We start from the raw sequence: 72,089 nt of genomic DNA, 5'->3' as shown, positions 1-72,089 counted from the left end.
AACATATATTTTTATTGATATTTAATTTATTTAATTTAAAAAAAATAAATTTATTTAACTATGCACAAAATAAAATAAAATAAATTTTTATTTAATCTAGCTAAGAATAATTACAATATTAAAGCTATGTTTAATATTGCTATTACTTAGTAAATAATAAAAAAGATAAAATAGTCATTTGAGCATTTATCCTTCTCCATAATATCCCAAACAAACATTGGATTTACTAAAAATAGTTCAATCCAGACATCTAATTCCACGACTAAACAAACATAGAATACAAATCTAGTCAAACTAAATCGTCCGAGGACAATGTATTCCAGGACTAATAGTCCGATGGATTACAATCCCTTCTTATCCGGTCTGTCTAAACAAACACACCCTTCCTCTCCGACTTTAACCTCTGAAATGGATCAAATTAGTTGGGGGAAATAAATTCTTTTTTAACCCCAATACACCTTATAAATATTAATAATTAAAATATTAATAAAAATGAAATATTATGTATATTCTTATAAATATAAATAATTATAATTATAATTTTTTTTTTTTATAAATTTGTATTTTTCTTCTCCTGCCATCACTTGGATGTAATTTTCCCAATTAGCTATAATAATAGTAGGGATGAGCATGGTTTGGATGGATCTGGATTGAGATAAAATCATGATCAATTCGTTATTTACGATTTTTAAAAAATTAGAATCAATTCAATCTGTTTAAATTGTAGAATCAATCCGTTTAAACCTGGATTGGATCGGTTTAAGACCACGGATTCACATAATTAAATAATAAAAAAAATATATCACATTTTAATTTCATAAAAACATAAACATAGTATCAAACAAAAGTAATAAACAAAAGCAACAAACAAAAGTAATAAAACTTGATACACATTACACAAAACAGAGTTCTTTTCTGAATTAAAATCAAACAAAAGCAAAAAGAAAAACTGGTTTAGCTTTTATATGAAATAAGAAATGATATTATGTGAGAGGGCCTATAACATAAATATAGATTATTTGTATACGGTCTGGATCGGTTTCAATCCGAAATCGTAAAATTCAATCCGGAGCCGATCCGTGACCTATGAATTTTTAAATTTTCAATCCAAAATCATACCACGGATTCAAAAAATTAATCTAAACTTATCGAATTAGACTAAACCGGATTAAATTACAGATTATACGAATTATTTACTTAGCCCTAAGTAATAGCAACCCTTCGATATTTGTATGAACTTTAATCAAATATCTATTCCTCAAATTCCAAACCAATCATGAAGAATTTAGTAGCCTGAAAACATTTTTTTTTTTTTTTTTTTGGGTAAATTACACTGACACTGTTGAAATTTCTATTTAATATACCTTCTCTCACATTTAAAAAATTATATTTTCTTTCCTGAGATTTGTAATTTCATTACAAATTATCTTCTGAATTGTTGATATCATGCCTTAAAATTTTATAAATAGCCATCTTGTCATTTTTTCTACCATTTATTCTTCGTATCATCATGTTTACATTTTATAATTTTCCATCATTAAATTCTACCTGAACATATTCTTATTGAATAATGATATACAAACATAAATTTTATATAGAATTTTCAAACACAATGATATATTTAATGGTGACCTTTCACTTTAAGACAAAGCATCCATAAACATGATTTATATTTATAATAATATAACTATCTCAACAGTTTTATAATATTTTTTTGTATAAATTTTTATGTAATTCGATTTCCACCATTATATTTAGATTCGATTAATTTAATATTGATATATTTAAAAAGTATAAAATTTGTACAAAAAAAACTTTAAAAAAATTCATTGAACACAACAAAATAAGATAATATATTGAATTTTTATATATATATTTTTTGAATTTGGTGAATTTAAAAATAAAATCACAAAATATTATACTTCTTAAGTATATATAAATTACGTGTATCTAAATTTTTTTAAAAAATTGCTTAAAATATTTAAAAATTTTAGTAAAAATTAAAAAACAAAAAATAAAAATAAAAATAAAATTGTGTGAGTTAAACCAAAGAAGATGGTTGTTATTTTTTTTGAAATGACATGAACAAAATATCTATGTTATTTTATTATTTTATATGTATAAAGGTTAAGGGACAAATATGTCATTTTAATCTGACAGGGGGTAAGTGTAATTTTTCAAATGTAAAGGACGAATCTTTATTAAATATAAATCTCAAGAGATGTCAATGTAATTTATCTTTTTTGTTTTTTTTAACAGAGAGCAACTCTAACCGCACTCTTTATTTTTCACTAGTTAAAGTACAAAAAAAGTACACTCTTTATTTTACCGAATTACTTTAGCTATTGGGTTCTCTAACCACGTTCTTTATTTTAGCTAATTATTTAAACTAACTTAATTAATTTTTAAAATAAAAAAAATACTAATTGTTGATATTTTACTAATATAAATTTGCAATAATAATAAATTTGCCTATATAAACATATAAAACCTGTAGAATGAGGAGAAAAAAAAAACAAAATACAAAATAAGTTATTCCGTAATTCATCAAATAGAATTGAAAGAACATATAAAATTGCTATATATATATATATATATATAATATAAAATCCCAAATTCAAGACATAAATATACAAAAATCTAAAATATATACATATATAATTGTTTGGAGAGCCTCTGGAGCTCTTCAATTGTAGCCACCAAAAAAATAGGATGGTAAAGTAGCTAACCCAATAGCTAGCCCATTGGAGCTCAAAATTAGACTTATATTGACTAAAATGTCTAACAAGCCTTGTTTAACTATTCCCTTGGAGATGCTCTAAGGGCATCCACAATGGGATGGCTAAAAAAGTGTATCAATGTGTGTGTTATACGACAAAAAGTAATAAAAGTGGGGCCTAAAAATGTTTGTTAAGATGTGTTAAGAGTTTGTTAATTTTAGAGAGTGCGTGGTGTTGCAATTGATGTGTTAAGAGGTATATTAAGGTGTGTGTTAAATATATATATATATATATATATGTGTGTGTGTGTGTGTGTATAATAAATAAAATAAATAAATAAATTAGTTTAATCAAAAATTTCAAGCCCAAAATTAAATTTCAAGTCCAAAAAAAAATCCCAACAAGTATAAAAAAAAAATTTCCGTTGACCGGTCAACCGGCGGGACGTCCGGTCGGTCAACCGGTAAGACCAAAAACACTTCATCTTCGCTAGCTAAAACCATCGCTGCAGATAACAAACAAGTCAACACACACCACTAACACACACGTTAACCGATCCACTGCAACACCAAACAATACCCTTAGCTAGCCAAAAGTTGGCACCTGACACTAACACACAACTTAGCGTGTCCATTGTGGATGCTCTAACATTTGAAAAAGTAAAAAAACTTAAGAATTATATTTAAAAACTCAAAACTAAACATAGTGAGTAATTTTATTATAAATTAAAAATTGATAATTATAAAGTAAAAATAAATAAAATATTCTTTTCTCAATTTCTAAATAATCAATTCTTAAAATTTATTTTTATCTAATAAATTGTAAATAAAAATTACATTAAACAATAATCGGGTATAGATTTTCAAAAAAAAAAAATTAATAAAATTATAAAGGGCTTATATAAATTGCACCAAACTCAATGGAGGCATTTGTTGTATTAATTAGCTTGCTTATAGTTATTTTAATTTAAAAGTCGGTGATATACTATTTGATATAGTTCTTATTTACAATTTATTAAACATAAATAATTTAAATAAGTTAAGAAAAATTATCTTAAGTTATGTTTGGAAAGTTGGTTTGCAACTAAATAAGTATAAAACGACACAATAGAGTAAGTAAATTAATAAAATAAAATATAACATTAAAATCATAATTATTTCATTTTTTCTCTTATAACCATCATATCTAAACAAAAAAAAAAAAAAAAATTAAAATTCTTCTCAAATGAAGTTAATTTAGCCAAAAAATTTAAAAATTATGCTAAATTAGCTCTTCTTAAATGAAAGCTTAAAAATTAAAAAATAAATATTTTTAACTCCTATTTTCACATATAAACTTTTAGGAAAATGATTGGTAGCCCTAAAAAAGTTGCCCCTAATATCCCTAATTTCTAATTTTGGAAACTGTTTTCTTTTTTTCTTTCTTTTTTCCTTTTTTTTTTTTTTTTTTTACTTGAAATGGAATTTCGGGGCATTCGAACCCCCCATTTCGGGCTTTTATAAGAAAGCCACACGAAATAATTTTTCCACAGCATGAAGCCAAAATTCAAACCACATTTGACAAACAAACCTGATGAGTCCATCAGATAATTTTCCTGACTTTGAACTTATCTTTTGGTTTGATTTGGAGGATGCCTTGGATTTGGACACATCTCAGAAAGATCACCATCATGATTTGCATTTCACTTTTCAAAATCCCTCCAGATCTTCATTTTACAGTTTTAATTTTTTATTTTTACACCGAGAAGTGAGAAAGAGTCACCATCTTTGGTCTTATCATCTAGCATTTACACGCTACACAAAAGAGAGGGGAGAGAGAGACCACAGGAAGCTAGAGCCATATACTTTGGACTCATTTGGTGGAATGGTTAAAATAGAGTATAAATTATAATTTAATAGATTATAAATTATAATTTTAATAAAAAATTATTAATTTATTTAGTGTAATTATTAGATTATAGATTTAAGTTATTGAGTAATATTTATTAAATAAGTTGTAAAATAATTTTTTTAGAGAAATTATTAGAAACCCCCATTTTGGAGAGTTGTAGTCTACTAAGTCCCATTTTAAAATTAATAGACGTCCAAGTCCTATTTTTTTTGTAATATGATCCGAAGGATCCCATTATGTAAATATAGAATGGTTTTTCTGACTAATGTACCCTTTTATTTGTGGTTGAAACGTGTGAATCATAGATAACGTGGACACCCCTACATACACTACTAAATCCAAACGTTACATACACCCACATCATAAAAAAGCTATAGTAAGCTTTTCTCAAACATTACATACATCCACATCATAAATGTGCTAGCTTTTCCCAAACGTTACATACACCCACATCATAAAAAGGCTATAGTAAGGTTTTTCTAAACGTTACATACACCCACGTCATAAATGTGCTAGCTTTTCCCAAACGTTACATACACTCACATTATAAAAAAGCTATAGTAAGCTTTTCCCAAACGTTACATACACCCACATCATAAATGTGCTAGCTTTTCCCAAACGTTACATACACACACATCATAAAGAGTTCGGATTCTCGGCCGCCCTACCCGGCGGCCGTTTCCAGCAGCCCCCAAAACGACATCGTTTTGGGGGTAAATTTTCAAAAAAAAAAAAACGCAGAGGAAGAGAGGGAGGAAGGAGAGGAAGAGGGAGGGAGGAAGGAGGAGGGAGGAGGAGGAGGAGGAGGAGGAGGAAGGGAAGGGCCGGACTGGAGGGGGCCATAACCAGTGGGGGAGGAGGAGGAGGAGGCGGAGGCGGGGCCGGAGGCGGAGGCGACGGCGGTGTAGCTGCTGCGACGAGCTGCGATGGCGACGATCGGACGGCTGCGACGGCCGGCGGCGAGGCGACGAGCTGCGATGGCGAGCTCGCAGCCTCCTCCCTCCTCCTTCCTCCCTCTCCCCTTCCCTCTGGTTATCTGGTTATGGCAGCGAGGAAGAAGAAAAGAAAAAAACGAAGAAGAAGAAAAGAACGAAGAAGAAGAAAAGAAAAAAAAAAAAAAAAAAAAAAAAAACCCCAAAACGACGTCGTTTTGGGGGGCTGCCGGGTAGGGCGGCCGGGTAGGGCGGCCGAGGATCCGAATTCCATCATAAAAAGCTATAGTAAGCTTTTCCCAAACGTTACATATACCCACATCATAAATGTGAGTGTTTTTCTCAAACATTACATACACCCACATCATAAAAAAGCTATAGTAAGCTTTTCCCAAACGTTACATACACCCACATCATTCAAACGTAATATCACCAAACCCAAAATAGTAAGTTCATGGGCAAAACTGTCTACTCCCAAATAATGGGACCTTTGGGTGTACAAAATTAAATATGGGACTGATTAGATTACAATCCCACCTTTTAGGATTTATGGGTCAATTCCCCAATTTTTTTAATTAATTTTTATTTTTTATTATTCACTACTTGTCTACATTTCTCATAAAAAATAATAATAATAATGTATAGTCCATTTTGGTCTTTTTCTATTTTTAAAAAAATAAAAAAATCAAAGAGTATAACCTTAAATTAATATGTCTACGACAAAAGCTGATAATCAGAAGCAAGCGGTGAGTAACTTTTCAGAATCAATTTTTTTGAGTTAAAATATTTATTAGAATTAGAAACTGTTTGAAATAAGTTTAATCAAACAATCCAAAATAAATATTTCAAAATTAAAAATTAAAAATTAGCTCAAAAAAACACAAACAAAACACCCTCTTTGGGCCACATGGCTAGGGTTTTGGGGGTGCTGGGGACATGGACTATTGCTACTAAAACTTTTCATATTTTTTTTAATTTATAATAAAAAAAAATGCTAAAGCTTATGCATTATAATAAAAATTTAATCTTAATATTTTAATTTATTTTTAATTTAAATTATTCATTTATTTTTATTAAATAAAATCGTAGAAAAAAAATAATATTTTAAACATTTCACTTAAAGGTATCTATATTTGTACTCCAAAAAATTAGTTAGACACTCCAATTTAATAATAAAAAAAATTATTACTATTATGTCCTTATTTAAAATGAAAAAAAAAAAAAAAAAAACTTCACATTGAAAAGAATGCAAATAATAGTGTTTTGGACACCTATATCATAATGAATCTCAGTATTCTCTTCTTTGTTCTCGTCTCACTTTCTTCGCTTTGCATTTTCATACTTAACCCCGTTTCTCTTGAATCCATCATTCTTGCATTCTATTTGAGATTCAAATAACAATAGACAATAAAGAAAATATTTCCAATTTATTTTATTTTATTTTATTTTTTATAAAAGAGGTATGTTCTCTTCATCTTTTACATTTGCAGTAGTGGGGTTGACAAAATTTTCAACACTGAGTATCCGCATATATTTCATTTTTTTGCATTGAATATCTAAATAGAGATATTGAAACCAATTTATGACATTCGAAATAGAGTATCCGAATATATTTCATCTGTTTGGCACTGAGTATTCGGATAAGATGTTGGGATCAATTTATAACGTTTGGAACTGAGTAAAAGTGGTAGAGACAATAAGGATATGACAACTGAGTTGTGCATAACATTCATGCATCCATACACGTTAGGAAATTCTCTTTTATTTCATTTGCATTATGCATGTGATATGTTTACTATGAAAACATTTAGAATTTGTTGAGTATGAGGAGGAAATCTAAGATAGAAAACTTAGCAAATATTGAAAAGTTAGGAAAATTATTTGAAATGGAGAATTGAATGTCGAGATAATTTATAAAACTTAAAGTGTAGAATTTATATATTTTGTGCCTTTAGTTAGGAAATGACTTTAGACTTGATTTGTGATTGCTAGGGTGTGCCTATGCACTAATTGGGGATTTTAAAGATCTTAGATTAATGTGTTTGTTCATTTCATGTTAAATGTTATTTTACTAATCAGGATTAGTGGTAATTAAGTGTGATTAGCACAAACCTTGGTTAATTAGTTTAAGTAAGAGTAGATAAATCAAGCAAGCAAGCACCTCACCTTTGTCCTTGCCATCCTTTGTCTTCCATACAACTCAACAAAACCAAACAAAAGAGGGAAATTCTGTAGAGAAATAGAACAAACTAGAGAGGAAGAACAAGAAAAGAGAAAAAGGAAGGGAAAGGAGAAAGTTCAAGGGAATTAACCCAAAATCTCATTCTTTAAGTGTTCTAAGGTAAGAATTCTAACCTAGTTCTTGTAATAAAACTTCCTACTACCTAAAATCAAGGAGAAACTAGAATTAATTGAATCAAAAATGAAGACATGAAGAAAAGAATGGAGAAAGTTGTGATGGATTGAAGAACTAAGAAGAAAGCTTGGAATTTCACCCCCTTGATGTGATATTTGATGTTCTTGTTATGTAGAGAGTTGTATTTTCATGTGTTCTGTTAGTCTCAATGCTTTTATAAGTTCAAACTTAAGTTTTGGAAGACTAAAAGAAAAAGGTTTTGGTTAGGAAAAGAACTCATGAATTTGTTAAAAGTTCTTGGATTGAATCTTGTTTTTTGTTGGTTTAAATATTGAATTCATGCATTCAAATGAGTTTTCATGGATTTTGCATCATATTTTCAAGATTTGGTACATCCTATATAATGTTTTGAGGCTTTTAGGTGGAATGAAACCAAGAATATCAAGAACACCAAGAACATCTTCAACTCGTCTAACCTAGATTTTCCCGCACGTGCCCTTAGATTTCCCACATGTGCGGAACCCCTGTGTCAGTCCAACTTCAAATGGGTATATCTTTCTCATCCAAACTCATTTTATACGATTCTTGAGTCTAAATTCAAGACTCGGAAGTCTAATTTCTAATGGTGGTAGTCTCACATCGAAATTTTAAGTACACAAAAAGATATGTTCAAAATAGAGAAAGATGCTCACTTTCTTCTTAACCATTTCATGTTAATTCCTTTCCTAGCTTAGTTCTCTTTCATTTCTTTCTATTTCCTTAATACCTTAAACATCTAAATATGATATTTTCTAATGCAAAGCATATAAATTGTTGTGGAATACTTAAGGCCTTTCAACATACATCTTTGGCACATTTCAATATAGATCAAGCCTTGATCACCTAGGATGCTTCTAGGCATGCATTCGACACTTGTTTGACACTTGATTTAGACTTGAGTTGAGCTTAGAAAAGCCTTGCATAATCTAAGAAAAGATTGGGAAACACTAAGTTAGGTTAGAACACTTGAAATGAATTTAGAAGCATGTTAATCTATATGTTTTCAATGTATTATTTATGCCTTGTGTAGATTATTCTTTGAAGAAAGGAAAAACCTCATTGTTTGCGAGCCATTTGTGAGTAATATTATTGTAAAATCAAATTCATTAGTTTTGAAAACTTGATGATATGTCATGATTTGAGAAATCTTTATTTGATTTTGAATGAATAAACATCCTGTATTTTGTTTAAAGTTATCAATGGCATCCTTACATAGTCCCAGCCATTGGGGGACAGTCTAAAAGTACCATGGCTATATTTGAGCTCCATCGCCACCTAAGTGTGGATTATCTAATCATACTCGGGTCGATTATTCCATTAAGAGACTCTAATGGATGTAACATGTATCATGCTTTGATTATGAGTTATTCTTATGAAATATTTGAATGATTGTAAATGCTATATGAAGTGACTCTTTACTAATGAGCTTGGGATTCATTCATTTACCACTTTACTTTGATATTATTCACTAGGCTTGGTTCATTGTCTTATATATATATATATAGGTGATTAGGATGAGGAGCATCGATAGAGGCCGTGGACTTGAGAAACCTATTTCGATGAGTCCTTTTTTTTTATTTTCTCTTTCAATTTTGTTCTTTGGAAGGCAAGTCTTGACAAGTTTTGTTATAGTTAACAAGTTTTTGTACTTGTGGATGTAAATATCTGTGCTTTTCTTTTTGTCTACATACATGATGTAAATTATTCAAAAGTCAAATAATAAAGATTGTGTTTCATTTCATATTTACTTATACATTGCTCTATGAATTTGATGGATTAAAAATGAAAAATTCCACTATTAAGCCCCATTTTATCTATAACGCCTCAAAAATATAACAATAAAACCAACTCACAATATTAATTAAATAATAACATGAGACAAAGTAATCAACTTTCATTCATATGATTCCATTTTACAAAAAGGATAACACATACAGTAATACATTTATAAGTCCTATCTTGAATTTATAGCATGTGTTATGAGCAAAAGATATGAAATAAAAGCTAATCAAATAAAGTAATGCCTTATTGGCTACAACTTTTCAAGACGATACTTGGTTTACAACAAAAGTGAGTTTGAAAGTCAATACAGATAAAGCCCTAGGCTTATACAAAATAAATACAACAAAAACAAAACAAGAAGCTCTCGGCTCCAAGTCCTCCTAAGCTATGGCCTTGGTGGAAGCATATCATCAGCACCTGCAAAAGATTTTTCACATAGGGTGAGCCAAAACTCAGTAAAGATACTCTAACACAATGTATGAATCTTAACAAAGTTATGCTCATGCCAAAACATTTTGTCTCTCTTTCAAAAAATCATGTAATGCCAACTTATATCACAAATCATGAAATCACTTTCTTTACAATAGAAAATAGGGCAATGGATATAACACTAAGAATCTTTAGGATGTGTCCGCAAGTAGGCTACAAGCACTACCAATTGCCATTTTTACCCGTATTAATCGGAAGATTCGGCACCTAGCCACGTGGATTTCTGAACTTTCACCAACGACACACAGACCACCTTAATGCCACAACTACACTCCTTACCCAAATTTACTAAGGTATTTACCTATTTTTCTCAAAACAATAAACATTTTTAATGTGTTAAATATGTTACAATGCTCAATACAAATGGATAAGAAATTAGTTTCAATTCACCTAATTCTGATGCAATTTCTACAACAACCATAGTTATCCACCACCGATAGCCCAAAACAGATAAATAATTTTCAATACAGATATACTTTCCAACATTTCTAAATAAGAGTGATAATCCATATCCAACTCTACCACCATCATTACCATCGTTCCAATTTCATAAAACCAACATCAATTCCACTTTTTCTTTACAAAATCCAACATTCACATTTTAGGGCAAAATCCTCTTTCTTTGAAAATCAATTTCAAGGATGAAAATCCATCATTTTATCACAACTCAACTACATTTACAAACCCACACACACACACACACACACATATATATATATTCAAGAACTCATTTGAAAACCCCTCTTTTGATTTCAAACCAAAACCCTGGATTTTTATCAAAAATCCCCAAATCACAATATCCTTTTTAAAAGACAAATAACTAAGTTAAAAATTATAAAAAGATTCAAAGTAATCCCTACCTTAATGAAGAAGACATAAAGAAAAGATGGATAAACTTGACGGTATCAAAAATGCGAACTTCTTCAATTAAAATGAAACCCTCGACGTGCTCTACCTTTTTATGAAAGGGACTAGGGTGAGGAAATGTACGGATCGAGAGTATTTGGGTCAAATGTTCAAGAACTAGAGAGAGAGAGAGTATAGATTTAAAGTTTTGAAATGTTTAGAGAGAGAGATATGAAAAAGTGACTCAAAAAGTGATTTTTCAAAACTGATATACGCTTAAACCGCTCAAGTGACTAGACACAAAAAGTGAGACCGCTCGAGCGAACAAAGTATCGCTCGAGCGCACAATAACATACTCGCAGAAGTTTTGCAGACAAAGGCCAACTGCTCGAGCGTAAGAAAGACCGCTTGAGCCAACACCGCTCGAGCGTAAGAAGGATCACTCACGCTAAAAACACCACCCTCTTAGTAGTTTTGCAGGCCTGCAAAAGTACTGAGAATTCCAAAAGACCGCTCGAGCGCAAGAAGGATTGCTTGAGCCAACACCGCTCGAGCATAAGAACGATCGCTCGAGCTAAAAACACGACCCTCCTAGTTGTTTTACAGGCCTACAAAAGTACTGAGAGTTCCAAAAGACTGCTCGAGCGTAAGAAGTACCGCTCGAGCAAAGACCGTTTGAGCGCAAGAAGCTCTGCTCGAGCGAAGAATACCACTCTTAGTAGTTTTGTAGACCTGCAAAAGTACTAGAAGTTCTCAAAATTCGCTCGAGCACAAGAAAGTTCGCTCGAGCGAACAAGCCAAAAATAAGGCAGCAACAGTTTTGAAAAACTAACTTGTAACATGTTTCAAACAGAATCAAGACATTCGAATGACCAATCTCAATAAGGAATAAGACGGAAGAAGACATGAACAACCATAAAGACAATAAAGCCAGGATCCAAAATAATGAACAGGTCGGGTTCAAACTAGAATCGTTATAATATCTTAGTCCTTTTTGTGATTTGTCAAGTTAGGCATTTGGTAATCAGGAATTACTAGCCAGTCACCTTACTATCCTATAGAGGCGGGATGTGGTTGTGACAAAGGATTTGCGAAATACCTCAAAATATCAACAAGCTCTGACCGATGGGTTCTGACAGGATGGCTCCAATGATGGTTACGTGGTTGCTCTGCATGAGAAGTATTTCTCTACGGGCCAATTTAGTTTTTGGGATGTATTAATAAGTATCTATCTAGAGTTCTTAAAGATACAATAAGTATTATTTAAGGTGTCCAAAATAATACAATAAATTTTAAATTTTATAATAAGGTGTACAAAGTATTAGGGTTAGGGGTGTGTACAGTGCAGTTTGGACGATTTGAAAGTAAAGTTATAAACCAAACCTTGAATGGCGGATTGACAAATAACCATACCATGGTTTGAGCGATTTGAGGTTATTTCAATTTGCTAGTTGATTGAAAAATATTCTTAAATAATTATCAAATATTTGCATAATATATAACAATAACTTGTATAATATTTTTCATACATATAATACAAACTAATTTTACATAATATTTTTAATATATATAACTATTAATTTGTAACAAATTTCGCATCTTAAATTTCTATCACACATATTTTTATTTTGATATTTCATTAGAGGTTAAAAATATATATTTATGAACTACGGCAGAGCAGAGCAATTTCGAAAATGGATTATAAATTTCAGACTTTAATTTACGGTTAGCGGATAGATCAGTGCGGATCAATACAATTTTAACGGATTGAACAATATTTTAAACAACCCTAATTGGGGTGTCTAATCAACCTTTTAGGGTCCAAATAGAGCCGCCCAAAACATATATATATATATATATATACATAAAATGTGTAAAAAAAATATTTTTTATGAGTTTAATGACTAAAATACTTTTATTTTTATTGATTTTACTTAGCGAAAATAGATAAATAATTCAGATTGAAAATAAATCAAAAAATTTAAATTTAAATTAATAAAATTAAAAATTCAAGATTTAATTTATTACAAAAGTAAAACTATTTTTTGGTATAACTATATTTGCCCTATAATGCACACTTCAATAATTAATACATTTACATATATAAAATTAATTATAAGAAAAATATCATAAATAATGAAGATATGAACCAGAAATGATACAAACCTTTTTTTTTTTTTACGCCGACAATCCCATCGGGCATGTGCCAGCCAGAGATAAGAGGGAAAAAAAAATAAAAAACCAAAAGTTGGCAAATTACAATACATTAAGAGTGGTGAGAGTTCTCCCAAAAGGGGTCCCAACCTTTTTTCTTAAAACTTATTTCAAATTGAAAATTTACACTTAAGAGGTTTGGGGTTATTTTAGTTACAAAAGACAAAACAGACTATTTTAGCCATAACAAACAAAACATCACATCCAGCTCATAATCATTACACTCTTCTCTCACAAAAAAAAGTCAAAAAAGTAAAAAGTCAAAAAGTCCTTCTCAAACCAAACTTTTTAACTTAGGTTAAAATAGTCAAAAAAACTAAAAAATAAAAAAGGCAACCCACTTCTCAAACGGAGGCTTAATTTGTAACTTTTTTTTTTCCAATTGATGACAAATAATTTTATGACTTTTTAACTTTTTGTTAAAAATAATAAAATATAAAATAAAATAAAATTGATACGCTGATATCTCTAATCCAAGTCAATTCAACAAAAGCTCAAGTGATAATCCTGAATCAACGTAAGTGGAGTCAATCAACTTACCTTGATTAGGGTTTGGAATTTTTTATTTTTATTCTTACTTTAATGTTATTAATTTTACTTTGTATTTGTAAACTATTGTCAAATTATTTACTTAATCCTTAAACTATTGATTGAGTTTATTAAATCTTTAAATTATATAAATTAAAATCTATTTAATTCTTGAACTATCTCGTTCAAAAAAAATAAAAATAAGTTGAATTATCAATTAAATATATTAAGTACCAAATGTATTTAATTCAAATATATTTAATTCATGAAATATTATTAAAATAAAATATAATCTCATAAATATTATAAATTAGTAAAAGACCCTACCTAGTTAATATTTTATTTTTAAAAATTAATTTGTTGTCTTTTAATTGGTATCATAGCTTGATTTCTTAGTTTTGCCAATAAACTTATTTGAGTGTTAGATATACTGAACAAATAAAATTAGATAATTTAAATAATAACACCACATTATAAATAATAATTGAATAAAATAAAACTTTTATCAGGCTATTAAAAGAACTTAATGAAAATTTTAAACATAATCAATTAAAAATTATTAACAAAATCTAGAATATAATGCTAAAGAATACAATAATTATAGAAGATAAGAAAGAAAATTTAGAGAACTATCCTTATTTTTATAAAGAAAATTTACCAGAAAAGCCTTTAAAGTTAATTCCACCTAAACGACGTGAACATAGTAGAAATTTAAGATTTTTGTACAATAAAATTTTAACTAGTTAGGATTTTTTTATTAATTTATGATACTTATAAAACTTATATTTTATTTTTATAATTTTTTTAAGAACTAAATATGTTTGAATCAAATACTTTAAGAACTTAATAGATATAATTGATAGTTTGGGAACTCAATAAATTTTGATTTATATATTTTAGGGACTTACTAGGCTTAATCAATAATTCAAGAACTAAATATACAATTTGATAATACTTTAATTGGAGTAAATTTAGATAAATTATTACTCAAGTGCAGCTTTTAATCCTTAAAATTTTTTTTATCAAATTTAAATTCAACAAAAATTTTTTTAAAAATCCTCTTCAGATACCAAATCAAATCAAGAAGAGGCATTTTTTTCAACAAATTAGAATTTGATACAAATTTAAAAAGATGAACTATTGAAGACCATTTTTTCTCATCAAATTTGATAAAAAAAGATAAACTTGGAATAAGAGAGAAATTCTAAAAAAAATTACAAAAAATTGATGAAAAAGTTAGAGTAGTCTATATTTCAGTTTTTACTCAAATTTAAAATCAAATAAAATGAAAAAAAAAATAATGAAAAGTTTGAGATACACTAAATAGGAAAATTTTATTCCTTTTACATAAATATGTTTAAAAAATATCAATTAATAATTAATAGTCCAATATGTTAGGCTTTTGTAATTAGCAATTTCGTTTAACAAAACTCTTTTCCGTTTTAATTGTATTCGCTCTTTTATTTCAATGAGACTATGAATATTTAGATGCGAATCTAACTTGAATTGTATCTTGCAGAGGAGTTTATGATATTAATCTTTTCATGTTTGCCATTTTGTTGACTATGTACAGAGATCAAGCTACCCGGTCAGCTCGCGGGGGTTTAGGGGGTAGCGCCCTTGAAGCAAAAAGAAAAAATACAGTCGAAATTGTTTGACCACTTGAGCGAAAAAAAGGATCATTCAATACTTTTGCAGGACGTTTGAACTTCTAGGAAGAAAGTTTTATCGCTTGAGCGGTTAAAGTTGTATTCAAGCGGTCAACCTATATGTTTCACATCGCTTTTAGGCACACTGCTTGAGCAGTGAAATGTGTGCTTGAGCGATTTTCGAGATCCAATTTATAATAAAGTGCCTTGTTTGCTTATTTTAGGATTCATGCCGTCCAGATTTTCAGAGAGGAAGAAAAAACAAAATATTTTATATTAAAGGATGCTTTTATGAGTGTTTTCTTGATGATTTAAGAGTAATCAATGAATCTATAAACTTAATATCAACATTATCAAGAGATTTGTTTGTTTTCTTTTATTCATGAAAGATGGGTTGTTCTTCGATGAATGCTGAAAAATTTGAGGTGAAGTTTTAATGGATTCTGGAGTGGCTTATCGTCATGGATTCAACATCAGTGTTGTGGATTCAACGTTGGACAAGACAATTCCGAGGTGAAGACGGTGGTGGAAAAGACACATTGAGATCGGTTTAATTTGGTGTGGATTTGTTAGGTAATTGAGAATATATTTATGTAATTTATTTTTGTCTTATAGTAGATTGTTTTGTGACTTTAGCCCGTGCTTTTTTTTTATCACAATTAGAGACATTCCAATTGTAATTTTTTCACGTTAAATCATTGTGTCGATTTGTCTTTAATTGTTTGGTTGAAATTAATAGTTATTGTATAAAAATTGAAACATAATCTCAAATCAATATCTCATAAATTTTTAGATTTTTCACAATAATTATTTTCCTTAAGGGTTTGAGTTCTCTAAAGTTATTATCTCAAACATGTTGTTAAGTGTATGTTGGAATATGTTTATTTAAAAAAATAAACAACAAATTTAATTGTAAGAATAATTATTTATTTTGTGTAATATAAATTTGATTTAAATATATGGTTACTGATATTCAATAATTTTGTTTTTTTATATAAATATTCTCTTTTAGAAGTACTAAAAGTGAATGATTTGAATAATTGAAATCGATTTTAAAATGAGCCTTTCAAATTCAATTATTTTCTTAATTTAAAATGACTAACTTGAGAAATCAAATCGTTTACCTAATGTTTCAGAAGTAAGTCTTAGGCTTCGTTTGGGAACAAGCTATTTTAGTAATTTTTTAATTTTTTTACGAAAAGATATGCAGAAAAGTAAAAAGAGTGATGTGACAACTTATAGTGATTTTTTTGACTTTTTGGCTAAAATTGAAGGTTGCCAAACGAGGCCTTAATGTGAATGCAACTTGAGATTTGGGAGTATTGTAACGCTCAAAAAAAAAAAAAATTACAACTAATCCAACTCATAAGAGAAGTGAGTATAATAGAATTGGTATTCTTTCATTCATTAGAGTTCGTATTACAAAAGATAACACATGCAATATACATTCATAAATGTTCATCTTGAATTTATAGCATGTAATACCAGTTAATAATCAACAAAATAAATGTCCTACGAATTTACATCTTTCCAAGACATTGCTTGTTTACAACAAAAGAAAGAGTCTAACTCAATACAACTTAGTCCTTGACTATACAAAATAAATAAAGTAAAAGGAAGCTCTTGCTCCAAGTCTCTCCAAACTACTGCCTCGACTGAGGCATATCTTCAACACCTAAAAATGGTTCCCAAGTAGGGTGAGCCAAAGTCCAGTAGAAATATACTAACACAATATATGAGAATTAACAAGATAAGAGTATGATGCACATGTTCATTGTCCTACGACAAAATCATTATAACTTTTTCCAAAACCATGTAATGCCAAACTAGCGTCTCAGTTCATTCATTTTGGTTTAATAGATACATCCACTGCATTTACCCCATCAATAGAGGCTACACCTCACAAGTTTCGAACAGATAAAATCATCGTACAAATACATTCACTTCTATTTGCTATTTTACGAAAATTTCATCCGTGGGAATTGGATCCCATGTATACAAATGGTTTTGGGACTTTCACCCTAGACGTACAGGCCAACTTAGATCAATGGAGTCCATCCATTTTCTCCTTCCAATTATCATACATATACAATGTATATAATTCATAATCATATTTAATGATAATGGTTAAGAGATTAGTTTCAATTCGCCTAATCCACATGCAATGTCTACAACAATCATGACTATCCTCTACCGATAGTCCAAAGCAAATATTTTTAAACAGATATACAATCTCTATAACAGATAAATCATCAAATTTCCATAGGTGAGTGATTAAACAAATCCAACAACACCATTCATGTATACATCCTCCCAATTTCAATTTTTTCATACCAATTTCATTATTTATATATAATGCTTATTCAAGACATTTTAGAGCAAAGTTCCCTATTTTCCAAATATTAACTCAAAGGTCAAAATTAACTATTTTAACACAAGATGACCTCATATCTGAACCCTATAATCATTCGTATAACATCCATATAGAAATCCCTCTTTGCAAACTTGAACCCAAATCCTAGATTTGCTCAAAACACCCTCAAATCTCGCCATTTTCACACAAGAACCTATAACCAAGTTAAAACTCATTTTAAGGTGTAGAGAGTTCCTACATCAAGTTTAGAAGGCCAATGGAGTAAGAACAAAGCTTCAACGACGCTGAAACCAAACTCCAATCGGATCAAAATGAAGCTCTCAAAATGCTCTACCCTTTTTCCAAAAATACTAGGGCGGAGAGATCAATGAATCTAGGAGAAAATGTAGAGAAAGAGAGAGTATTTTAGAGAGAGTGTGTCACTTTAGGGTTTTTGGAGGAAAAGATTTGAAAAAGTGATATAAAAAGTCATTTTCATGAACTGATATACGCACAATCCGCTCGAGCGCAAGAGTTAACGATTGAGTATCAGACACAATAAGTTGTTCCGTTCGAGCGCAAGAAGTGACCCGCTCGAGCATAGAATACAAACATGCAATACTTTTGCAGAAAACAGACAAACTGCTTGAACGCAAGAAAGGCTGCTCGAGCGCCCACCCGCTCAAGCGTAGGAAATGCCGTTCGAGCGTAGAAAACATTCTTCCAGTATTTTTGCAGACGTGCAAAGTACTAAGCGTTCGCAAATCCCGCTCGAGCGCAAGAAGGACCGCTCGAGCGGAGGACCAAAAATCTAGATAACATAAGGTTTGAAAACCAAGCAACCAACCTGTTCCGAATACGCTCAACACGTCTAAATAACCAAATTTGAGGATGAATAAAGGGAAAACGACAATGAACGACATTCAGAAACCATAAACCCGAGTTCGGACTACCACAAGGGTCGGGTTAAAACCGGGATCGCTATAAATATATTCTTTTTAGGTCTTAGGTTCAACTCTTATTAAGTTCTATCAATTTTTTGAGGTCATATTCGTAAGTTCTCTCTAAATTTTTTTCGATTAATGTGAATAAGACACTTTACATAAGTATCAGAATTAATCAAAATACGTATGAACTGTCTTGAATATTCGATCATAAAATAAATAAATGAATAACAATAAAGAATGAAAAAGAATAAGAATAAGCCCTAATGTGAGAGAGGGACTTATGCTCCGTTTGGTTACGATCTCAAATTATAGTTCCACCCATTGATTTGAGTGTATTGTTTGTTTTGATCTTTCAAATCATAATTCTACATTCATTTCTCAAAACTTAATTCAAAACATAATCATTATTTTTCAAAACTCATAACCAAACACATAATTCAAAACTCAATTCAAATCAATATTTTAATTTTTTAAATATTTTAAATATTTTAATATTTACATATGTTACGATTTTTTTAATTTTTTAATTTTTTGAATATTTTTAAATATTTTAATTTCAAAATATTATGATTTTAATTTTTTAAATTTTAAAATATTTTATAAAAATAAATTTAAACTCTATTTTATAAAATATTTTTAAATATTTTAAATTTTTTGTTATATATTTGGTTACGATTTGAGTGTAGAGTTGTAAAAGTAATATGAAGTTTCGAGTTATATGTTTGGTTATGAGTTTTAAAAATAATTTCTTAATTGAGTTTTATTTTATGTGATTGGTTATGATTTGAGTGTAGAGTTGTTTTTAAATTTAAAATATTAACATTTTAAATTATTTAAATTATTTAAAATTTTTGAATATTTAAATTTTAAAATTTTTGAATATTTAAATTATTTGAATATTTATTTAATTTTTTTACTTTTAAATTTTTTAGATTATTAAAATTATTTACATATTTATGATTTAAATTTTTTAAATATTTATTTTGAAAAAAAATTATTTCCTTTGTTGTATTTTCAATTAAAAAATTACTTAATGTTATTTTCTGTTAATAATAAAAAATTTTAATTAAATTTTAAAAAGAGTTTGGTTATAAGTGTTGATCAGAATTTTCAATAGTGTGGAAGTAGTGTGTTTTGTTATGAGTTATAACAATTTGAATTAAGTTTTGAAAACTCTTTCCAAAATTCATAACCAAACAAATATTTTTACTTCACATGTCAAATTAAACTTTTAAAACTCAATTCAACACTCTATTTAAAAATTATAATTAAATAAATTTTTTACATTTAAATTATAATTTCACAACTCATAAACTCAAAATATAATTTATATTCTCAAATTATATTTACAAAATTCTACCCAACGCAAGCTTAGACTTTGGCTCCATGACAATATATTTATGAATTTCTCTGAGAAATGGGCAATAGTACAAAACACACTACGCTACGCTGAAGAAACCATCAAACTCTTCCTTAAATGATGCCAACCTTTCCACTCCCTCTCTCTCTCTCTCTCTCTCTCCTTTCCTTGGTATTAGTATAGTATAGTATTCCACATTACTCTCCCACTCTCCAGTTGCAGGCGCCGTTCTCTCTTTTCGCTCTCTCTCTCTCTCTCTCTCTCTATAAACCACTCTCTCCTCCGTCTAGTCCCCGGAGATAGCAAACTCCACCACCATCTTCATAATACCACGTATCTCACTCTCTCCTTCTCGCTCCACCACCAAGTACACAATAAAAAGATGGTAACACACTCTCTTTCTCTCTCTATTTTTTTTTCCCTTGTGGGTGTGTGAAAAAGATTTGGAATTGAATTGAATTGAATCGAATTGAATCGAATCTGTTGTGTTTATCAGATAGATTCTTCAAATCTTCCTCGGTGGCTTGAATCCTTACTGAGAGAGAAGTTTTTCAACGCTTGTATAATTCACGAAGAGTCAAAGAAGAATGAAAAGAACATCTTTTGCTTAGACTGTTGCGATAGCATTTGCCCTCACTGCTTATCTCCCCACCGCTCTCACCGCCTCTTACAGGTCTTCTCCCTCCATTCTCTCTCATCTCTTTCTCTCTCTACATAAACACATCTATACATACATGTATATATACTTATAAATCTTGCTATTTATGGTTGATTTCAGATAAGAAGGTATGTTTATCACGATGTTATAAGGTTGGGTGATGCTGAGAAATTAATGGATTGTGCCTTAGTTCAAGTAAGTGAAAATTTCCAAACAAATTACCAACAAAATGTGAAGGAATTATTTTTGTTTTTTGATTTTGTTTTCAAATTCTGTTTTCTGAATTTGTTTTGAAAAAGAGAAAAATCATATGGAAATGATGAATATTTTGATTTTTCAGAATATGTATTTTTAAAAAACAAAACCAAAACCAAACAAATTCTTATATTTTTGAATTCTCCTTTTTCATACCTTTTTAAAATTTCTGAACTGGGTTCTCTCTCTCTCTCTCTCTCTCTCTTCAGTCTTACACCACAAACAGTGCAAAAGTGGTGTTTTTAAATCAAAGGCCACAGACTCGGCCGTGTAGAGGCGCCGGCAACATCTGCACCACCTGCGACAGAGGCTTACAAGACCCATACATCTTCTGTTCTCTCTCCTGCAAGGTCCACGCTCTAAAACCCTAAAAAAACCCTGCACTAACTTTCGATTCTCTCTCTTACCCATTTTCTATTTCCACTTTTTCTCATCTGGGTTTCTCTCTATTTTGATTTTTGCGCACAGCTCCGACATATACTGAGAACTGAGAGTAGTAGTCTTCTTTCCAAGTATATCTTCGAGTGCGAGTACCTTACGTTGTCTGAACCGGGCTTTGACGACGGTCAAATGACGCCTGATTCGGTCCTTGAACTGGCCGGCTCGTTGAGGACCTCCTCTGGTTCAAGTGGTGGCGCCGCCGGGGGAGTGGGTTGTACGGCGACGACGGAGATTGTGAGGAAGAAACGCAGCGGCGTTCCGATGTTTCGGGCGGCATGCCGGCCGGTATCGGGGATTTCGGTGGGGCTGATGAACCGCCGGAAGGGAACTCCTCACCGGTCTCCACTTTATTGATATGGGTACGGAAAGAGTGATGAGAGAGAGAGAGAGAGAGAGAGTGGAGGTATGGGACATAATTTTCATTGTTTTTTTGTTCTAAAAGGTATTTTAGGGCAAAAAAATATATTGAATTTCCCAATTTTTGTGGCAGCTTCTATTTGTGTTCTGATTAAAGTTTCTCATTGCATTCATGCATTGGTAGACTTGTACTTTATGAATTAAGCAATATTGTACATGTTTTAAATGGGAACAATTGCTGGAAAATGGTGGTCTGATACTATATTTTTGTAATGGTTTTTTTTTGGGATAGCTATTGCATGGACTCTGATTTATATATATATATATATATATTCAGATATATTTTGTTATATTTAGTTATGATTTATTGGAGTGTTTGTTACGATTTAATTATAACTTAGTTATACATGCTATAGTGTTAGTTATGTGTATTGATTATTATATTATTTGAATTATAATTTAAGAGTTCTTTGAATCATGACTCCGTCTATGATTGAGTTACTTTTACTACATATATTAATCTCACAAATATCATAATTTGTATATGATAGCGTTATCTTAGACTTTTATATTAAGCATGGTATATCAAATGCAAGTTATGACATTTATTAGTTTAATTTTTATAATGTCGTAATTTAATTTTATGGAAGTCATGTAACTTGAAAGAAAAAAAATTGAGTTATATTCAAACACTATATATGGTATAATCAACAAGTTCTGAGGTTATAATTAAAATAATATTATAAAAAATGTCATGAAGTGTTATAACTAGGATGTATAAATTATGGCTATAAAGGTCGTAACTAAAGGCATGTGTATATGGTAAAATTTTCTTATGATTATGTATTGAGATTATAAATATTTGATATAATAGATTTTGGTAAAAATTTAGATAGAGAAAAGTTAGTGAAATGTAATTAAAATTTAGTTACATTTTAAATTTCTATTTAAATTCAAGATTCCAACTCTCCATAGAGAGCTTCAAATTGTAAAATTTTGTTTATCAATTTAATTTTTTAATTTTGTCTTAGGTATGTGTTTTTAAAAATATTACTTTGCATTCCATGTGTTTATGTACAATTATTTATCCTCCCAAGTACAAGACTAACGTTATACTATCGGAAGATAACAAATAAGTGGGTGCCTCAATTTTTGAAGAGCACAACCCCCTCTTCTTATAGTCCTGTGATGTTTGCTTAAATTGCTTCTCCCACTTCTGTGAAGATATGGTTGTGTTTTTTGTGACTATTATAGTGAGAGGTGCTTTGGCAACTCAGTAAATTTTTTTTATTTATTTTAAGTCGCCTCATCTTTCATAATTTTTATTAAAAATAATAAAATAAATTAAAAAAAGTCAAAAAATTAGTTTTTTATCGACTTTCAAAACACCACTGAGTGAAAGGGGAAGAATATTTTGAATTAGGCTGGTGCTTGCTTGATTTGATGATAATTATTGAGGATGGTAATGCTAATAGTTGTTGAAAAATCAAAGTGGCTCTCTTATTTTGAGTAACCCGCACAAAATTGACATGATGGGATTCAATTTTGATGAGAATAATTAGGAATGATCCAATGACTACGTCTTAGGAGGATCTCATCTTGCTATTATCTACACTTTATTCTACGTAGACCTTTGTTTTTTTTTTTAACTTGTAAATGTGGAGCTAGAGGGGGATTTTAAATCTAATGATTAGAGGGGTGGTCTTTTGAGTAATATTATTTGTACAAAACGTAGACTAGAACTAGTAAATTCCTAAAATATTATATAATATTATTTACGCAAAAATAAGTTATTGAGATCTAATAGTCATCCTTTGTCTCCTAATGTTTTTACAAGGGTGTCAACATTTTTGTTTGTAAAAAAAATTATTGTGTCACATAAGTAATAGCACGACGTTAAAAAAGTACTCCAATAATCTTGTATCAATCCAAATATTCATTTGAACTTTGTTTGACCCCTGGCTATAAAAAATATAAAAAATAAAAAGTGCAAAGTGGAAGGGGAAGGGGAAAACGAAGGAGCATAATTTTATCAAGGAATAAGTTTTTATCAAGTTGATATAACAATTTGAAAGAAGTCAAATTTTTCTTGCATATACTCCTGTCAATAGCATCGTGTAATTGGACCCTATGGCTTACTATAAATTTTATTTTAGTGATTTAAAATATTCATTTTGTTGGCTTATAGATGTGAATCCAAAAAAAAAAAAAAAAAAAAAAATGACTCCATAATTATAATTATTAGATTTTATAATTTTTATGTTAAAAAATAATTGATTTATTTCCAAAAATGTATTTATCATTTATTTTTTAAAAATAAATATAATAAAAGTATATTACTAAGATTGTTTATTCAGTTTAATTTTTTTCATATATTTATTGTAGATTTCATTACTTTGGGGTCTTTTGGAAAGTTGCCAAACAAGCCAGCTTTTTAGCTTTTTTTAGTTAAAAATGTTAGCTTTTTTACCCAAAATAACTCAGTTTTTTGCTAAAAAAAATTACTAAAAAAGTTAAAAAGTCAATTTTTTTATCAACTTCCCAAAACACTACTTTATATGGTTTTGTTTTTACAAATGAACGGTAGAGAAGTCCAACCTTTTTATTAAGGGCAAATTACGTTAATCTCCCTTGAGATTTAAAAAAAAATAAGAAGAAGAAGTAAGTCATAGTTTTAATATAATTACACTGACTTCTCTTTTAATATAAAGTTAAAAATACCAAAATAAATAGAGATGATATGCAAGAACAAAGATATATAAGTTAAAATATATATTTTAATATAAAGAAATGATAATATTATTTTTTATTTATACGGCTAATAAATTTATGATGAAAAGAGATCAAGCATGGTATAAATTAAAATTTTAAGAGAATTTCCTATAATTATGTCAAACCTTAATGGTGAGTCTAATTTACCCTTTTATCAAGTATGGTTTTGAGCTTTGGAAAGGAACCCTAAAATCAAAGTTTTGGCAGACTGAGTTCTAAAAAAAAAAAAATAAATAAATTTGGCAGGTTGGGAGAAGGAGCTAGTGGCATGACAATATGACCCATCCAAAGTTCTAGAATTGCATACCCAAACAAGGGCCTCTCCTCTCCTCTTTTATTTCTTTTCTATTCTTTTCTTTCTCTTTCTCTTTCTTCTTCCCTAGAACAGAATAGTGACAAAATACAAACAGTTTCTTTTCCTTCACCAAGGTCTCTCTCTTCTTTGTTTTTGTTTTTTTTATAAGGAAAGTAGGCAAGCTCTTATTTTTTTATTGTTGGACTACTGTTTATGGGAAACTGTTATACCCCTTGTGTAAATTATTGTTAAACATTTAAAATTATTTGCAAATGATAATTTTGTTGGTTATGTTTGCATATGATATTGTGATGTGCCGATTTGTTTGTTTATTTTTTTTATATAATTAAGAGAAGTTATTTAGTAATTTTGGAGCAATATTTCACCTCATTCAATTTGTGATACTCGTTCAACTGTTATTCATTGTTTAAATTAATAAAAATCAAATTAAAGTAACACCGTGATCTTTTGAGAGAAACACTAAAATAAAGTTTTCAATACATACGAACAGTTGTGAATTGTACCTATCTTTAAGGTCCAATTTATAGTCAATCGACAAGGATAGGATTCTAAATCATTTTTGACATCCCATTTTATTTTTGTTTTTGTTTTCTTTATTTCAAAACTACGAAGATACCTTCTCTTTTTCTTTTTCCTTTTTCTTTCTTTCTTTCTAAAAAAAAAAAAAAAAAAAAGGAAAACGTACAAACTACAAGGTACCTTATGTGGTAGGGAGTAAATTTGGAAAAATGCATGTTACTTTAAAGTAATTAAATTTTTTTGAACTTTGGAATGAAAAGAAATACACACTTTTTGACTTAATGAAGTCTTTTCCCAGTGAAGGTAGGTTCTATAGAAAAATTTATCTATGCATGTCATGTTGTCTCTTAACCACGTTTTCTTTCTGGTAAAGCGTCCGCTTGAGCCTTCTCTTGATCCCGTGTTGATTCTTGAATTTCTTGGAATAGGATTTTCTGTAATGGTTTTGTCGTAGTAATTCAACTGATAGATATTTCAAATTAAAACAAAACTATGTTATTTTTAAGGGATGTAGTTTTAAAGTCATTTTATTTCAATTTTAAATTGAACTATTAGATTATGTACTTTATTGAAGCGTTTAATGTGATAAAAAAAAGTATTGCAAAATCATTATAGAAAAATAATAGACAATGAAACCGGATTCGAACTCCCCTCATCCAAGACACAAAACAAAGAAGTCTTTGGTCAATTTGTGAAAATCATGGATTTTATTATCCAAATTGTTTTCCATTTTCAAAGTCAATAACATGTTTCACACCTTTTTTTTTTCTTCTCTTTACAGTTTTTTTTCTGGTTTTGGTTTGTTGAAAAGTGATATATTTGGCAACACTATATAAATAAGTTGTTTATTGCCTTTGTTAAGTATACTTTTTTATTGGAGTGTGTGACCTAATAGATTTATTAAAAAAGTTTAATTTAATTTGGTATTAGTTATAATATATTTTTATATATTATATCTAATTTGTGGAGACCCAATCTAATTTAAATACAACTAGAATTTTGATTAAACAATCCCAAAATTTAACAATATATATATATATATATATATATTGTTTTGTGTGTTTTTCGGAGTGGAGCCGAAGCAGTGGCTTAATATTGATATTGAATCAATTCGGTGGAGTGCAAAAGTTTTGGGTCAAAGAGGCTATTTTTTGGCTGATGGGTTGCTTCCTTTTATTGGTTACTTTTGGAGTATTGATTTGGCAGTGTCTTCGGTTGATTTTTGGCTCATTATGACATCTTTTCTCTTGTTTATTTATGATTATTTAGAATTTATTTAAGGGTAATTTTGTGAGATCATTCGTGTCTCGTTTGTAATCATTTGGAAATTTATTTGGTTGATAGTGGAATCGGATTTCGTTTACCTTACATTGAGGAAACCACGTAAAATTCTTATGTTGTTTTTTTGATTTAATTTTTTCGTATTAATTCTTTATTCCCATTGATTGATTTACTTGTGGGAAATCACATATTTTCCCTAACAGCCTTCTATCACATCACCTCTCTACTTTTTTTTTTTTTTGTACATATTTTCATAAGTAAAAAATGTAGCTTATAAATTACACCTAAAACAAATCACAAAAAATACAAAACACTGATATATTTTTTTCTTTTTCTTTTTTAAAACCAAAAACTAAAAAATTATATTGTTTTCATTTTTGAATGAAAATAGTTTTTCAAATCTATAAAAACATTTTAAAAATTACTTTCTAAAAAAAAGAGGCATTTTCCAAAAAAAAAATATTGAAAATAATTTTCCAAACAATTTTTTTAGGGTAAATTACAAATACACCCCCTTGAGGTTTAATTAAAATACGAATCACCACCTGTGGTTTTAAAAATTACATTTCACCCCCTAAGATTTTTAATTTCATAATAAATCGTCATTTTTATTAATAAATTATCAAGTCAATTAACAATTGTTAATAATGTAAGAAATATGTTTCAATTAATAATTTAGGTAATTTTATTATTATATAGGAGAACAATTATGAATCTTATTTTTTTTAATTAATCCTGTTAAGTAAAAAATTCTAACAAAGAGATATTTGTAATTTTTCAAACCACAGGGAGCAATTTGTATTTTATAAAACCTCAGGAGGTGTATTTGTAATTTAACCTTTTTTTTATATCATTTAATTTTTTTTTCCTTGCTTTTTTCGATAACTAAAAAAAAAAAAAAAAAAAGAGAGAGAAAAAGAAAACAATATGAAACGTGCCCTAAATAGCAATCATCAACTCAAATTTCATGAGTAATGATTATATTTAAAAAAAAGAAAATCACAAAATATTATAACCCATTGGGTGCGTTTGATTGGACAGACTAGATAAGGAGGGATTAGAATCCATCGGACTTGAGTCTTGGGACTGTGAATCCCTGTACGATTTAGTTTGATTGGATATGAATCATGTGTTTGTTTTTTTCATGGGATTAGATGTCTGGAAATGTATTTTAAGTGAATCTAACGTTTGGTTAGACGGACTGTATATGATAAATGAACAAAAGACTATTTTACCATTTTTCAATTGTTTACTAAGTAATAGCAATATTAAACATTTCTTTAATATTTTAATTATTTTTAGCTAGATTAAATAAAAATTTATTTTATTTTATTTTTTACACAATCAAATAAATTTATTTTTTTAAAATTAAATAAATAAAATATCAATAAAAATATATGTTATTTTTTAATTAAAATTTTAAATAAATTTGTTTTTAAAAATAATAATAATAATTAAACAATGAAATTAAATAAAACATCTATTAAATTTAAATAATGAAATTAAATAAAATATCTATAAAAAATTATTTAAAAAAAATTAAATAAATAAAACATCAATAAAAAGTTAAATAAAATTATTTTATTTTTAAATTGATACATTTAAATTTTATTAAATATAATACATAATTAAATAGTAGATGGTCAAAATGATCATTTTACCAACTAATCCCAACTGTGAATAGTCCCCAAAAAATTGTCTCATACCCCCTAGGATACAATAATAGTCCCCCATATGAGGGATAAAGAGTTCGGCCGAACTCCATGTCCGGCGGACTAAAAAAAAACAAACAGTAGATTGGATGCTACCCTCGGATTACAATCCGCACAATAAATAATCCTCCCTCTTATCCCCCAATCAAACACACCCATTTAGTATCACTTATAAAATAGTTGTTGGAATTATAATATTTAGGATAAATGGTAAATATACCTTTTAAGATTTGCTTAAAATATAAATTACTCTCTGTAGTTTAGAAAATTATAAATACTTTATTGTCAAAATTTTTTATTTAACAGAATTAACTAAAAAAATAAAATTTTTAATTGCTCTCTTATATAGTAATAAAATTACCTAAATTATTAATTTAAATAAAATTTTGACACCATTAAAAATTATTAATTGACTTGATAATTTATTAAATAAGCAATTTGTTATGATATTAGAAACTTCATTGGGCGGAATATAATTTTTAGAACTATAGGGGACAAATTATATTTTAAGTAAACTCTAAGAGGTATATTTGTAATTTAATCTAATTTTTTTTAAGATTATCACCTGAAAAGAATTAAAATAATTTATAAATTTGTTTGTACAACTTTTCATAATGGGTCACGCTAAGAGATAAATAAAAACACAATATTTATAATTTAAATACATTATATATAGTCAGGGTCGATTTCACTTTAAAGGTTAATTTAGCGGGAAAAAAAGATCATTTGAAAGGTTTGGCATTTCTAAATAATTCATATTTTTATTTTTTTTTATCACATCATCTCTCTATTTTTTTACACATCTTTTCGTAAAAAGTAAAAAAATATACTTATTTAAAGCATTCCAAACTATACAAATACAAATTTTTTTTTATCTTTTTAAACCATACAAAGACAAATTCTTTTTTTTTTTTATTTATTTACTATTTTGAAATGAGACATGGAGAAGAAGATAGGTGCTTGGTTATATGATTTAGGCTATCGAAATTATAAAATTATCTTTTTGTCCACTATAATAGGTTTATATTATTACTTATTTGGAAAGAATGTCTTCAATTGGATAATATATGAACAAAAAATCAGAAATTTAAGAATTAAATAGATGAAATTGATGATCAAGCATAAAATAGAAAAAAAATGACAATAATTGAGGAATAAATTGAAAGTAACCCTTTAATTAACTAGGTTTGGTCAAAATAATAATAAAAAAGGTTATAGTTAATTAGGTTTGGTCAAAATAGAACCACCATACACCTAGTATGAAAACAAGACCCTACTGTTGGATACTTTTGGAAAACTTTGACCCAAATCACTCTTAATAGTGGATACTATACAAAAAAATAATTTTAAAAAATCTGTTTAATTTGAAATTTTTAAAAATAATTTTTAAAATTTTTAATTCGTATTTTTGTATGTTTAGTGATTTTTTAAAAATATTTTAATCAAATATTTTATTTTTACTTTTTAAATTCATTTAATCTTGATATATCTAAAAAAAATATAAAATTTATACAAAAATCTTTTAAAAAAATCATTGAATGCAACAAAATATAAAAATGTATTTAATTTAAATTTTTTTTTTTGTATATTTTAAATTTTTTTATAAATATTATATCTTTTACATATATCTAGATTTTATGTATCGTGATATTTATTGTAATTGTTATAGTGGAATGTACTTGTTATTATTTTGGGAAAAGTACAAACACACCTTAAGGTTTACTTAAATTATAAATTATTCCTTGTGATTTTAAAAATTGCATTATACTCCCTAAGATTTCTAATTTCATAACAAATGGGTCCTTTATTAATAAATTATCAAGTTAATTAACGGTATTTAATAATGTTAAAATTTTATTTCAATTAACAATTCAGATGATTTAATTATTGTATAGGTGAACAATTAAAAATTTCACATTTTCAATTAATTTTGTTAAATAAAAAATTTTGACAGAGGAGTATTTGTAATTTTTCAAACCATAGAGGGTAATTCGTATTTTAAGCGAATCTTAGGGGATATATTTGTAATTTACCCTATTATTTTTGTATATTATTTAAAGAGAAACAATTGAGTAATTCTACTTCCACACACCAAATCCTCTTAGGACACACAATGAATTTATTCAAAATCACATTTTTATCCTTTAATTAAATTATCATTTAGGACAAATCTTTATCTTTTTCTATTTTCCTAATACACATCGGAGCATATAGGGTTTGGTTGGATATCAACCTTCGAACAAATCTAGGGTTTGCTAATGTTGGGTACACGACAATAAAAAGATTTGTAAAGGTTGGGATAGTGGCGGAGAAAGTCGTAGAGGTTAGAGTTTTAAAGAAATGGTGGATAGAAAGGGTATATTAGGGTGGTTTAGGCTAAAGCGGGGATGAGCTAAGGGTAGCGGTGGCAATGGAGGGCTAAGAGTGGTTGTGGTGACGGCAACGGTAAAGGCAACGGTGATGGTAGCAGCGACATTCTAAGTTTTCCGAAAGAAGAAGAAGAATATGTGGATAAAAAATAAATTAGGATTTTGAAAATAAAAGATAAAGACATTATTAAAATGATGAGATATGTATTGACTATATTTTTGTTTTTGATATGTATTCTAAAAAAATATTCATTAAATATGTATTCTAAAAAAATTTAATGTGTGGAAATAGAATTACTCGAACAATGCCCTTCATTGTTTTACAGCACAACCTCATTTTTTTACAGTACAACCATTTCAACAAAGTGCATGGTGTCTTTCACGTGCTAGTTTGTCCACTTCAAGTTTTTTGGCGTGGAAACTCTATTGAGGCTGCCCCAAAACTTTTGATGCTTTTGTTGCCTCACCCTTTGCCAAAACATGACAAGAAGAAAATGACTTGGTACTATTTTTGCCTTTTATTTTTTATTATTTGGGTATATTTTCTAAAACAAAAATAATACGATGTTACAAAAATAATCATTGTTTTTACGTTGTTTTTCGTTTTTCTGCAAAAATAGTTTTCAAAATTTCAAAAATAATCATAAGGTTTGGTTTTGAGTTTCCAAAAATATTTTTTGAGTTCTTTTATTTTTTATGTTTTGTTATCATTAGTAGGGGTGTTTGGGAATTTATTTTTTAATAATTTTTTTATTTTTATAAAAATATGTGTAAAAAAGTAGAGATAATAATTTTAAAACTTATAGTGGGGCTTAAATTTTTTGGCTAAAAACCTAAGTGTCCAAACAGAGCCTAATTTTTTTTCCTCCATATTTTAGTCATTTTTTGGATGCGTGTAACCTAGGTGCACCTAAAAAGTAAAATATTTGTAAGATTTAAAAAAAAAAAGATATAAAAAATTATGAAAAATGTATTGAAATTTTGTTTTTGTTTTTCTTTTGTATTTAGTAAAAAAAAAAAAAAGATTTGTTCACAAATAATTTATTTTTTCAATATATTTAGATCAAGTAAATTTAAAAAATAAAAATAAAAAATTTACTAAAAATATTGAAAAACAAGTACATTAAAATAAAATAATAAAAAAAACACGAGTCCTTTGGCCTCAAAACATGAAAGTAAAATAAATTTTTTTTTAATAAATTATAAATTTTGATATTTTACATATTAAAAATCCTCATAACTTATAAAATTATCTCATATTTTTTGTACGGTGGAAATTGAATTAGTATATTGTAAGGTCCATATATAAAATCAATATAAGTCATTGATTATTATTTCTAAGGTGCTTGTAGTTTGCTTATTTAAGGCTTTTTTATTTTTTTGCCTTTTTAGTTATTTTTTTTTCTTAAGGTGTTTGGGAATTGCTTTTTTTTTTTTTTCTTTGAAGTTTTTAAAAATAATAGAATATGATGTCACATTAAAAGTACTTTATCCGTCTTAAAATATTAGTTCTTTATTTATTTTCAAAAATTAAGGTTCAAAATAACATGAATTTTCTATTTTTTTATTCTTTTAAATTCATTAATATTATTTTTGAAGTGTAATAATTGTATTATCAAAGGATAGTTTTGAAAAGTTGATATTTTTACCATCCCAAAATATTAGTCCCTTCCGAAAAATTTAACTTTCTTTGGTAGTGCAATTATTACACTTAAAAAATATTAACTTTCCAAAACTACACTTTGATAGTACAATTATTACACTTCAAATATATTAATGTTAACCAGTAGGTGACCCGTGTGATGCATGAGAATTTTTTTTTAAAATGAAAAACTGATTTTGAGTCTTAATACTTTGTGTAGAAAATTTTAATAATTGAAAGTCAAATAGAAACAAATTTGCTAATGACTGATAAATTTTTTTATTACTCTATGTGATCCTATGTAAAAGGCTCATAAAAATAATTTCTTTCAAAGTTAAAAAAAATATATATATATATATATATATATTCTTGACCTGAAATCAAATCCTCATTTGTGTTAATCAAATTTATCAAAAATCATAAATTTCACTTGTATCAAAATACTTTTTTTATGAAAAAATATAAAAATAATGAAAAATTCTAAAATATACAAATTATGACTTAATTGTAACTCATGGTGTATTATTCTGGTTATTAATCGAAAAAACCTTTGCTAATTTCTTATATTTTTTGTTATGTGTAAAGTGGTGTATCGAATCTTTAATTATGCTTCAAATGATGTTTGATTATGATTTATTATAATATTTTTATATGACAATATTTAAATATTTTATTACACGAAAAAGGACTTAAATTAGACTAATTGTTATGTAAATGAAAATTTTAACAAAATTAATATAATTATATTAAAATTATGAGATTTGATAGTTCTATTTAGTTTGATTCGCATATATTTTTTTTAAAGAAATATTTCTAAAAATTTAAAACATAATTTGGTGAAAAAATGAAAAATATAAATATTTTTTCAGAATTAATTTTTGAAAATTCAAAATTATTTTTTTAGCATTTATTCTTATCAAAATTTATTTATTTAAAAAATAATAAAAAACTATTTTAAAAAGCAAATCAAACATAGAGGATGTATTTTGAGTACCATTCATATAATTTGTACCAATAAATATTTTTCCCACAAAATATTAACAAATCACATTTTTCACTACCCACCTGGGGCAAGGGCAAGTGTTTGGCATTTAATGGGTGTCTGACACGTGTCAGGTACTGCAAATTTTATTTATTTTTTCTTTGTTGTCTTTTTATAAGGCAGGTGTTGTACTGGTTTTTTGAGACAGTCTGGAAACATTTCCATTTGTAGATTACAGCTAACAAGGTTCGTGCGTCACAATTTACCACCAGGCCCACTAATGGCCCACACCTTATGCATTTTCCGCCCATATCCAAATTGGGTTGGGCTTTCAACTTGAGAGATCTGTTGTGTGGGACCTTGGCTGTTATTTTGATAACCTAAATCATTTTTATTTTTTTTGAGGTTTTTATTCAAAGAAAAATTAGATCAATTAAATAATTGTAATTTTTTTTGTTGGGTTTGTCTATGGAAAAATATATGGCAATTTTGTTTTTGAAAATAGACTATCTATTCTTTTGAAGACAAACATAAAAAAATAAAAATGCTAGGATTATTAAATCAATCTAATTTTTTTTATTATTTTTATTTTTTTTATGGATGATAAACACGGATAGCCTTACAAAATGAACATATGAGATTATCGAAATGGAAGGCACACACAATTAACAATAACTGCAGACATAACAAAAAGAGAAAATAAAAATGATTTTTTTTTTCTTTCTTTGTAATTGGACACAATTTTAAAGGACAAAATAAAAATGTAATTAAATTATTTGATGATATTAACATATGAGTTATTTTTTAATTTTTTTACAATAAAGTAACAAAAAAAGAGAAATTGTAATAAAAATTAAGCCCTTTAGAGAGATTTTTATCATTTCAGAAACCTTAGAGCGAAAGGGAGTGATAGAGAAAAGAAGGTAGGATATCGCAGTGATGGTGGCACCGATAGGTAGAACGAGGGCTGGAGAGTAGTTGGGGGGTGGCAATCAACACGAAAGAAGCACGGATGGTGGTGAGGGTTGCCAGAGAGGGGCAGACAAGAGAGGTAAAAACTAGGGAGGTGGGTGAAATTGGTAAGAAATGTGACCAAAGTTGGTTGGTGGTTGTTGATAGGGTTAGGGTTAGTGTTGAGATGTTAGAGATGGGGTAAAATGAAATTTTGTGTTGGAGACAAATGATAATAAAAAAAGGGACAGAGCATCCTAAGAAATTATATAGTGGCTAATAGTAGCTCTCATATATTTAATAAATATAATCAGGGTCAGGCATGATAGAATGGAACATGTAGAAATCATCATCATTAGAATTTCTCCAATAGGTTGTTTAAAAAAGACTTTGTTGGAGGTAAAATGAAGAGTAGCATTGGAGTTGTTATTAGATTACATTGTATTAAATTTTAATCTACATTATAAAGATTAAATTTGGATATATTTATTTTTTGGATAAATTACAGATACAATTCCTAAGATTTGTCTAAAATAGAAATTTCTCTCTTAAGTGTTGAAAAATACATAAATTGCATAATAAATACCCCATTCTCTAAGTCAATTATTAGGTCAACTAGTTGATTTTGTTAATGCCAATAGTTTTATTTATTAAAATACCTATTTAATCCTTAATACTATTTTCTTTGCACCAAAAAAAAAAATATATATGGAGGAGGTGAGGTAATGAGGTAACTGTAGAGGGGTACAGTAGGGAGAAGCAATGTGACAGCAGCGGATGGGTAAGAGAGCAATTTGGGGAAAAAAGATGAAGCTGACAGAGTATTTTTTGAGAAATTTTATAATACATGCCATATCTTGAGGTGTGTATCATATATCTTAATTATGACATTTATAAATTATAATTGGTGTTAGTTATGACTCATTATTTTAATTATGATATATTTATGTGATTTTTTATTATAACTTATTATTATATTTTATGAGTTAAAAATTTTAGCAACTTGTCATAACTCACATATATGTATCATGACTCTTTAAATTGACATAATAAAATTTAAACAAAAGTGTTTGATTCACCAAACTTTTCTTCGCATCTTATTCAACCAGACAATTTGAGCGAAGGAAAATTTCGTAGATATAGTGGTATTCAAATTCAAATTTAAATATATATAACTTCTGCTTGGGTTAGTTTTGAGAATTAATTCTAAAAGATACTTTTTGAAAAGAGTTTGTAAAATTTAATATTTTAAAAATAGTTTTTGAGTAATTTGTAATTTTTTTGTAATTAAATAAATGCATGTGAGAGAAAACTTAATTGATTGATGGGTAAAATATTAAAAAAAAAAGATAAGAAAAAGAAAAAAAATAATTAATTAATGTATAAGATTTGAAAGAAAGAGAAAATATATATATATATATATATATATATTTTGTCATGTAGAGTATTTTGGATCAGCTTACGCGTGCCAGACTAAGTCTTTATAGCTTGAACAAACCTTCCAAAACAGACTAAGTCCCTATAACTCGAACAAGCCTTTCGAAATAGGGCTCAGACCCTACAGTTCGTGGCGTACCAGACTAAGTCCTTATAGTTCAAACAAACCAGACTAAGTCTTTATAGCTTGAACAAACCTTCCAAAACAGACTAAGTCCCTATAACTCAAACAAGCATTTCGAAATAGGGCTCAGGCCCTATAGTTCGTGGCGTACCAGACTAAGGCAAAGTTTGGCATATTGTAAAAAAGTCAAAAAGTTACTCAAAAAGTTACAAAGTTAACACTATTCACTAAAAGTCAACAATTACGGCTGCACAACTTCCAATCCTAATTTTTCCCTACAAATCAATTTTTACAATTTTTTATTACACATTTTTCCATAAAAAGTCAAAAAGTTAACCCAAACATCCATATTTTTTTCCTCAATTTTTTAGTCCAAAAAGACAAAAAGTGCACTTATTTAGGATCCCCTAAACAACCCCTAAGTCCTTACAGTCCGAACAAACATTTTGAAACAGGATTTATGCCTTGTGGTCTGTGACCCAAAAGTATACATTTGCAGACTAGGGCATTCGAACCTACGATTTAGGAGGGAGTAAACCTCTAACTTTCAATCGTCACCCACTAGGCCAATCATCATGTGGTTAAGAGAAAATAATTTAAAAATTATAAACCAATTAAATTTTTCAAAACTTTCATTTCAAAAATTGATTTTTAAATGTAAGCAATGGCAATCGTAGTTTTGGGTAGGTAACATTTTGTGTGTTTGGTTTGAGTTTTTTTGAAAGATGTACCTTACTTAGATGTATCTAAAAAGTAAAAAATTTGTGAAAAAATATTTTAAAAAATTAATAAATACATAAAAATATGAAAAGTATGCTGCATTCTCAAATTTTTCTTTTTTTTTTTTTGTAAATTTAAAATTTTTGGTATTTAGTGAATTTTTAAATAAAGATTTCACATAAATTATACTTTTTATGTGTATTTATGTTAGGTGTGTCTCAAAATTAAAAAAATTACTTAAAATATTAAAAAAATCAAGTAAAAACAAAAAAATACGAAAAACAAGAAAATAAAATTTTATGTAAAGTGTTTTTGGAAAACCAAAAACATGATAGTTGGCAGTGCAATGTTTGGTATGGTTTGGAAAATTGGTTATTTTAATAGGGTATTTTAATTTTTGATTATTTTAGTAGGTTAAAATATTTATGTTTGAGAAGATAATAGAATTTTTTTGTAGTTGAATTTGATATTTGTAAGAAAAAAAGTGAAATAATCATGAGTTTTATATGATATTTTGTTTTATTAACTATTTTAATTTATTTTATCATTTTTATAAATTTTAACCCAAAAAACGAAAAACAGCCTTTGCCAAACAAGGCCTTGTTTTGCACATTCATTGCGAATGGAAACAGCAGCTCTTCCTCCCCCCCAAATAATTAATGAGCTTTCTTCCAAATGAAACCTTCCCACATTTCCCATCTTGACCTTCTATAACAAGCAACTCATGACGCCATTTAATTACAAAATTTTGAAAATCACAAGGGCAATTGCGTCATTACATTCCCTGTCAACCTTCCCAGATCAAACTCTCAGAACCAAAATATAGAACTCAATTTTTTTTTTTTTATTATATAAATTGAAGAAACAAATAAATCGAATCTAACCCTAACAGCTCTTCGAAATTCACCAAATTTTCGAATCTCGGCGTTCGTTTTTCTCTGTGATTCAGAAGAGATGAGTACTGGTGATCTCATCAACATTCAACCTTCGGAACTCAAATTTCCATGTAAGTCCCCAAACTTTTCCAAACCCTTTTTAGCTTTCTGCTTGGTTGCCGAGAAAATCGAGGCAAAAAGAATAAAAGAAAAGGTAAGAAAGTTTTTTTGAATCTCGTGGGTTATGTTGTTATTGTTTCCCGATAACGAGTGACGCTTGTACAGTGAGCCGAATCGCTTTAATAAAAATAAATTAATATTGATTTTTTTTTTTTTAATTTATGAATAATTTTAATTATGTTAATTTGTTTAAATTTTCTTACTTTGGTGCAAATTCCATGTGGGTATTGATTTTTCTTGATGGGTTTTTTGATATGCGTTGTAAAAAGTTGAATTGAGGAAGCAGAGTTCATGTTCTATGCAGTTGACCAACAAGACTGATCAATATGTGGCATTCAAGGTAGTCTTTGTTGATGCATTAGCCTCTATATGTGTCTAGTTGTGTTTTCCCATCAATGGCTATTACTTTGTCCATTGTTAAACTAATGAAATTCGTAACTCAGGTTAAAACAACCAACCCCAAGAAGTATTGTGTTCGTCCCAACAATGGCATTGTTTCTCCTGGCTCTGCATGCAATGTGACAGGTGTTAATTCCCATATACTTTCTTATGCTATTTATATTTATATTATAGTTTTTAGATTGTAGTTGATTTGATTACTTTCACTTTCATTTGATTTTGATTTATTCGTTTTGGTAGTTACAATGCAAGCGCAGAAAGATGCACCGCCTGATATGCAGTGCAAAGACAAATTTCTCATTCAAAGTGTTGTCGCACCTAATGCTGCAACTAATAAAGACATCACCTCAGAAATGGTGCCATGATTTTTTTGTTTTTGTTTTTGTCTAGACTGTATTTTGAGTTATATTTTTCGGGTTTTAGTTACTGTGTGGAATTGTGGATCTGTTTCATAGTTTAATAAGGAGGATGGGAAGGTTGTTGAGGAGTTCAAAATGAGGGTTGTTTACATTCCTGCAAACCCTCCCTCACCAGTTCCTGAAGGATCTGAGGAAGAATCTTCTCCCAGGGCATCAGTGGTCGAGGATGGGAACAGAAGTGGTTCATTGTCTGATGCTGTAAGTGTTTGTTGCTGCCCTCTTCACAATTCTAACCCCACTCTTCAAATTGGGTTGTGGATTTTAACTTAAATTTCTGTTCATTGACATTGCTATATCAGATTACAAGATCTTTGGTGGAGCCAAAAGAGAAATCTTCATCTGCAGAGGTGAGTAATCTCTCCTTGTCTCTCACACACATGCTCATGCATGCACACACCCACCCACCCACCCACAGATGCACACACAAATCTTAGTTGTTATAATGGATGAAACATTGGGTTATATCACCCTCTGATGTAGTTTATTCCTCTCTTAAATGAAGTTTATGTTGCAAATCAGTAGACATGTAAATGTAATGCCACTGAAGCAGTAGCATGTTTATGCTGTATTCAGTGGCTATTGTTTTTTGTTTTTTTAGTAAGAACTATTTCACAGGAGTTATGCTTTATATTCCTGAAAATGTTCTAATTTTTGTTAGTCTTGATTGGTATTTTTGTTCCCTGGCATGTTGGTAAAACTTTAAGAGATAGTCCAATGTGATGTGATGTCTATATGGAGGGTTGTAACTAGGCATTTATTGTCCTAGGTTGTCTCCATTTTCCTAAGTTATCACCATATTATTCTGTCCTTTAAAGCTTTTGCGACTAGGGGCTTTATGTTTGAGGCAAACAAGTAATTTCTCTAGAAACACTTTTTGCAATTGATCCTAATGGGTTTGATTATGACCCAACAGTTGTTATGGCATGAAAAATTGGGGTAACGTTTGGTAGAGTTTTAGAATTATGATTTGAGAATAGAATTGTATTTTGAGTTTGTGAATCTTGGACCTGGACTTATGGTTTGAGTGTGAAAAATTTATTTGGTTAAGAGTTTTGAATTGAGTTTGAAATGAATGATGTGACATATGATATTTGATTAAAAAATTTACAATTTATAACCAAACACACAATCCAAAATTCTATTCAAAGCTCATAAAAAATTTAAAAAACATTCCGAAAATATTTTTTATTTTTTATTTTTCAATGGTTAAGACTTGGCCTAATAACCTTAAGGTTATAGGTTCAAGTCTTGGGGCTACCATTTTGTGCATTATGCCAAAGGTTAGGTGTGTACTTAATCTTTCTTCTCTCAAACACACATTAATGTGTACTAATTGGGCCTTTTTTTTTTTAAATAACAGGTGCAAAAAAAAAAAAAAAAAAAAAAAAATTGTTCCGGTCAACCAGCCGGACGTCCGGGGGGACGTCTGGGGTGACGACCAGGTGGCCAGGTAGACGTGTTTTGAAAAGTGGGTGTGGAATCAATTTTTGAAATCGTTAACCAAACACTCCCCTCAAACCAAGGGGTAGAATCAACTTTTGAAAGCTTTACCAAACTCAACCTGGGGTTTTGTTAGTTTCTTTCTTTCTTTCTTTCTTTCTTCTTCTTCTTCTTCTTCTTTTTTTTTTTTTTTTTCCCTATCTTCAGATTTATCTATTGTTAAAACAAATTGAGAGGCATTGGTACTTCAATAATTATGAGGTCATAGAAGCATTCTTTTTGGATGCTCATGTTGTTCAACTAGGGCTTCTTTGTCTCAGTTCTGACAGTTAAAACATCAACCTTGAACTTTCTTTGGAGGATGGAGTGGGGAGGAGGAGGGTTGGAGGCATAATGTCTGAAACAGTATGGTTCGTCACTACGGGCATTTTGAATTGTATTCATTAGCTCATTTGAACTAGAGTTGGTTGAATTAGTATTTGAAACTTGAAGGCGTCAAATGTTACATGTCAAATGCCTGACATATATTTATCTCCAGTCGGTTTTTTAAAATCACATCAACTAGAAAGTGCCTGTTGAGGTTCACTTGCTTTTGAAATTGAAATATATAGTGAAGTTAAGCTTGTAGATGGGTTGATTTTTAAGAGTTTTAGCAATATAATCTAAAGCTTATTCTTTGTGAGCGAGTGTTTGTTTGATCTTGATTCTTGGTCCTTGTGGAGTGAAAAGGGGCGTTGCTCCTTCAGTTCCAGGGGGAACATCCACCTCCTTCTCTGTGACACCCCCATTGATCCCATAGGGGGAGTTCACTGTTGCAGGGTAACAATGACACCAATCCCTCTATAATCATTACATCATTACGCCTTTCTATCGTCAAAAGTGGGAGCAAGATTCATTGCGCTCACTATTCTCTCTGCACATACTGTGAGGACTTTCCACATATAAATTTAACCTGTGGGTTGAGTGCCCAACTGCAAGGTTAATTTCAATTCCAAGTAGCACTGGCTGCTTAGAAGAATTCTATCTAAATTGTTATATTCATGTGAGATGTTTATTATTTTTGTTGAGAAATCATTATTTTTGGGGTGAATTATACTAACGGTCCTTATAGTTTGGGGCTTGTGTCACTTTGGTCCCTGACTTTTTAATTGTGATACATCTGACTGTGAATTTTGAATCTCGTTCTAAATAAGGACAATTGAAGACACCGTTGCTCCTTTTCAGGAGCAAAGTCATCAATTTAATAAAGTATAAACTAGTTTGACAAAAATAAATGTCAAAAAATTATTTTTGAATTTTAAAAAATTATTTCTACATATACCAAAGATAAAATTATATAAAAATGATAAATCTTGTTAGAATTTACCATCACCTACCACCACTACCACCTCACCTACTCCACTAAACCTAACCCACTACACCACTACCACCTCACCTACTCCACTAAACCTAACCCACTACACCACTACCACCTCCACTTCACCTACATCTATATAAGGAACCATTTGTAATAGACAGTATACAAAAAAATATATCAATCAATAATACATCAATTTTAACATGGTATCAGAGCAAGGTTAAGACCTTAGTATTTCTCGCTTCACCGGCGGGCGGCAACCTCGCCTTGGCCGCCCGCCGGACCTCAACCTAGTCCGCTAGAATTTTCTACACATACCTTGAAATTTCTTCGAGTCCACCGCCTTCACGCCCAACTCCTTCGAGTCGCAGTCCTTGTCTCACCAAGCTCACACCAGAGTAGACAAACCTAGCGACTCCACCATCGCCGACATCAAATCTGGGAAACAACCTAGTCCCATACACCGATCAGACACAACAGTCCCTCCACAACAGTCCCGTCGGCCATTAATTGTCAGAGCAGCTTCACAATTTCTACCGGAGTTGGATAAAACCTTCATCAGACCAATGCAAAGCTTACCACAACAACGCAACTACGACTCCGGCAGAAGCTACACCAACCGCTCAAAACCAGACCATACTAGCGCCGGTGTAACTCTTGCTGGAACACTAGATCCACTTTAGAAGACCAAAGCTAACATATGTATCATTTTCACCCACAGATGAGGCAATCCGAGCCCTTCAATGGAACAAAACCCAGATTCCAAATCAGAGGCAACCGGCGAGATGTCACCAGAGAAGAGGCCTGATCTGAGCTGAAGTGAATCTGCAATAAACAGAGGCGAGTGGGTGATTATATCAACAAGTGGTGATCTGCAAAGATGATGGTGGATCTGGGTTCGTTCTCGGACGAGAAGTTCGACGCGAAGAAATAGATCAAAACCATCATTTGACTCCCTCGGCACGCTGGGCGACATTGGCTGGTACTGCATCCGAGCCATCCTCTGGGCCGCCAACTTCCGGCTCCCGAAAACCGCCGTAGCTTTGCGGCAGCCAGTCCTGAACGAAGCCGGCGTGATCCTCTCGTGCGACTACTCCCTCTACTGGGAAGATGGCAACATCGCAACCTTTCATTGCTCTCTCTTTCGGGTTAGAGCACACAAGGGGGACATAGTACACACTGTCACTCTCTCTCTCTCTAATAATCAACCCACATGCCCCAAGATATTTCACTTAAAAAAATAAAAATAAAAATAAAAATATAAAAAAAAAACAGACCATCATCCTCTTCTCTCTCTCTCGGGGGGACACACAGCATGGTTTTAAAGAATAACAACACACACATTCTTCTTTATTTCTTTCTTTCTTTATTTATTTATTTCTTTTCATTCCTTTATTACATCTATACCCATTCTTCTTTCTAGATTCTCTCCCCTTCTCTCCACTTTATCACATGGGTTTTGTCCACCTCTTTTCGCTTCTTTTTATTTTACTATTCTCTACCGATTTGAATACCACCTTTCTTTTTTTCACTTAAAAAAAAAAAAAAAAAAAAAAAAAAAACAGACGAAGACGACCTGCACACCAAACTCCTTTTATTCATGTCGGGACTCACCCCGTTCACCATTTTACATAAAAAAAAAAAAAAAAAAACACACACACACACACACAAACAAAACAACCACACCCACAGTGGGCTTTTTCTTTTCCCTTCTCTACTCTACTACAGGTCTCTTCTTCTTGCCTCCATCCTGGGCGGCCCTTGCCGGTGTTGCCTCCGTATTTCCCACTCCACTGGGCATGATCACTACTCCCTGCTCCTCCACTGCAGCATATGGCGGACCTCCAAAACGGAACATCACGGTGGCCTTCCGCTTCAGCTCCTTGTTTTCTGTCTTTAGCACACTTATCTCTGCTCGCGCATCCTTATACATGCGTTGGAGCAGAGCCAGCTGGGAGTTTAACTGTTGCACCTCATTTGTCCTGCTTTGCAGCCGGTGCGACAAGTTTGTGACCGCAGTCATGGTTTCCACACATGACTTCAGAGTATACTGATTGGCCTCAATATCAGTTTGCACTGTCATTTTTTGCTCCACCGACCGCATCAGAAAGTTCAACGGAGCAAAACCAGAGGTGTTTGGTTGAGGTTCACTGGCCACCGCACCAGTTATTTCTCTTGTGGACTCGTTCAGTTCTGGAAAGAGCGTGAGCAGACCACGGGAAGAGGAGGCCATGTTCTGGGTAGCTGGACGGGAAGAAGAGGTCATGTTGCTGAGTGTTTCAGAGACGGGTTGGTTACAGAGTATTACAGAGTTTCTCTCTCAGCAAAGGAAGAGTTGTTTTCAGAGGATTTTCAGAAGTTTTTTGTCTGCCTCAGCCTCAGCATCAACCTTGGTTAAATAGCAAGGCAGCCACGCGTATCGCGCGCCACTTCACCAGACGACAAACGGGCGCGCCAGCCAAGGCACTCACGTGCCTCGCCATCATGTTCGGCACATCTTTTTATGACTTGGGCTCGCCTTTTGATGGCACGTCTTTTTATGGATTGGGCACGCCTTTTGATGGCACGCCTTTTGAAAGATTGGGCACACCTTTTGAGGGTGCGACTTTTTAAGGGTCCGACAAGACTCTATAAACTGTCCCGACATTAATTCCGGTTAGCTCCTTTATGGGTCCGACAAGACTCTGTAAACTGTCCCGACATAGATTCCGGTTAGTTTCTACAAGGGTCCGACAAGACTTTGTAAACTGTCCCGACATTGATTCCGGTTAGTTTCTACAAGGGTCCAGCAAGACTCCGTAAACTGTCACAACAACTGTCACAACAGTGTCTGCTACAACGGTCCGACATGACCCCGTAAACTGTCTGCTATAACGGTCAGACATGATCCCGTAAACTGTCTTCTACAACGGTCCGACATGACCCCATAAACTGTCTTCTACAACGGTCCGACATGACCCCATAAACTGTCTTCTACAATGGTCTGACACGACCATACAGTGTCTCCTATCCTCTTTTATTTTTATGTATTTTCTTGTTTTGTTACTCTCTCCAAACTCAAGTTGGTTAGTTTCTATCCTCCTTGAGTTTGCGGGGGGCTGTTAGAATTTACCATCACCTACCACCACTACCACCTCACCTACTCCACTAAACCTAACCCACTACACCACTACCACCTCACCTACTCCACTAAACCTAACCCACTACACCACTACCACCATCCACTACACCTACATCTATATAAGGAATTATTTGTAATAGACAGTATACAAAAAAATATATCAATCAATAATACATCAATTTTAACAAATCTTTTACATTTTATTTTTTTATTTTTTTACCAAATTAAATTTTAGTATGTTTTTGGATGATGATCAGTAATCGATGGTTGTTTTTGTTGATATTTTTGGATGGTTATCATGTAATAGATGGTTATTAGGTTTTTAATGTGTAATCAATATGGTTAATATATAAAATATTTTTAGTTTTGGATTTTTTTGATTTAATGGATTGCTTTAATAACGACGTCAAAGTTATTGCCATGTTTGACATCAAAGTTGTCGCCATGTTTGACTTTTGAAAAACTAGAAACTAATTTAACGAAAATAAATATGAAAAAAATTATTTCTACCCCAAAAGATAAAATTATATAAAAATGATGTATTTTTAATTTTTTTCACTAATTTAATTTTTAGTTTGCTAGAAAAATTTATTGAAAATAGGTTCTGAAAACCAAACCAAACTAAATTTTATAATCAAGAAAATTTCATCATTATTCATTAGAAAAGATCATTACATTTCAAACAACATACAAACCAATACAAAATAAGTTGTATGACCACTTTGTCTTTGAAATGGATTATTTACAAACGAAATATCTTTGTGCTTGTTTGGAATAAGGTTCAAAATTCAAGATCAAATGTATCACAATTGAAAAGTTATGAACCAAAGTGACACAAATTCAAACCATAGGGATTGTTAGTGCAATTCGCCCTTATTTTTTTACACATTTTTAATTGTGTAGTGACCTCTGTTGGAGTCCATAAATCAATATCACTTGTTAGAATTTCCCATCTTTACCTTCACCTACTCCACTACACACTCCACTTCACCTACCTCCACTTCACCACACACTCCACTTCACCTAACCCACTATCACCTCCACTACACCTACTACCATATTTTCTTCTATATATAGATTGTATAGGAATTGTAATATAACTATCTTGTAATCAATCAATCAATATACATCAATTTTAACTTGGTATCAGAGCAAGGTTAAGCACTTAGTATTTTTCGCTTCACCGGCGGGCGGCAACCTCGCTTTGGCCGCCCGCCGGACCTCAACCTAGTCCACTAAAATTTTCTACACATACCTTCACTCTTCTCTGTCCTAAAGTCTGATCTTTCATTCCGGTTAGCTCCTTTATGGGTCCGACAAGACTCTGTAAACTGTCCCGACATAGATTCCGGTTAGTTTCTACAAGGGTCCGACAAGACTCTGTAAACTGTCCCGACATTGATTCCGGTTAGTTTCTACAAGGGTCCAGCAAGACTCCGTAAACTGTCACAACATTGTCTTCTACAACGGTCCGACATGACCCCATAAACTGTCTTCTACAACGGTCCGACATGACCCCATAAACTGTCTTCTACAAACGGTCCGACATGACCCCATAAACTGTCTTCTACAACGGTCCGACATGACCCCATAAACTGTCTTCTACATCGGTCTGACACCACCATACAGTGTCCTCTACAACGTTATGACACCCCATACAGTGTCTTCACCAACGGTCTGACACGACCATACAGTGTCTCCTATCCTTTTTTTTTATTTTTATGTATTTTCTTGTTTTGTTACTCTCTCCAAACTCAAGTTGGTTAGTTTCTCTCCTCCTTGAGTTTGCGGGGGGCTGTTAGAATTTCCCATCTTTACCTTCACCTACTCCACTACACACTCCACTTCACCTACCTCCACTTCACTACACACTCCACTTCACCTAACCCACTATCACCTCCACTACACCTACTACCACATTTTCTTCTATATATAGATTGTATAGGAATTGTAATATAACTATCTTGTAATCAATCAATCAATATACATCAATTTTAACTATGTTCTAACATCACTTCACTAAGCTTGTCAAACCACCCTGCTTGACTACTTCAGTCCAAGTATAAACTATTGATGAAACAGGTCATGGTCCCAAAATTATTAAAATGATGGATTTATTGTTGCAATTATGGTTTTGCAAAAGGCTGCTGGAGTTGATAAAATTGTTATGAAAGTAGTGTGTAGCCTATCAATAAAATGGACCTACCGAGTTCTTAAAAATGTTGATATATCAATGGACGTATTGCAAAAGTTTTGTTGCATACTTTAGTGGTTTAGCCCATTGTTGCATTAATTTGGATATAAGTGTGTGTCATGCCAGATTCAATTTTCCTTAGAAATAGTAGCCTAGCTGACACTACTGGATTGTCAGAAGTTTGTAATGTTTCCTTCCTTTCTATCCTTGGGTGGACTAATGTGTTTAGTATAGCATGTAAAGCACATGTAATGTGCTCAATGTCAAATATTCATGTATTAGAGTAATGAGTTTGTAATGTGCTCAATGTCAAATATTCATGTATTATAGTAATGAGTTTGGAATGTACCCGATAGAATGGTAAGAGGAGCTTTTTTAGTTCTTCTTTTCTTTCTTTTTTTTTTTTTTGCAAAAAAAAAAATTATTATTGTTTATTTTTAAACTGGAAAGCCTACTGTCTCTTAATCTAAGGGGGAGGGGAAGGGGATGTTGATTGAACCCAACCACATAAACTGGAGCATAAGTGCCTTGACTGCTGGGCCACTCTGTTGGTTGGAATAGTGAGAGAACTAACAATGTTTTTCTTTGCATCTTTATTTGGCATCACCAATGTGGTATGTGTTTCACATTAGGTCTGCCAGACATGTCTTGTACCCATAGCCATGTCCTATGTTCTATTGCTTCAAGTTAGGTACCACACATTATTAACTAATGTTGTCAACATTTGAACATATTGTTTTTAGTTCATTTTATTTCACTATCTTGTTCTAATTATTGTTTCCTTGTTGGTTTATCATCGCCACTGCCTTCATTGTCACGGCAAAATAATCATTGTCAACAACTCAACTTATTTCAATAAATGGTTGTCCCAATTTCTTGGATTTACATGGATCAAATTCCTTCATTTGGCTTGATTAAGACAATCATTGTTATGATTAGTAATTGCACATATGATCACTCCACAAAACAGTGACATCTCATTATGCAGCAATGTATCGTTTGCACAAGAAGATTTAGAAAAACATTATGCATTATGTAGAGAACAATCTATTTATTGATTGAATGTGGTTTGGTACAAATACAAACGTATTAGCATGTTCAATATGCAATCTGTGTAATTTTTGTACATTCACAGTTTGTATATACATTTTGACAGTTGTGGACAATAAAATATTAAAAAAAAAAAAAAAAACATTATTTGGACTTTGCGAAGTTGGAGATCTTCTTTTTCTACTTCTCTAATGCCCTCATGTGCATGTGGACACCGAATATAAAAACATTATTTGGACTCTGTGAAGTTGGAAAAGATTATCTAGGCATGCAAGTTTTGTAGCTCCAACTGGTGCTTCAACTGTGTAGCTTGGTTGTTTGATTGTTTTCCAATATTGCCATTGGATGGGAATTTTATGATATATCTTTATCCTTCAGGCATTGTCTTTGATGTCCAAGTTGACAGACGAGAAAGCTTCTGCTGTTCAGCAAAATCAGAAACTCCGTCAGGAATTGGTATATGCTTAACCATGATTAATTATCTTATGCATTGTTTAGCCTTAAAATTTTGAATTTACTATAATGTTTCAGACAATTAAATTGATGTTTTCTGCTATTTCTATCTTGTTATGTGCACCTTTCCTATTTTGGTTGAAACCACTCACCATGTTAAGCTTAATGATTTCACTTCAGTCATATCATTGCCTAACATAAAAAAAACCAGTGAACCCAGTGAGGGCATTATAGCGTAGATTTTTTTGTTTCGTTCTGAGATATAATTGTGATTGTGGAGTGCAGGTATGAAAAGTCTGTAGCTTAGTTTGTAGTATGAGTTATTACAGCCCCCACATGCATTTTGTATGTGGGTGTGTCTAGAGATTTTCTGTCTTTCTACTTTTCTTTTTCCGAAGGTTTTCTAATATTTTTGCCAAAACCAATTTCCCACCATTAACATGTTTTCCTTTGGGGGTTAGAGTCCAGTGTTCTTTGTTGACTAGTACTACTACTTTCCAATATTTTACATGTGTATATGTACATATTTATAAACCAGTGCCTTTGGTCTAGTGGTTATGTAGCACCACTTTGTGGTGTGAGGAGTTTGATATTTGTGGTGCTTATTTCTCCCCCATTATGGGGATTGTATATAGCTAGTGGTGGTTGTTGCGCTTGGCTTGGTGATTGTTAGCTTTCAAGCTATTGTTGGGCTGGTGGTCTATTTGATGTAATAGTTCTCATATTTGTAATTACTCTCCTACCAATTGACTAACCAAAAAAAGTAAATATTTATAAGTTTGTTTCATCTCATTTTTTTCACCAAAATGCTGATAGGGAACTAGTATTTTCGTGTAAGGCTACTAGGCTTGAACTTCATTGGCAATATGCCAAAGATTGTCACCTCTCTCAAATCTTAGAAGACATCAGGGGAATTTGGGGAATTGGAAGTGTTAAGATCTTGAGCATGCAATTGAAGACTCTATGTAGGGCTCCTAATGACCTGAGCCCGGCAAAGTATTGTGTTGTTTCAGTTGGCTTTGCAAGCATTGAGGGGGTGTTTGAGCTCTGCTCAAGCTTAGAGTGTTTGCCTAGGTTTGACAAGCTCAAGCTCAGTTTGACTGTAGTTTATATTAAGCATTTTTTTTTTTCAATTTTCTAAAATGGGGATCATGATCTGATAAGGAAAAATGGAAGTTGTACAAAAGAACTTTAGGGAGATCTGGTTTATCATGATATTGTGAAATGAACAATGTCCAACCTTGGAATAACCTTAAATCCATGAATCTAAGCTTGTGGTTTTAAGATCATCTAATAACCTTGTCCAAACTCCTAAGGTATGAACTAAAAAAAATGATAAAGAAGAAATCATTTGGGGTGAAAAAAAGAAAAGAAGCAGATAGGAAGAGTCCATGAAGAAGAAAAAATTGCTGGGGTATATAGAAGAGTTCATGGAACGTAGATAGTGTGTGATTTGAAAATTCAAAGTCATATGAAGAGTTTTGAGTTGACCAAGTTTCGTGTCAGCCAATGAGGAAGCTGTTGGCTAGCAAGGGCAGAGCCTATTATTCGTTAAATGGAGTGTATTGCACCGTTCTTGTCATCTATTTTTCAAACTTGTGGAACCATCACTAAGAGATCTTTGATGTACTATTCTATACTTGAAAATTATCATTTATGTGCACTAGATTAGCAGAAGTGAATATATGACACTGTTTCTCTCCCAAGCTGATTGCATTTGAAATTTACACCTTTATGGCAAGGACTGACACTTCAAGAAGGTAATGTTTACATTTGAAAGTTTACCTTTATATGCTCTCTTCATTGTACGCTAAGGGTCGACACTTCTAAAAAGGTAATGTGTCAAGTCCAATATTGTGTCGGACACCGATATGACATGACACTCGTCGGACATTTTCCAACACTTAGAACTTGAAATCAAACAATAAAACAAAGACAATATAAATTTATGCCTGTTCTTCTCTTTTAGACTTTAAAAATTATTATTTTTGCTTTGTATATATATCAGTAATTATTTAACTTTACTTAAGATGTAAAATTATATATTTTGCATGTATCTGTATTTGTTCTTCTTAACTCATACGTTCTCTGAAATAGATTATTGTTGTTATTTGTGCAAATATGATTTTGTTGTATTTTTCTTCCATTTTATAGTTGTGATTTGATGTTTCTATGGAACAGGAGCTGATGAGAAGAGAAATCAGCAAAAGGCACGGTGGTGGCTTCTCAGTGTTGTTTGTGGTGGTGGTCGGTCTGTTAGGTCTTCTTTTCGGCTACTTTGTTAAGAAAACATAGAAGCTACAGTGTAAGCGATCTGCGATTCATTGTTTGGACGCTGACTTCAATCTAGTTGGTGTTCTGAATATTTAGGAACTTCTTTGGTCATATGCCCTTTCAAAATGTAAGAAAGTTATAGGTGGTCATGCAACATTGTTGACATTCAAATCATTGGTTTGTTTGGCATTTGAATTAAAATCCTAGGACCAATTGACTTATGTCTCATCAGAAAGAACTTGTCAAATGTGGGTACCAGTTGTTTTGATGTTAAGAGGTAGCTTGTGGCTCTTCTTGTTTTTTGATTCATTTTTCCTCTAAAGAACACTTGGCACGAACTCATTGGATAATCAGAGAATTCTCTATTGGCTGGTTTGTGTTTATTTTTATTCCTGCTAATATCTGCATTTTTGCTTAGGGCATGTTTGTTTTACGGAATTAAGGATATGGTGGGCGATAAAACTTGTGGGTCCCAGTTGTCACACTGGTGTTATGGTATTGCTTATTTCTCATAATTCTGTTTATAATTGCATGGTGTTTTGGTTATTCTCTAATCTAATTCTTGAAACAAACATGGCCTTAAATTTAATACACGAGAAAGATTTCTCCCAATATGGACAGCAATTATTGGCCTTAAAATGTCCAGCAAGAATCAAGTTTAAAAAGTTATGTTGTCTTATATACTACTGATTTTTTTAACAAGCATATTTGGTAACCTTAAAATTTTTTTAATGCAAAATTATTAATATGTAAGTAATGCATTATATTGCAAAAAAAGAAAAATGAAAAAAGAAAATGATATACATCTCCGAAAAACCAACTTTTCCGTATAAAGGTAAGATTTTCATTTTCATTTTCATTCACTTTTTTTTTTTTTTTTTCAAGACTTATTTGAATTTTTTTAAATCTACTGAATGATTATAATTTTTTATTTTATTGGGCTAAAAACATCAAATAAATTGATGCAGCCAAATTTTATTTCTCTGCATGTGAAGAGTCAAACAGTGCCAAAATGACCTATTTATGGAACAGCATAGCCGTCTCTAGTTTAAAGATGAACAAAATTATCCTTTAAAAACAAAAAACCAAATCATCATGCATATAGCAAATATCAACCATCAATAAAAATAACAACAATACTAGGTAGCTTAAAATTTTGCATCTCAAATGGCTCAAATCACTCAAAACGACGTCGTTTTGAGTGTAAAGCGACGTAAAAGGATGTCGATTTGAGCCATTTGAACCACAAAATTTTGGGTTACCAAACATTATCTTAAAAATAATTTGCCCTAACTCAGAGGTATCTATTTCTTATATCCACCTGTGGGCATCCAATTGGTACTAATATTCATCGACCCTAAAATGAACAAGGGTAAATTACTGAGCTCATGAGGTTTTAAAAAAAATATAATTAGTTCTACACTATAATTATATTGATCTCTTTTAGTATGACTAAAATAACTAAAATTAATGCCAATGGTGAGTGAATACTAAAATAAACAAGAATAGGCCTCATTTGGGAGACTAAACATTTTAGCTAGAAAGTCCAAAAATCATTATTAGTCTCTACTTTTTTGTACATTTTTTTTTGTAAAAAATCAAAAAGTTACTAAAATAGTTTGTTTTCAATTTTAGTTGAAAATAAATGATAATATTATTTTTTCATTCACATGACTAACAGATTAAGCCAATGAACTGATATTCATCAAGGAGAAAGGCAACTGTTCTTTCTGGCGGTTTCAACTGAAATATGAACCTGTTTTCATAGTCCAACTTGTCCTGTTGAAAGCTTATGGTATGGTATGATATGGTGCTTTGCCACCTCTTCTTCAGTTGGCAGCTGCACCTCACAAGACTACCTGATCTCACAGAGAAGAACGACAATACCTTAACAATCAAAAGCAAGTTAAAGTCGTGGATATACACTTGAAGGGCAACAACAACAGCTGATTCTCATGTTTTTCCAACCAAAAAAAAAAAAAAAAGATGACAAAAAGACAAAAAACAAAGAAGATATACAATGAAGTTCAATACACAACCACAGAGGAGGCTGGCCTTACACAACAAAAAGCCTCTCACATTCCAAGAAATGAAAACATGGTCATGGTATTCTCATTTTTCCACTGAAGCCCCTCTCAGAGGGGGATGACTAGCCACATCTTCCACACTTGTCCTTGGAGTACAAGCATTAACCCTTTCGTGTTGAAGACTCAAGGACTTCAAACATGTTGGTGCTAATAGAGGCACAATTATCCTTCAAGATTTCATCAACAGACAACTTATTTGACGTGGGAGGCTCAACCTTGTCGTTTGCCTTCTCTTTGCAACTTCTTGCCATTCAGTGTTTTTAGCTCCTTCCTCTCAACCTCCATACTAGAGCATTACTGTTGTCAATAATGTATCATCAAATTTATAGCATGTAATACATACCCTGTAAACTAATCCTCCAAAAGAGATTGAAGGGTCGAAGTGTGGTGAAAAGACACGCTCATACATAGGCCCAACAAAATTGTTTCCACTTGTTTTCGCAAATGGGAAATGGTATTTTTACTCGTAGGAGATCAAATCACTTTAAGAGATTTAATAAAAGAAAAATGTAAAATAAAAAACACAGAAATGGAAGACTCTGTAGGTGGATGGTAAAAGATAACTGGTTCAATACCCCAGTAAAATGGATGATGGCATATGATCCGTCTTGAAATTCTGTTGTCACATGACTCCCATTGTCATATTCAGTTGCTGTTTGTAGAAGAAAGAAACTTCAGATTAGAAATTTTTGTTGACAAATTGACAATCGAATAAAGCTTGCTTGCTTGCAACAAATTCAAGTAAAACAGAACACAAAACCACAAAATGCTGCACATACTGTTATATTTGACAAACTACCACCGAGTGCTGCCAAGTGTCGTCCCGACTATCCAACTTTGCAAGCAGAAAATTTGGGTCTCTAGAGACTTTCGCAATGGGTCTCAAGCGACAGTAGAACAATGACATAAACATTTCCGTATTTGATATATTGAGAAGTTTCAGGAGTCCAGTAATTATGGCTGTGTACTTGCGATCCTAGTGGTTTATCCACAGCAATCACACATTAAGATTCTGTTTTGGCCATCTCCTCCCCTCTCTTCTTCTCATTTTTCTTCAAGTTAAGGATTAAATTAGGGCTCTTGTGTTTTGAAAATCAGTGCATCTCTTAGCTTTCATAGTTAAAGCTTTCATTGTTGCATTGTAAAGCCTTACATATACGCATGTATATTAAGTTTTCAACCACATACTTAGAAGCTGCATGTTTTAAAGGAATTCATTTCACATACATTTGAGCCTCTTTCACATACATACTTAGTTGTAACTTGTTATTTGTAATCAATGCTACTTTTGGTGAATTATGGTAATACCTCTTAGCACATGATCTTAAATAACCCTTAACGAATTAATGTTAAACTATTACAGAATTCTAAAAATTTTGGCATACCAACCTGAACCTTGCCATTGTCCCGAGTACTAATCTGCCACAATGGTTAGTATTTGCACTATAGCATTTTCAAATGTTCTTCAAGATTTCTACCTTGTGTGATTATGCCACCACATGCTTCATTGTAGCTTTGTCATGGTAACCAAGTATTTTTGTGCCACAATTTCTTATAGTCAAAGGCCACTGGATGAGCTGTTGCTTTACAGTTTTTGAGTCAAGAAAAACGATCGTCGAATTGAATTAAATGTTTCTTTATTTTTTGTTTTATTTTTTTTTATCACAGGGGTGTCTATAGCTTGGCCCCAAATAATCTCTGATATACTGGGCAAATCTCAGGAGTCGCTTCAAATTACAGTGAGGAATGAATCCTGAGCCAATGGTACACCATAGGTTTCGATCCTTGACTTCTGCTACGGGTAGTAAAAGTAATGAGTTGAATACAATTAACTAAAAAAACGGATAATCAACGTCACGAGTTGAATACAAAAGAAGCTAATGTTAAAAAATTAGTTTGTTCAGCACATTCTTAAGGGTTATTTATTATTATTTATTTTTGAATTTTGAAATTTTTTTTTTAGTAGCTGAAGTGAGTTTTGTTGTGGGAAATGAGTTTGCAAAAAATGAGCAACCAAATCAAGCAAAATGGGTTGGAAATTCCCAATAAAATCCAAATGAGTCAAATATTCATAATACAAACTACAGTCTCTCAAAGTACCAACGGGTCAAATCAAATTAAAATTAAGCACCAACAAAACAGAAACAAAAAACCCATTTATTTCCAACACCGCCTAAACCGGAAATCACTGAAATTAAGCAGCAAAGCAAAACCCTAAAAAACACACAACATATAGCATATGAATCATCTTGCACATAATAAGAATAACAGACAAATGGGGTATTTTTTTATCCTGAGTGTCTCTAAACCAATGATTCATTGATCGAGGTCGTCGTATTTGTTGTTCTTTGGTTTGCGATAGCTCTCCTAAACTTGCACGGCGAGTTTTCTGATGTTGGGTATGTTGTAATTCTGGTTCTGGCAATATAGATTCCACAGATTGTTCCCATCATGAATGTGAAAGTGGTTTTGATTATACCCATTTCTGGTTGTATTTCAAAATTCAAAATTGGCTCAAAATTGGACTTGATTGTTGCAGATATGAATTTCTGGGGAGAGAGAGATGAGAGAATGGGTCAATGGAGATTGAGGGTTTTTTGGGTTGGGTTGGGTTGTGTGATGTGAAGGTTATAAAGGGTTGTTTGGTGTAGGAAATTCAGTTGGCGTTTCGTATTTTCCAAGCCTTTTTGCTTTGCCCCTTCTCCAAGAATCAACCCACCATGCCAACCTCCCCAAGTAATTTTACGTCAGCTTTGATTCACCAATTTGGGTTACCAATAGTTTAATAATTATTGTAGGATAACCTATTTAATAAAGATTGGGACTCCTTTTCTCTACCTCCTTTTGACTTCTTTTTTTTTTTTATTGGTCACTTTTTTTTTTTCTTTTTTTTCTCCTGTTCCAATCACCACCCACCACGTGTGTGTGGTGGTGGGGGTTAAAGTTTGAGGGGGTCTAAATCACTGTTGTAAACTATTAATACATCTTAATAATTGTATTTAATTTTTATCAAATTCTATTAAAAATAATTTGTAATAAAATCGTCGCTAAAAATAATTTTTTATCACGATTTTTTGCATATGTTGTTAAAAATTATTAATTACTGACTTTTTTTGTCATAATTTTTATAAGTTGTCGCTAAAATTTATAATTAGTGATTTTTTTATGGCGAATTTTTTAAACTATTGCTGAAAGTTAAAAATTAATGACTTTTTTTTGTGATAATTTTTAAACTGTCGTTGAAAATTAACAATTAGTGACGTTTTTTAATAGTGTTTGATGAAAAATGTCATTAATTATTATAAGTCCTATTGGATAATAAGTTTACTTATTAGGACCTATACGCAAATCTCGATAATTTTATAATTAATAATTTGGCTAACCTATTCATGAATTTTGATATAAAATAATTTTATATTTAGTTAATTTTTTTTTTTAATTTGGAGTAATAAATTTTAGTGATAAATCTATCACTCTAAAAATATTTAAAAAATAAAATAAAACAAATACATTTCTACTACTTACCCTTTCCACATTATATTTCAATATAAAATAATACAAATAAACTAAAAACAAATAAAAACCCACAAACGAAAGTTAAAATGTTCTAACTATTTATTACTTTAATAAATTTAATAGTATCATTATCGATACCAAATGATCATTCCACAAACACAAAACATATTTTAAAAGTTTCAAAATTTTGTAATTATCAAAATCAAGAATAAATATGTTTAAAAAAAAATTTCACTCAAAACTTTTGAATAAATAATCCATTCACTGAAAATTAATAGAATGTGCTAGTAATTATCCTTCTTTGATCTGAGCATCTGCTGGTATGCCCCCTGCTGTGTGTGAGTGTTGGGTACTGGTTTTGGTCTTAAATTTGGACTGCTAGCTTGCTAATTGTGGAAGGCTTCTGATATGTTAAGGTTAGAATGTCTAAAGGGCTGCAGTATTGTTCATGGGAATTCAAGGAGTGTAGTTCAAAGGCAATGCAGGTTCAAGGCTGATCTGTGCTGGTCTCTTCTCTGGTTGAAGGCATTGCAGGTTCAAGGCTAATGGATTGTGCTGGGTGCTACTGTCAAATGGATGCTGTGATGCTTGGGCGCTACTGTCAAATGGATATTTTAGTTTTGTGCTGCTGTGTGCATGTCTTAGTTCCTTGGTCTTCAGCCAGAGCATTTCTGTCTGGGGCTGTAGTGGACTGCCATTGTTTTGCTGCTGTTAATTCACAAGGCTATTGCTGATCTAGTTGGGTTTATCACAAGGCTGCTGTTGATCTCTTTGGTTTTCTTATAGCAACACACTCAGCTAGTTAGTCCCTATTAGAGTTGCCTGATTGCCTGTCGTATGTTGCTGCTAATGGTTGGGTTGTTCAGGGGGCTGTTCTACCTTGGTTATGTGTTTTTTCTTTTCGTTGGTCCCTCACCAACTATGGGGTGCTAGCAAATGATAGGATGATCTCTTTGGTGCCAACCTAGTTGGGATCAATTTGCTCGTTGTGATGCGTTGCACTCCCATGCCCTTTATTGATGTATTTAACTTGTTTCATTGTGCTTGTTTGTTCATCAATAAAGTTTTATTTTGCCGATCAAAAAAAAAAAATTATCCTTCTTTGAATTGGGTGAGGAACTACCAACAAGCCTGCCTTGGATGTAAGCATGATCATGATTTGGATCATTCGTTCCACAATGAATTTTTTACTTTCTTGATTGGTAGAAATTTTCCGACCATAAATCATCTATCTCATGTTTGTGATTGCTTGGATGATATTTTTATCTCAAAGTACTAAACTGATTTTAACTAAAAGTATCACCAATCACAAAGTGTTTCAATCAACCTTTCTTAAAATAAAGTTGGTTTCATTTCTAAAACAAGTCACCAAATTATAGAAATCCAAGAGATCCATAGAATAAAATCTTATAACTTATGAGAGGGTAATTTGTGTGATCGAATGGAGCTGAGTTGAATTACATGCTCGGTATTGGTTGGGCCTTGCAGTGGGCCAAGAAAGATCTCAAGCAACTTGATCTTGAGTGGAGTGGATGATAGGCCGATCGGAGGGTTAGGGCCTAGCTAACAAACTACCGGACAAGTGAAGGGGGCTGAGTTACTCCTAGCTCGACACATCCTGTATGGAGGACTGACATGCGGTGCGATCAGTGATGAACTGAAACATGGTAGCTTGGTCGAGCGTGGCCCACCGAGTGAAGAGTTTGCCATCTCATTTGGCTTGCAGTGATAAGGGTGTTTTAAGGATAAACATTATCTTTGTGCATGCGACTCCTAGGAAGATTCTGCTAAGGAGAGTTAGTCTTCCTAGGATTATGCCTGCCGGAATCTATAAAAACTCATGACATAATCTATGCACAGGTATTGCAATTCATACTCCCGAATTCACAGAGCTTTTGTGTCTATTGTCTATTTGCTGACTCAGGCATCGGATGGGTTTCTAGCACAACTAACTCACGTTTGTGTTTTCAGGTGATAAGATGACAACGTTTGGAGGAGTGTAAACTTGATCAACAGGATTATATGAGACAAATTATTTCGTGCTCATACAATTGGCGCTGTCTGTGGGAAGGATTTACAGAGAACTAACTTTTTGATTGAGTTTTCCTTTAACTGAGTTCAATGGCGCACAATGAAGACTTGCCTTAGTCTGCTGTCGATGGACAACCTCTAGAAGAGGACAAGAGGCGTAAGGATTTGCCTTTTGTTCCACCCATGGCAGATTTGGACCCCTAACAACGAAACCCACATATGGGCGCGCGAGAAAAACGAGGCTTAAGTCCTCATCGCTTTCAAAGCCCAGATGGATAGCGGCGGGTGATGGATGCCCAGGTTTTGGAGGATAGCGTAAGGGAGCAAGATGAATTGATAAAGAGAATGGTAGCTGACATGGAGGCCATGAAATGCTAGATAAAGGGCAAGGTTGTGGCAATGGTGGAAAACCGAGAAGGAAGAACTCGTTCTCACCGCTCAAGAGATTGAGATAGGCAGGCTACACCTACACTGTCCGATAGCAGGAGCCTCTGGACAGGCGATATACGTTCAAGGACCTCCAGGACTTGTTACTGTAGGTCTGAAAGAATGAGGACTGAAAGGTCTTGTACGAAGAGAAGCAATTATCGATCCTCATACACTCACCAAACCACCTCTCAGTACACTAAGCTACCAAGTTTGGTGGATCTATGATCTATTCTGGAAGAAAGGGTGTAAAGGAGAGAAGACACCCAGATCCATGACCTTCAAAAGATCTCAGCTCTGCAGCGACTGGCGCCTAGGACGCATGGAAGCTTCAAGGTTGGAATGGCAGTACCGTGCCTTGCCTACGAACCATCCGATAAGGCATTGGCAAGGTTGTAGAGCTTGTCGTTCGTTTCGACGATAGAGAACGCACCACTGCCCTTGGGCTTCAATTAGCCTAAGTTCACGATATACGATAAGAAGTCAGATCCTTACATGTATTTAAGCCACTTTCTCCAAGTTATGGCCATACACCGAAGGAATGAGGCTATGATGTACATTTTGTTTCCATTCAGCCTTGGGGATTTGGGCTTGACTTAGTTTGAAAAGTTGCCAGAAGGCAATATTGTTTCCTGGGTGTAACTTGCGAAGGCGTTTGTTACTAGGTTTAAGACAAACACCAAGACACCAATTAAGATAGATCAATTGCTCGCCATTGACATGGATGAGAAGGAAACATTGAAGGCCTACAATAACAGATATTGGGAGACCTTTAACTAGATAGGCAATTGCCCCACCAACGTAGCTATTGCGCAATACAAACGAGGTTTGCCAATGGGCCATAAACTGAGGGATTCAATGATAGTGACGCCGCTTCTCACTATGGAATCAGGGTAGATGAAGACGGCGCTCGCGCCAAAGTAAGGTCCAGCACAACAGCGATGTCAGACAAGAAACTTGCGGGGAAAGATTAATATGGTCAAAAGGAAGGGTCGACCTAACAACAACAATCGTGGTGTACTCCCTAATGATGAAGACACTAAGGCAAGAAGGTTGTGGGCCCGCACCGCCAGTATGACTGTTTTCAAGAAGCCCATTTACCGAATTCTTAGTGAAATACGTGATGAACCCTTCATTCGGCGGCTTGCCAAGTTGGGAGAAGCTCAGAAGGGCTACGACGAGAGGTATAGGTGCACCTTCCATGATGAAGTAGGGCACCGAACTGAAAATTGTTCTCCTTTAAGGCAACATCTAGAAGAATTGGTGACAACCGACCATTTAGATTGATACATTGAGGGGGGAGCTCGGCCTGTCCCTTAAGATCGCAATGTGGCAGACAGGATATTGACAGATAGTTTGCCTTAGGGTGTGATTAATGTGATTCATGAGATCATAGAACCTGAGCAAGTGTGTGAGCTTAAAGGGATGATAAAAAAAACAGAGCACATACGGGAAGTGCTGAGTATTCAACCGACCATAAAGAGGGAAAAGATGGAAGCAAAGAACGTCATCACTTTCTCTGATAGGGATTTAACCAGGTTACAGAACCCTCACAATGACAGGCTATATGTTACTTTGCGTATAAAAAATTTTGATATCAAGCGAATCATGATAGACCAGGGAAGCTTGTACGAGATAATGTACTATGAGACCTTCAAACAATTGAAATTAGAGGACAAAGACTTGGCACCGGCAACTTCCCCGTTGGTTGGCTTTAATTCAATGCCAGAATGGCCAATTGACAAGATAATTTTGTCGGTCAAAATTGGATCGATGACAAAGCAAGTGGAGTTTTGGGTGTTGAAAGTGCTCTCTACTTACAACATCATTTTGAGAAGAGCATGGTTTCATGCTATGCTACTCGTAGCATCGACTTACCATCAAGTAATATGATTCCCAAACGAAGTCGAAGTAGTTGAAGAGGTTCTGGGAGGCCAAATCATGTCCAAGCAATACTTAATGACCGTGAATGGCAGCCGAGCTGCCAAAGGATTCGTACACATGGTGGACGAACCGGAAAACAATGAGATGTTTGTCGACGTTGGCAAGGCAGCCAAACAGAAAGTAGTGGAGGATTTGGTAGATGTAAGAATCAACGATAATGACCTAGAGAAGTTTTTCTTGCTCGGCTCATCTTTGTCTGGCACTGAGAGAAAGGATATCATGGAGTTTTTGATCTCTAATATCGAATTGTTTGTCTGGACACCGTATGATATGCCTGGTATTGACCCGAATTTCATCTATTATCAACTTAACGTTAACCTCACCACCAGATCGGTCATACAGCGAAAACATAAGTCGGCTCTATTTTACGCTGAGATAGTAGCCGAAGAAGTAGGAAACCTTCTGGAAGTAAGGGCAATTAGAGAGGTCTATTATCCCAAGTGGATCTCCAACATGGTAGTGGTGCCCAAGAAAAATGACAAATGACACGTTTGTGTGGACTACAAGATGGTCAACGAAGCATGCCCAAAAGATAGTTTTTCTTTACCAAGGATAGATATACTGGTGGACCTAACTGCATGCCACAACCGACTTAGCTTTCTTGATGCATATTGTGGATACCATCAAATTGCTATGTATGAACTGGATCAAGAGGTCACATCCTTCATAACTCCAAGGGGGTTGTATTGCTATAAGGTTATGCCATTTGGCGTAAAAAATACAAGGGCAACATTTCAGTGAATGCTCACCAAAATGTTTGAACTATTGTTAGACAAAACAATGAAAGCTTACATTAACGACATGGTGATCAAAAGCAAGAACGAAGCAGACAATCTCAATGACCTAGCTGAGATGTTCCAAATATTGAAGACACACAAACTGCGACTGGATGTTTCTAAGTGTGCATTCGGCTTGGGATTAGGTAAATTTCTTGGCTTTCTAGTGACCAACGGCGGTATAGAAGCCGATCCCTCCCAAATCAAGGCCATTTAAGAACTGAAGAGGCCTAACACAGTCAAGGACTTGTAGCACCTTATGGGCCTAGTTGTCGCGCTAAATCGATTCATAAGTTGGTCGTCAGACATGTGTTGACCGTTTTTACAGGCGCTTAAGACCAAATTTGACTGGGATGGAGAATGTGACTAAGCTTTGGAGAGCTTAAAAGAGTACTTGACCTCTCCTCCATTGTTGGTGACCCTAGCGCATGGAGAGGAACTCTACTTCTATTTGGCGGTCTTCCAGCACGCAGTTAGTGCATTGTTGGTGTGTGCCAAAGGAATGCAACACTTGCCCATCTTTTATGTGAGCAAGACATTACTGGACGTCGAGACAAGATACTTGTTATTGGAAAAGCTTGCCTTAGCTTTGATGATGGTTTCAAGAAAACTGGCGCACTACTTCCATGCGCATACCGTGGTCGTGCTGACGGTATTCCCTCTAAGGCCTTGTTTGAAAGTGCGGACTTCTCTGGACAAATATTGAAGTGGATAATGGAGTTAGGACAGTTCAACATCAAGTTCCAACCAAGAATCGTGATAAAGGCCTAAGCTTTGGTAGAATTTGTAGCAGAATTTTCTCTAGGAAGTCATTACGTTTGCCCGGTTGACTTGACTGAGGAAATCGAGCAAAAGAAGGGAAACGCCATGGGAATAGCGCAACCCTTGCAGTAGGCCGCTCAACCGCCTAGTGAGCCATTAAGCCTAACAGTAGCTACATCGTCCACTAATGCCAACAACCCATTGCTAGGGGGGGAGAAGGAGCAAGTTGTACAACTACAAGGGCAATCTGCAAAGACGCACCTGGAAGTGAAATGGTAAGACAGCCAGGCAATGAGGATCAAGTCCTAACGGTGGAAAAAAAACTTAGAAGAAGGCGTCGCCAACATCCCTGATCCTAAGCATCCTCAGATCCCTCCATTTGCTAGAAGCTGTTCGTAGGCGAGATGTGGAAGCTCTTTGTGGATGGAGTATCCAACAGACATGGGGCAGGACTAGATGGCTTGACTATTGAACATGCAATCAACCTTAGATTCCAACATCTAATAACAAAACAAAGTACGAAGCATTGTTAGCCGATTTGAAGTTAGCCTATCGGATGAACGCCACCGAGCTAATGGTATACAACAACTCCCAACTAGTAGTCAACCAGATATTTGGTGAGTACGAAGCGAAGGATGATAGAATGGCCAAGTATTAGGAGCTGGTCAAGAACGAAATCATGAAATTCGAAGTCATGAGGAGAGAACAAATCGGCTGAGAAGAAAATAACAAGGTAGATGAACTGGCCGATTTTGCGTCAATGGCAGATACTTTTATTCCACACACATTGCTAATTGATTTCCTGCTAAGACCGAGCATTGAGGAACCTAAAGCGGCTGAGGTATTCTGCGCCGAGCTAGGTCCCTCTTGGATAGACCCCATAATTATGTTCTTAAAAGATAGCATTTTGCTAGAAGACAAGAAAGAGGCCAACAAGATTCATGCAAAGTCGCAACGGTTCTAGCTTTCCCCATCTCTAGTACTATACAAAAAATTCTTCATAGGACCATACTTGAAGTGTGTCTACCCGAGCACGGTCGAGACATTCTTGTTCAAAATCCACGAAGGCATTTGTGGAAGCCACCAATGGGGGAGATCTCTGGCCTACTGAGCTATCTCACTAGGGTATTGGTGGCCATACATGCAAGCAGACGTAGAGAAGTATGTTAAGAAATGTGAAAAATGTTAGAAGTTCGCGCATCAAATCCATTAACCTGCCAGATAGCTCCTACCTCTGACCAGCCCTTGGCCTTTTGCAATATGGGGGCTTAGACATAGTGGGACCACTCCAAACCACGCTGGGCAACAGAAAGTTCTTCATCGTGGCGACAAATTACTTCACAAAATGGGTGGAGGTAAGGGCACTTGCATCTATCAAAGAAAAAGTCGTCAAGAAATTTGTCTGGCAGAATATCATAACTTGGTTTGAAATTCCTAAGGCCTTGATATGTAACAACGACACCCAATTTGATAGAAGAATTTTTAGGGATTTTTGCGAATAGCGTAAGATCGAATTCTACAACTCCACGTTGGCATACCCTCAAGCCAACGGCTAGTATAGCGATTCCGGTTTTCCTTTTCTGTAATTGTTGTATTTCGGACTTTGGTTTCGTGGAGTTGGTGGTTGTTTATCTTGTTATCATCCTTTAATTCCATATATTTGAGTTTTAGGATGTGTTGGGCGTGTTTCGAACAGGTAGGTTGAGTTTTGGTGTCAAGTGTAGTTGCCCAGGTTTTTGGTGTTACGCTCGAGCGGGTCATTATGCGCTCGAGCGGAGTTTTGGTTTTTGGTTATCCGCTCGAGCGGGATTTATACGCTCCCTGTATCTTGTGTCCTTGCAAAACTTCTGCAGGTGTGTTTTTCACACTCGAGCGGGTTTCCTACGCTCGAGCGGGTCGCGCTCGAGCGGGCATGTTGGCGCTCGAGTGGGTAGTGCTTTGTCTGTGAAAGTTCTGGGAGGGAAAAATCTACGCTCGAGCGGACTGGTTTTCGTGCTCGAGCGGATGTATTTTATTCTTGTGTCTTGGAGCTCGAGCATGTCCAGATTTTTGTGCTTGACGCTCGAGCGTTCTATTTTCCGCTCGAGTGGGAGTGTCGTATATCAGTGGGCAGCTGGGCATTTTTGAATCACTTTTTACATTCACTCTCTCTCTCTCTCTCTTACTTTCTAAAAACACTTTTCAGAGCCTCTCTCTCTAGGATTTCTCTTCTCTCTAGGGTTTGATCTAGTTAGAGTGTTCTTCTATCCTTCGGCCTTCGTAAAAAGTGTGTTGATCGTCGAGGGCTTCGTTTTGATCCGAAAAGTTTGGAGTTTGGAGTTTGGAGCACTTTGATTTTGGTCTTCTTCTCCATTTGAGCTCTAACTTCGAGGTAGGGATATCCTACTCCTCCTTATGAGCTTTGTCTTTAAATTTTAACATTTTGATATGTTGGGAATTGTTGGGTAATTTTGAGAAAGTTTGGGTCTTTGTGTAATTTTACAAAAGATGGGGTTTTATTTATGTAAGCCTATATGCATGTTTAGCATGGAGAAATGAGATAAATGTTGGGTTATCGATAGAAATTGAACCTTAGGGTTGTTTTGTTAATTATGGAAAATGCCCTAATTACATTAATGAATTAATTTGTGAAATTAATTTTGAGAAATGAGAAGTTAAATTGAGAATGTTGAAATTGGGGACGTATGGGATTAAAGGGTGTAGTTGGATCATTTATCACTCACCTAGTTGAAATGTTGATATTTTATCCATTTGGTGCATTTATTTTCTGTTTAGAAATGACTGCTTTGGGCTATCGGTGGAGGATAGTCTTGATTGTTGTAGACAGTGCATGATGATTAGGCAAACTAAAACTAATCGATTAAGTATGCTATCGAGTATAGCGGTTGGAATAGTACATTAACTTTATGTATTGATTGATTATGTATATGATCTATGTTTATATACATTGTGTGTGGAAGGAGATAGGGGATGTACTCCACAGTTTAGGGGAAGATAGGGGATGGACCTCTAAACCGGATTTCGTGTGACATTAATACAGCACTACAATGTGTATCAAGTGTGGACTATGAAAGTGTTTGAATTGATTTGATATAGCATTAAAATGTATATCGTTATCAATTGTGAAGTATAGAAGTGTTTCTATGTGTTTTTGATACAACACTAAAATGTGTATCCATCATGAATTTTGAAAGTGTTTTAAAGATGAGTCTTAATCTCATTAAGTTATTTGGCTAGGTTCTAAGCCTTGTTTTCAAACTCAAAGTTGAATAAGAAATGGAAACTGAAGTGTGCCATGGGCGTGATTGTCGTGAAACTGTAATACGACACACGTTGGAATACAAGTGTGGACCATCTATTGAATGTTATTATTTTAGTCATTGTTTATAATTGGTTTAGTATATTTCTACTGGGCTGTGGCTCACCCTTTATGGGACATCATTTTCAGGTACAGGTAGCATGTCACCTCCAAGGACATAGCTTGGGAGGCTAGAGGCAGACAGACTGTTTCTGTTGTTTTGTTTTCTTTTGATGTATTACATGTATATCAAGCCAAGGGCTTTCTTTGTATAGAGTTAGTACTCTCTTTTTGTAACCAAGTGTTGACTTGGAAAGTTGTAAGCCCATAGGGCATTTACTTTCGTTGTCAACATGTAATACATTTTGTAATGATTACTCTGATGGAATATATCTATGCTTTATTTTCTTATGTCTAAGCATGCTATTGTTGGAAGATTTATGGGTTTATTTTGAAGGCGTTACAGTTACGCCAAAGCCTCCAACAAAGTAGTCTTAGATGGCCTGAAGAAAAGCTAGAAAAAGCAAAAGAAAAATGGGCTGAGGAACTTCCCTACGTCTTATGGGCTTACCAAACTACACTTAGGCAGTTGACCAGCGAAACACCTTTTGCCTTGGCCTATGGCATGGAAACAGTAATCCCCTTGGAAGTCGGTCTCCCTACAAGCAAAAATTTTGATCCGGATTTGAATGGAAAGGCCATAGCATTGGAGATAGATCTAGCCGAAAAACGAAGAGAAAGGGCACTAGTCCACATCGCCTCATATCAACAAGAACTGTCTAGAAAATACAACAAGGCGGTGCATCGAAGGCAATTCAAGATTGGAGATTGGATGGTAGACAAAGTAATGGAAAATACTTTGGTGCCTGGGGATGGCAAATTGGGAGCCAACTGGGAGGGTTTGTACAAAATGGTGGGATTCGCAGGAAAATAAGCTTACCACTTAGAAGATATGGGTGACCGAGCTATCCCAAGGCCGTGGAACGCGACCAATCTCAAGATATTCTATTTTTAGCTCTTTGCACTTGTAATTTTCTTTAAACGTCTTGGTCAAACATTCAATAAAACAAGTAGACAATTTTTCTCGATAAATTTTTTCAATACTTGTATTTATTCCCGTTTTTGCATGACTGGGGGCAAAGTGGGTTGGCAGGTATGACCAACTCCTTTTTTGAACTCTTTAGCCGACATGATTATCTAGGCTAAAGAAGATTGACAGGTTTGACCAACAAATTTTTGAACTCTTTAGCCGAGATGATTATTTAGGCTAAAGAAGTTTAGCAGGTTTGACCAACAAGATTTTAAACTCTTTAGTCGAGATGGTTATCTCGGTTAAAGAAGGTTGGTAGGTTTGACCAACAAATTTTTGAACTCTTTAGCCAAGATAATTGTCTAGGCTAAAGAAGGTTGGCAGGTTTGACCAACAAATTTTTGAACTCTTTAGTCGAGATGATTATCTAGGCTAAAGAAGGTTGGCAGGTTTGACCAACAAATTTTTGAACTCTTTAGCCGAGATGATTATCTAGACTAAAGAAGGTTGGCAGGTTTGACCAATAAATTTTTGAACTTTATAGACGTGATGGTTATCTTGGTCAAAGAAGGTTAGCATGTTTGACCAACAAATCTTTGAACTCTTTAACCAAGTTAGTTATCTCAACCAAAGAAAGTTGGCAGGTTTGCTCAATAAATTTTTGTACTCTCTGGCTGAAATGATTATCTAGGCCAAAGAAAGTTGGCAACTAAGATGATTATCTAGGCTAAAGAAAGTTGGTAGCCGCGATGATTATCCAGGCTAAAGACGGTTGGCAGGATCATACAAGGTCGAACAAACTAGCTCGACGAAGTATACATTCAAAGTTTCTAGAAGAAAGACACGAAAACCATGTAAAAAGATATTTTTTATTAATAAAGAAGTGGTTACAAGGAGGGGCGTGTAGCTTGATTACATTATAAATGAAAGAGGAACAAGAAAAAAACAAAAGCCAAAAATAGAAAGAGAAAATGGTAACGTGATCACGCAGAAAGGTCATCCACCCCGGTCTCAAGGTCAGCATCAACTTCACCACTGGGTAGATCGGCTCCAACATCATTTTCTTATGGTAGATCGGTGATGCCTTCTTCGATGATCAGGATTGGCTCGGTCTGACTGGACAATTTCGCCCAGGCTGGCAACAAACTTTGGCGAGTGAGGTTTGTAGCAGCCGGAGGGGCATTGACTGGCACTGGGCTATCTTCCTCCTTCGCTTGCAGGAACTTTTGTTGTATGGTGCTAGCATAAGCCGCCATATTACTTGGGATGTAGTGGGGAGGTGGATTGTGGAAGATCTTAGAATCTACAGCCTGACCAAGCTTCTCGGCTGCCGCCTTCCAGCCGCATCGGAAGAAGATATCCTTGGCTGCTTCACATTGTTGGATATAGGTTTCTTTGCCTTCTTTACCCAGTCCTCAGCATCCTTAATCTTCTTCTCCAAAGCTTTTATTTCGGTGTTTTTGGTTTTTTTAAGTTTGGTCAGCTTGTACAAATAGCAATCTTTTCTCTTGGCGAGGGCTTTCTGTTTGACCACCTCGGATTTGCTGAATTGCTCGACCATTTTTTCATTATCCACGCGCAGCTCAGCCAGAGGTGCCTATAGCGCCTTCAGCTCAGCGTCTTTGGCCTCATCGTCAACAATGGCCGCCTGAGTTGTCTTCCTTATCTTTAACACACGTTTGTAGGCAATGTGGCTATTCTGCACAACCTGTAATTTAGTCAACAAACGGTCAACCAAACCGAGCAAACAGTAGAAATGAAAAGAAAAGTAAATGTAGAGTCCAAGCTTACCAGAACTAGAGTTTTGGCAGTTGACTGAATTACTTTTAGCTCGATCAGCTGTTCGTGCCTCTCTATATCGGTCGGCAGGAAAACGCTCTTTGACAAGTTAAAGGCCAACATGTGGTCCTTTTTAGCGCTTACAGAATCCGTTGTGGTCACAGCATGACCCTTAAAGGTCATGGGTGGTGCCCATAATAGGGTGGGAGGGAGGACGAGGGGTTAGTGCAACCAAATCGGCGGTCCCCTTAGAAAGGATCACTGTTAGTATCTTGGCCTTTAGCTACCCTATGTCTTCCTCATTCACCAGCCATGGTTGATCGGTGGATGAAGTGCGATCCCTTTTGCTTGGCCGAGAAGAGGACACCCTGGTAGTTGAGAGGGCGACAACAGTTTCACGCAGCTGCTCGGCTGAACGCTACTTGGTGGGGACTTCAGCAGGGGCTTGCTCGGTGATAAGTGCATGGATTGCTCATCTCTTAGACATCTCCTACTCTTCGATGAGAGGGACGAGGTTGATTTGGAGAAGACTGGAGTCTGGTTCGGGTGAAGGCTCCAAAAGGAAGTCAGTCACCTTACTCCTCCATTTATCATTGTAACGGTAAGTCAGTTCTAACCCTAAGAGCTTAGTCAGGTATTTCGGCCCATGGCTTCTTGGTGTCTTCCTTATCTACTAGACGTGGTTTATCAGTGGATAAAGTGCGAGCCTTTTTGCTTAGCTGAGAAAAGGACGCTTGGTAGTTGGGAGGGCGACAACAGTTTCGCATAGCTGTTTGGCTGAACATTGATTGGTGGGGACTTCAGTAGGGGCTTTTTCGGTGATAAGAGCACGGATTGCTCGTCTCTTAGCCATCTCCTGCTCTTCAGTAAGAGGAATGAGGTTAATTTAGAGAAGACTGGGGTCTGGTTTAGGCGAAGGCTCCAAGAGGAAGTTGGTCACCTTACTCCTCCTTTACCGTTATAACGATAAGTCGGTTCGAATCCCAAGAGCTCGGTCCAATCGCTCTGTCTATATCGTAACATGGCACGAAGAGCGTCTTGATTAGCGTAAGGGTAGTTCTTCTTAAGCAAGTTTAGATCTACAGAAAAGAACAAGGGTTAGCACGACAAGAATTATTGAGAGTATAAGAAAGTACGGACCAAGCTATTCTTACCAGCCGATCCTTTATTCTAGTTAATATTGTAGTCTGGTATCTGGGCTTCTTGGTCTTCATAATTGCAAGAGACCTAGAGAAAATCGTCAGCATTCTTTTAACAATTTTCTCTCGGCCTTTTTAACTTTGAGGTAATATACCTAACCGTCGTCGTTTTAATCGAGCGAATACTGATGGAATATCTCAGCCAATCCAAGGTTTAGGCTGAGACGACGGTTGAGCTCGGCGATGCCATTTATTATCTTATATGTATTGGTGGATAGTTGGGTTGGGCAAAGTCTAGTCTGCCTAAGAAATTCACAGATGAAAGGTTGGATAGGGAACCAGAGTCCACCTTTCACGATGGACAACACGGTGAAGGGGTATAAACCGGGTTTTTCCCAAGGTACGGTATCTTGCTCGGCTAGAGTGATTTGTACATAGTCTGAGATGTTGTAATCTCTTCGGAACTCTGCTATGGTTCCTGGTGAGCTCACTAGGAAGTGGTATTTGCCCATGGGTCGAGCAGCACCACCAAGTGGCGACATGAAGGTGTGCCTGGCCAACCTAGTCAAGTCTGCAAGGTGGAAAATAAATTGTGTTATGCCCAAGTGTTGGCCGAGCTAAGGTGGCATTGTAAACTAATCAAGTTTGTTTACTCGGCCACATGACCCTACACATTTTTTTTATCTCGACCGAGGAAAGAGGCAAGGTTTTAGCCTGGTCCTAGCTAGGGGCAAGGTGTTAGCCCGGTTAGAATTAGTTGTAATATTCTTAGCTCGATCGTGACTCCTAAAACTGTGCAAACTGGTTTTTCTTTTGGTTTCAGCGTGATTTTGGATCAAATTCGCTGCTCATGACTAGTTCTAGTTCCAGCCATGGGTGGTTCATCTTAGAGCTTGATATTTTAAAGGCTTACAATGGTGCTAAGACCATTTCAAGTTCGTATTATGCTCGTTTGGTGGATTAGTATACGAATAATATGTTATTTTTAAGCTTATATGGAAGAACTATTAGCTTCAAAGCACCCAAAAATGAAGAACAACTTGAATAAGAGTGGAATAGGAAACGAGAGTGAAGAAAACTTATGGATTTGAGGGCAGAATTGCATCCTAGACAGCAAAAATGATTCTCCGAGCAATTGCGAGTTTAGTGGTACAGGAGTTCAAGGCAATGATAGAAGAATCAAGATGCGAAGCGGAAGCACGAGATCTAGGTTTGGTTGAAGATGATGAATAGTGAATGAGACTGTTTGTATGTATAGGCATTATATACATATGACTTGAAAATGTGAGAATGTTCAAATATTTGGGCAGTGTATGACCGCTGTAGCAGGGATACGAGCACAATGGGGGCCTGCCACGTGTCTCAGACGTGCTATGAATACCAGATTGGTAGATGGACGTATTGTGCAGTTGAAAAAACTTTTGAGAACCGAGCAATTTGTGGGATCGAGCAAATGTTTTAGCTTAGTTAATTTGAGCATTCGTAGCTTGGCTAAAGGTAAGTAATCCTAATCATGCTTCATAGATGAAATTAAGAGGCAATTGAGAGGGTAATTTGTGTGATCAAAAAATTTATTTTGATGATTTATTTGAAAGAGAAAAATAGAATCAAAATTTATTTTGTCCCGTTATTTTTCACCTAAACCTTTATCCTAAATGTTGTTAGAATGTATTTAATATTTGATTAAATCAGGAGTTCAAACAGCCCAAAACAAAGGTTCAAACAGCCTAGCACAGCAGCAAGCCAAAAGGTTCAAGTAGAAGATATTCAAATTAGTAATGATGGAAGTATAACGGCTATAAACGACTATAAAGGTTCAAAAGGTTCAAGTGGAAGATATTCAAATTTGTAATGATAGAGTGGAAGATATTCAAATTGGTAATGATGGAAGTACAACGGCTTTCTCGTAAAGTGTTATTACTTTCCTGTTTGCTAATTTCCCATTTGATTTTGTTTTTCCATTGTTACTACTTTTCCATTTGATTTTGTTTTTCAAGCCGTTCACTACTTTCCCATTTGATTTTAATTTTGTTTTTCCAGTGTTACTACTTTCACGTTTACTACTTTATTAATATAAAATGGAAAATACAAACACAACAAATTTTCGAAATTCCTCAAACAGGATCAAACTAGAGAAGGAATTAATTTTGTAAATATTTTTATCTTTCAATTTCCTTTACTTGATTTATTCCAAAATTGTAATAAAAATATTACATTATTAGTCGATTATTTTACTTCTTCACCTTAAAGAATAATAATATTACAATGTTAGTTTGGTGCTTTATTTGTACATCTTTTAATTACAAAATGGTTTCTACCCACATACACATAACTAAAGTGAATCAACCTTGTGAATTATATAATTAATAGTAATAAGTCCAACCATATGATTTGGACTGCAATTATCTTATGTTATAGTTTCAACCTACTTTCTAAATTTTAATACTTAAATAAAAATATAAATGGCCCTCATACATTTAAAGGATATGGAGTCCAATTACGCGCCTAATCCGACTTATCAAATTTAAACCAAACAATATCCACACTTTCAAATATAAGCATTAAACATTAACGAAAAATAACAAAATGGTTCAAAAAGTAAAACAAATATAAAATCTTCAAACCAAAAAAAAATAAAAATAAAATAAACATAAATATGAGAAAAATTACTACGTGCAAAGCACGGGGACTTCCACTAGTATATATAAAAGATGATTAATACTTTCAATTGAATATTAAAAACAAGAATTGACTATATAAAATCATAAATAAGGACCAAAAAAACTAATGAACCCAAAATAAGTGGAGGTATTCAAATTAAAAAAAAAAAAATGAAAAGGGATTTATTTATCATCTTACTTAGCACGACCACGAGCAGCACAAAGAAGACAATCATAG

General features: G+C 33.1%; 3 protein-coding genes and 1 long non-coding RNA gene across 5 annotated transcripts; 3 read left to right on the top strand and 1 right to left on the bottom strand.

The window, feature by feature from the left end:
- The first annotated feature begins 15,834 nt into the window (after positions 1 to 15,834).
- LOC114287749 (protein RGF1 INDUCIBLE TRANSCRIPTION FACTOR 1) lies at positions 15,835 to 22,084 on the top strand. Its single transcript, XM_082872002.1, has 5 exons — positions 15,835 to 15,870; positions 20,602 to 20,778; positions 20,884 to 20,958; positions 21,228 to 21,368; positions 21,487 to 22,084. Exons 1-5 carry the CDS (start codon positions 15,835 to 15,837, stop codon positions 21,811 to 21,813), a joined length of 756 nt encoding a protein of 251 aa, XP_082728128.1. The 3' UTR covers positions 21,814 to 22,084.
- Positions 22,085 to 37,256: 15,172 nt separating this feature from the next.
- Positions 37,257 to 50,786, top strand: LOC114300623 (vesicle-associated protein 1-3). Of its 2 annotated transcripts, XM_082869595.1 has the most exons (8): positions 37,257 to 37,647; positions 37,966 to 38,036; positions 38,140 to 38,221; positions 38,336 to 38,451; positions 38,551 to 38,712; positions 38,814 to 38,861; positions 48,055 to 48,132; positions 50,311 to 50,786. In XM_082869595.1, exons 1-8 carry the CDS (start codon positions 37,596 to 37,598, stop codon positions 50,422 to 50,424), a joined length of 723 nt encoding a protein of 240 aa, XP_082725721.1. In that variant the 5' UTR covers positions 37,257 to 37,595; the 3' UTR covers positions 50,425 to 50,786. The 2 variants fall into 2 exon arrangements, with proteins under 2 accessions (XP_082725721.1, XP_082725722.1); XM_082869596.1 differs by lacking the exon at positions 48,055 to 48,132 and having other exon boundaries at positions 37,324 to 37,647.
- Positions 50,787 to 52,146: 1,360 nt separating this feature from the next.
- Positions 52,147 to 55,247, bottom strand: LOC114300625 (uncharacterized). Its single transcript, XR_003642734.2, has 3 exons — positions 53,270 to 55,247; positions 53,066 to 53,142; positions 52,147 to 52,787 (listed from the first exon to the last, which is right to left on the bottom strand). It is a non-coding gene; the product is annotated as an uncharacterized LOC114300625 (long non-coding RNA).
- A 4,191-nt stretch (positions 55,248 to 59,438) lies between these two features.
- On the top strand, positions 59,439 to 60,356 carry LOC145791622 (uncharacterized). The gene is made up of 2 exons (XM_082872001.1): positions 59,439 to 59,726; positions 59,829 to 60,356. The coding sequence occupies exons 1-2, from the start codon at positions 59,439 to 59,441 to the stop codon at positions 60,354 to 60,356; spliced, it is 816 nt and encodes a 271-aa protein (XP_082728127.1).
- The last annotated feature ends 11,733 nt before the right edge of the window (positions 60,357 to 72,089 follow it).

This window comes from Camellia sinensis, chromosome 5, assembly GCF_055761805.1.
Source record: "Camellia sinensis isolate YWXY chromosome 5, ASM5576180v1, whole genome shotgun sequence".
Taxonomy (NCBI): domain Eukaryota; kingdom Viridiplantae; phylum Streptophyta; class Magnoliopsida; order Ericales; family Theaceae; genus Camellia; species Camellia sinensis.
The sequence above is the reverse complement of the archived record's forward strand: the minus strand, read 5'-3'. Positions and strand labels throughout refer to the sequence as shown.

Excerpts from the sequence above, each read along its gene's own strand:
- LOC114287749 (XM_082872002.1), top strand. The coding sequence starts at position 15,835 with ATGGGTTGTTCTTCGATGAATGCTGAAAAATTTGAG. Across the intron at positions 20,779-20,883 it reads GCTCTCACCGCCTCTTACAG|ATAAGAAGGTATGTTTATCA; the intron begins GTCTTCTCCCTC and ends GGTTGATTTCAG. Across the intron at positions 20,959-21,227 it reads TGGATTGTGCCTTAGTTCAA|TCTTACACCACAAACAGTGC; the intron begins GTAAGTGAAAAT and ends CTCTCTCTTCAG.
- LOC114300623 (XM_082869595.1), top strand. The coding sequence starts at position 37,596 with ATGAGTACTGGTGATCTCATCAACATTCAACCTTCGGAACTCAAATTT. Across the intron at positions 38,862-48,054 it reads AGAAATCTTCATCTGCAGAG|GCATTGTCTTTGATGTCCAA; the intron begins GTGAGTAATCTC and ends TTTATCCTTCAG. Across the intron at positions 48,133-50,310 it reads AGAAACTCCGTCAGGAATTG|GAGCTGATGAGAAGAGAAAT; the intron begins GTATATGCTTAA and ends TCTATGGAACAG.
- LOC145791622 (XM_082872001.1), top strand. The coding sequence starts at position 59,439 with ATGGTCAAAAGGAAGGGTCGACCTAACAACAACAATCGTGGTGTACTC. Across the intron at positions 59,727-59,828 it reads GGCAACATCTAGAAGAATTG|GGTGTGATTAATGTGATTCA; the intron begins GTGACAACCGAC and ends AGTTTGCCTTAG.